This window comes from Natrix helvetica (genome assembly GCF_964273705.1).
Source record: "Natrix helvetica genome assembly, chromosome: 1".
NCBI lineage: Eukaryota > Metazoa > Chordata > Lepidosauria > Squamata > Natricidae > Natrix > Natrix helvetica.
Window position 1 is genome coordinate 38446057 of NC_138548.1, and position 72089 is coordinate 38518145.

At 40.7% G+C, this 72089-nt stretch overlaps 1 protein-coding gene and 1 long non-coding RNA gene across 3 annotated transcripts in view; one reads left to right on the forward strand and one right to left on the reverse strand.

Annotated features, from left to right (window-relative positions):
• LOC309383563 overlaps positions 1-12027 on the forward strand; it is an 18553-nt gene extending 6526 nt beyond the window's left edge. Inside the window, exons 2-3 of the long non-coding RNA XR_014173872.1 lie at positions 11299-11409; positions 11500-12027. This is a non-coding gene — a long non-coding RNA (uncharacterized lncRNA). The remainder of the gene's footprint in view (positions 1-11298; positions 11410-11499) is intronic.
• A 9823-nt stretch (positions 12028-21850) lies between these two features.
• On the reverse strand, positions 21851-49380 carry TNFAIP2 (TNF alpha induced protein 2). Of its 2 annotated transcripts, none has more exons than XM_081968326.1 (12): positions 49060-49380; positions 44671-45040; positions 41856-42462; positions 41003-41117; positions 39536-39658; positions 35614-35714; positions 35419-35517; positions 33989-34115; positions 33119-33241; positions 29420-29575; positions 27139-27260; positions 21851-24646 (listed from the first exon to the last, which is right to left on the reverse strand). In XM_081968326.1, the coding sequence occupies exons 2-12, from the start codon at positions 45023-45025 to the stop codon at positions 24496-24498; spliced, it is 2079 nt and encodes a 692-aa protein (XP_081824452.1). In that variant the 5' UTR covers positions 45026-45040; positions 49060-49380; the 3' UTR covers positions 21851-24495. The 2 variants fall into 2 exon arrangements, with proteins under 2 accessions (XP_081824452.1, XP_081824451.1); XM_081968325.1 differs by lacking the exon at positions 49060-49380 and adding an exon at positions 48451-49009.
• Positions 49381-72089: the final 22709 nt, after the last annotated feature.

Consider the following 72089-nt stretch of genomic DNA (forward strand, 5'->3'; position numbering starts at 1 on the left):
AATAAATAAAAATTGCCTTTCTAGTCTTAGTACATCTAACCCTTGCAAAATAAAGTCTTCTTTTAGCCAGGTTCAACCTCAACAGGTGGCCATGTTGTTCTTTTGGCAATGATACAAAAATGTCTTCCAGGTTTTTTTTCAAGTGTCCACTCTAGCCAACAATTATGGGATTTTATGGTGGTCTCCCATCCTGGTGCTAACCAATGTGACCCTACTTTTCAACATAAGTCAAGCTTAGCTGGGGGCTGCCATCAGTAAAACGTGTTGCTTAAATGTTGCTGACATCCTGCACATTTGAAATCAAAAGCGAGGAAAGAATTTGGCCAAGTTTGTTAATAACTCCTCTCCCAAAATCCCACATTTCACAATTTAGTTGCTGATACCAGAAAGCATGATGTCATTTGGCTTAGTTTTCACTCCCTTGCCCTAAATTAGACCTGTGTCTCTCATGGTTTAAAACAGAGCAGTGAGCTTGCAAAAAGGGAGGATTGTTTTGTACTTGAGATTTACAGCTTCCTTTTTTTATCTCTCATTGGTCCACAATAGATGTTTTTTTTTCAGCAGGCATGGAAAGGATGACCTCATGCAAAAGCTCTGCAAGCTTTCTTCCAAAATAGGGTATAAGAATGTCAGAGCACGCCATAGTTTCAGTTTTGATTCCCTGAAATGATGCCGAATACGAGAAGGAGGCAAAGAGTTGGGTATTATTTTTAAAAACTTGGAAAATTCTCAGGGCTCCTAGGACACATAATACACGCAACAACACAGATGGAATATTGGCTCCTCCAAAACCAATATGGGACCATATACAAACAGGAGAACTGGCAAGCACAGAGGAACCCCAGATTTTACAGAGCCAACCTATTTTACTAATAAAGACGAATATTTGTAGCTCAGGGTTGACGTGATGGGTCCTTGGTAGTCTCTGAGCATGGTTATTTTCTTGCAGATGTTTCAATACCCAAACTAAGTAACATCATCAGCAATGATGATCATCCCAAAGGTGCTTTACAAAAGGCAACTGGACTTTCTGGTTTTTCTTTGAAGACATTTCGCTTCTCATCCAAGAAGCTTCTTCAGCTCTGATGGGATGGTGGGGAATGGATGGATTTATATTCCTTGCAGACAGCTGACTTTTGCATTCTTTTAGTGGGTCGTTAAGGTCACCTGGAGGTTTATCTGTGTCCTCAGAGTCACCTGAGTGGTGGAAATTGGCATAGAGCCTTCTTGGAACTGTTGAAAGGACTGTGTTATGGATTGCTGTCCTCTGTTGAGTGAGGGCTATTTCAATTTTGACATAGATGGCCTCTTTAACTCCTATTTCAAACCAGTGGTCCTCTTTGTCCAAAATGTGGACTGTGCTGTCTTCAAAAGAGTGCCCTGTGTCTTTTAAATGCAGATGCACTGCTGAATCTGGTCCTGATGGGTTTGTTTTCCTATGTTCTCCAGCACTGATGATGTTACCTAGTTTGGGTAATGAAACGTCTGCAAGAAAACAAGAAAGCTTGGCTAAGACACTGAGCTTGTTGATCAGAAAGGTCAGCAGTTTGGCGATTCGAATCCCTAATGCCACGTAACAGAGTGAGCTCCTGTTACTTGTCTCAGCTTCTGCCAACCTAGCAGTTGGAAAGCATGTAAAAAATGCAAGTAGAAAGATAGGCACCACCTTTGGTGGGTAGGTAACAGCGTTACGTGCGCCTTCGGTGTTTAGTCATGCTGGCCACATGACCATGGAGACATTTTTGGACAGCGCTGGCTCTTCAGCTTTGAAACAGAGATGAGGCTCACCCCCTAGAGCTGGGAACGACTAGCACATATGTGCAAGGGGAACCGTTATCTTACATGCAATATCTTTGAATAAGCAATTTTGCTAAATGTTTGAAGAAACATACAATGCATGCAGAAATGTCCTTACAACAAGAACCACACTGGGCAGAGCAATGATATATAAACTGGATGGGAGAATAGGATTCCCCCCCCCCTTTTTTTTCTGGGCAGGAGGATGGGGATATTTATTTATAGATTGTGTTAAACCTACTTTAAAATGTGTGCTATGTTTCCGTGTTACTGATCTCAAAATGATAGAAGCCTGTCCTGACAGCTTTGAATAATTATGCCACAAAAATTCACTGATGTACTGAGACCAGATTCCTAGGCTCTGGGGAAGAAAGTGATGCCGGAGTTGCATATGCCTCCAGATCTGCAGGTTTGCCCATCCCTGGTTTATTGCAACGCAGAGAAAACAAATAAATGTTAGAATTTTTTAAAATGGGAACAACAACCATCCACCTAAACCACAAGATTTAGAAATCATTGGCATGCAACTCCTGGGATTGCCCATAGTGGTTGGGAGTGAAAACAACTGAAGCCCCCCAGAGGCTCCTTGTGCTCTAGAGCTTTAGATTTGTGCCTCTGATGAACATAAATGAAAATAAAAATCTGCAATAAAAAGTACATATAATACAAAGTACACAATATAATCACAGTTGTGGGTCAATGTGGGCAGGTTTCGGCAGTAAAAGATATCCTAGTATTGTGCATTTGATTGTTTGAATTATATCTGGCAACAAGTGCAGCTTTCTCTATGTACTCACCTTGGATTCTTCAGGCCCAAGTGAACTGGGCAGTAGCATAAAAGCAAAAAGAAGTTAATTACATGACGACTGCAGGCTGGAGTTAACGCTAGACATATGTTGACTGATCTACAATTCTAAATCAAAAGGGGTTGTCAAACTTTGTGTTGCCATGCAATCTCATGGGATGACCTAAACATGAAAGAGCAGAAGCAAAGCAAACATTGTCCCCCACCTTCTAATCTCATTGAATTTTACTCTAGTGAGAGATAACTAGCATATTGCGGAATGTTCTTTTTGCTTATTCAAGTTTTTGACCAAGGGGAACTCTAGAGTTCTGTCATTAAATTCCCCAAGTCACTGGGTTGATGTGTTCTTCACAATCATGGCCTACTGTTGATATCACTGCAGTGGAGGTGGGAGAGAATAGGAGAAGGAGTAAAGATGGACTTGAATCTTGGAGTTTGTAGACCAGATCAGAGGTGGCATTCAGCAGGTTTTGACCAGTTCTGTAGAACTGGAAGTGCAAATTTTGAGTAGTTCAGAGAACCAGTAAATACCAACTCTGACTGTCCCCACCTCATCTATTCTCTGCCTCCCGAGTCCCAGCTGATCAGGAGGGAATGGGAGTTTTGCAGTAACCTTCCCCTGCCACGCCCACCAAGCCACGCCCACAGAACCAGTAGTAAAAAAGTTTGAATCCCACCACTGGATCAGATCCAAATTTTAGTTCCATCTTCGCTTTTTTGTAATATCGAACTCCAGGCAAAGAATCATGTGGCGGGATAAAAACAGAATAGCTATATTTAAGCCTGGCAGACTTATTTTCTCCAAAGGCAATGAACTACTTTTTCTACCTACTTTGAAAGAACTTTTTTTTAGTCCCTGGGTTTAAAGTGATTACTTCTTCTATGTGGATTACATAATCAGCCAAGATTAAAATCTTTCCACTAGATGGTGGTGTTTCGATGCACACGCAACTCTGGATAGGACACCTGCTTTCGTTATTGGCAGCTTGCTTTCTTAGCCTTACAAAATGGTTCCTAGTAGAATAATTGTTTTAAATATTACAATGAGAATAATCAAGACACATAACTGAAAAATAAAAATAGGAAACTGTCAAAATTAAAAAAAAAATCATTAAAACAATATATCAAAGCACACCAGGGGTTGGGTCCAGCAGGCACTACTGCCGGTTCGCTCATGTGCGTCCTATGTGCGTCCTTGCGCAGTGCAATTAAAATTGTTCTGTGCCTGTGCAGAAACAAAAAACAAGATGGCGCTGCTGATGGTGCTGCTAGGGGAACCGGTTCGGGGGCGTGGCAGGCTTGGGTCGCTGCCGGTTGCAGTGACCCAGGTCACCAAACCACTACCAATTCGGTCGAACCGGTCTGAACTAGTAGGAACCCGCCACTGAAGCACATGTAAAATTTGCTAGTATAAACAATATTTAGACTTACCCCACTTGATGCAATCCTATATGTTCCACAATAAGCAGTCTACAGAACAAAGCTGCACTACCCGAGATCTCCACTTTCTGGTCAGTTGGTAGGGAAATGAGGTGGCCAACCTCAATCTTGCCTAAATGTTGGGTTGTGGTTGGGGAAAAATATATAATCCAAACATTTCTATTAAAAAGTTAACTCAGCAGGACATGATCCAGAGTTTTGATGTCCTCATCACCACATGGGTAGAGATGTTTCTCTTTAGGAACCTCTGTCCTTAGGCATGTTGCAAAACCTGTCTCCTCAACCACTCAGAAGAAGGCAGGGCATTATAGCAGACTAATATATGGTATTTTTGGATGCTGTATTAAAGAAAGAAAGGTCAGGTGCAAACCTTCAGGTATGACCACATGGAGAAAAGTGAAGATGAATGGCCACAAGCATGTAATGGAAGCAACAACCACAGTAACAAGCTCGTGGTCTTCAAGGGCAGCTCCATTCAGAGTGCGTTGCAGTATTCCAATAGAAATGAGTAGGGCGTGGAGTAACTGTAAAGCTTCATGGTCTGGAAAAAGCTGCAATATCTGCACAAAATGAATATGTGCAAAGGTCCCCCTTGCTATGGCTGCCACCACTCCTCAAGCAAGAGTGAATAGTCCAGGAGGTCCCCTAAGTTGCACAATAACTCTCTTCAATGGGAATGCTACTCCAGCAAGAAACAAAGAGGACACCTCACTAGACCCAAGAAGCCAAACACCCAGAGCCAAAAGTTCAATTTGAATCAAAGCTGGTTCTTCTCTATCCATACCTTATGGTCCCATGCATTCTGCCAATACTGCTTAGCTTTACTATAGCATGGGATATGTATAACTGATTATCATCAGCATATTGAAGATTCCACATTCCATGCTGCCTTTCCCAGTAGTCTGATGTAGATATTGAAGAGGAACAATGAAAGATCTGAGCAAGGAGGCACCCGACACCTCGGGCATTACTCTGCCTTTCCTCCCTCCCCATCATCAACTGAAACCTACCACAGAGAAAGGAGGAGAGCCATCACAAAACACTCGTCTCTCTTCTCAACTCAATCATGACATTAATCAAATGCAGATCTTCACCATATCTTGTTTTCATAAGGAGAATACTTCTATATTCAGGAAGAAAGGAGGGAAGATTATCTCAGGGCTGTTGGAAGAAATGTCCTTCTGGATTCAGTTCCAAGTAGGGAGAAAGACACTAGAAACATGGTGGCTGTTTGGAAATATGGTTTAAATGGTGGACAGGATCACATGCCTCGAAGATGTTGGGTGAAGAAAAAAATGGGAAGAGATGCTGAGAGTGTCTGAGTTTTATACTCTCTCTGGGCTTTTGAATTTGAGTTTGAATTCTGATTGGTTGTCAGACTCCCATGGGCCATGCAGGGGCAACTCTGTAGGCTGTTCCAGGCTTCGTTGAGCCTTGTTGGGTGACATAATCTTCCCAGATACTATGTGGTGAGATGGGTAGAGGGCTAATCCTACATTTGTTGGATCTTGGGTGAGGGCATTTGCCTATGCATAGATCTAGCTATCTGTCTTTTAAGTGCAGGCATCTGCTGTGGGCTATTTAGGAGGGTGGGGCTATTCAGAATGAGTCTGTTTCTTGCCTAAAAACACGTCTCTCCATTTCTCATCCAGGGAAATATAATATTCTGCCTTTTTAATATTTCCTAAAATATTTCATTTTTTCTAGGAGGGTGGGTGGGTGCTAACGTCCTATAGGGCTAACTGAAAGTAATGTGCAAAGAATTTGAAACACAGCATATTTAGAAAATATTCAGAAAAAGTCACGTGATTTCCTTAAAACTACTTTCTTTCTCATTATCTATGATTCACATTTCAAGGATGAGTTATGCCCTTTACCTTAGAGAGGATGGGTTTTTCCCTAGACAATGTTTGGCTTCCTATTGCAGCATGACTTGTTTCTCAGACTTTTCTACTGTGGATGAATTTCGACATTGTGATGAGCTGCCTGGAGGAAAAGGGGGAATTTAACCACGTCAAGCTGATATTAACCCTGTTAGCAAGGTCATGATCCCTCTTCACATAAATGAAGAAAATGCTGCTCTGTAATACTGGGGAAAAAACTGAAAAGATATATTATGAGATTTGGCTTGACTGTCTTTTTTGGTGTGATGCTTTGGCCCCATGTTTTTCACAGGAGGCATAAAAGAGGAAAGTTATTTGTTGTGATGACTTATTTCTTTTCTCTGTTGTAAAAGACCAGCATTATAGAAAAAAAACAGTCATAAGGGGTAATAAATTCTCTCTTGGTGGCCATTAGACTGGAAGCTACAACACATTGGAAGTTCATGGCAGATCTATTGGAGTAAAGAGATGGAGTATGTTTGGATAATTGCTCCTGTAGAAAAATAAATTAAGAACTCCAACTCAATAAAAAGACACAAAAATATAGAAAACAACCTGTTGGGCTCGACATTTGTCTCATATAATCCCCAATTAGGTTCATTTGGAAGCTCACAAACACGAATAGGAGGGTGATATCCATTTCCACTTTTTATCCCTAGAAGTGATATTAACGGTCTGTCCCCAGGGGCTCTGCAGGCAGTAATACATTAAAATTCCTAACTGTTGATAACTTAAATCTCATGAATTTATCCAAACCTTTTTTAAAATCCACTGAAGTTGTGATCATTTTCATACCTAATGCAGCAAATTCTATAGGTTAATTGTAGAAGGTAAATTGGACTCTTTTATTAGGACTCTTTTATATCTCACTAAAATCAACTGGGCTTTCACAATTGCCACTGATTATTTGTGACAAAGAAAAAAGAAAAAGAAGCACCATACTATTAAAATGATAGCTTAGAGGTGTTGGACATGGTGGCTCAGTGGGTAAAACGCTGAGCTTGTCGATCAGAAAGGTCAGCAGTTTGAATCCCTAGCAACGCGTAACAGAGTGAGTTCCCTTTACTTGTCCCAGCCTCTGCCAACCTAGCAGTTCAAAAGCATGTAAAAATGCAAGTATCAAAATAGGAACCACCTCTGGTGGGAAGGTAACAGCATTCCGTGCACCTTCAGCATTGAGTCATACCAGCCACATGACCACGAAGACATCTTTGGACAGCGCTGGCTCTTCGGCTTTGGAGCGGAGATGAGCACCGCCCCCTAGAGTCGGAAATGACTAGCACATACATCCGTGGGGAACCTTTATCTTTTACTAATTGGGACAGGGTCCCCACTAATCTTGTTTGTTTGTTTGTTTTATTGGATTTATATGCCGCCCTTCTCCCAAAGGACTCAGGGCGGCGTACAATATTAAAAAACACATATCACAAAAGTTAAAAGGAAATTAGATATCCAAAAAAAAGCAAACTCAATTAATATGACAATAACATTTTAAAAATTCGATAAAATTAACAAGCCAGGTCGGCTTGCTGGAAAAGCCAACTTTTTAGGGCGCGTCGGAAGGACCGGAGGACACCAAAGCAACAGCTTGCTTTTTAAGAGCACTTGCTGGACAGACAATATTTATACAATTTTCTCTATATATTTATCTTTCAACTATATTGCTGTGATATATTATCAGTGGTTTTGCTGCTATCTTTCTTATAATTCTTCTTAACAATAGTGATGATGATGATGATGATGATGATGATGATGATGATGATGATGAAGTAGTAGTAGTAGTAGTGCTCCCTCTTCTCTTTTTCCCTATATATACAACCCTGTGAAGTAAGTCAGGCTGGGAGAAAGTGTCTGACCCAAGGCCATCAAACGAGCTTCCATGGCCAGGATGCACTAAGAACCTGGGTTCCTTGCTTCTAGTCTAACCATCATGACTATGTCAACATTAATCTTGTGATGTAACAAGGAGGGGGAGGAGACAGGACATTTTCAATCATTTGGAAGAACAATGTGATCTAAAAGGGGAAAAAAGATTTTGCCAGTCTATATGTTATCTGTGCATGTATGATTTGTCTCTTTGTTTAACTTACCAGACTTTGGGTGAACAATGCTTGTTTAGTATCCTTATTTAGTTATCCTTATCCTTATTTAGTACAAATATTTGCTTATTTAGTATCCTATGACTGTCGCTAAGGGTTGTACCTTGTGATTTATGAGGACTGTATTTTTATGATGATTATGATCATGATTTATCACTTATAGCTTTTATGCACATGAGAGCTTATGCACAGAAGACAAATTCCTTGTGACAAATCACACTTGGCCAATAAAGAATTCTATTCTATTCTGTTCTGTTCTGTTCCAATTATTCATTGTTCTGATTCTTCAGTTTTGGCTTAGCCAGAATGCTAAGCTATAAAACAAGTTTGCAGCGGATGATTTCATAGAATTCATAACTAAGCCAAATAATCTTTTATAATAATTGAGCACTATGGGTGTACCCATCATTGTCGCTGCTTCCTGATAATGTGAAATGTTACAGTAAATCATCTCCAAGGCATCCAGGGACAAAAGGAAGCAGGAACATGTTTCTCTGGTTGTGTGAGGAAGAGTGAGGAAAAATGAATGGAATTTCCATCTGCTTAGACAGCTCTCTTGCACATATATTTTTACATACAAAGTTGGTTTGGATAATAAGATGGGTGGGCATATGAATTTAATAAATAAATAAATTTTAAAGGTTTCAGATTATATCCTTTATTCACTCTGTTGAAAACTTCATTTCTTAAAATTGGCCTAGCTTACTTTTGCAAAGCTCTATCTTACTCTCAGTTCAGATAGATACATGGTGGTGTTAGGTAACACCATCTAGGCTGCAGAAATATCTGATGCTGTTTAGTTATCAGTTTCCCCCCACCAAGTTCACTCAAAGATTAGTTCTAGATGGTATATAGGGTACCATATTTTTCAGACTATAAGATGCTCTGAAGTATAAGACACACCTAACTTTTGGGGAGAAAAACAAGAAAAAAAATCTGCCTCTGCCTCCCAGCAATTTGCTCCTTGCAGCAAACAGCAAATAGCCTGGTCAGCTTCAGCACAAGCAGTGATTGGCAGTTGAATTGGCCTCCCGGAATACCACTGATCAGCTGTTCCAGGCTGTGAGGATCATCGCTGCCCATTGGACTTCCAGTTTGTCCTGAAGGCTCCGGAGGGTGAAAAAAGGTCCTACAAGCAAACTGGAAGTCTGTTTCCGAATTTCGGGTTTGCCCATAGGGCTGGTTTTTCACACTCTGGAGCCTTCAGGGAAGCCTCCTGAAGGCCCCTGAAGGCTCCGGAGGTCGAAAATTGGCCCTACGGAAAAACCGGAAGTCACTTCTGGTTTGCTCGTAGGGATGATTTTTGCTCTCTGGAGCCTTTAGGGAAGCCCCTGAAGGCCCCTGAAGGCGAAAAATGGCCTCAAAAGAAAGTCGAAGTCAGCTGGCCAGCACACATATGTGTTCTGGCCAGCTGACAGGACAACACCTAGCGTGCCCTGACAAATGGCTCCGCATGCCACCTGTGGCACGCGTGCCATAGGTTCACCATCACGGTACTACTTTGTTTTCCCGAAAATATGACATGATCTGAAAATAATGCCATTCTACATTTTTCGGGTGAGCAAAAATATAAACTCTCCCCCCAAAATAAGCTCTCTGGAGACACCCCGCTGGCCAGGCAGAGTGTCTCTCACCAACCTAGCGGTATCCTGAAGGCACCAAGCCGCAGGAACCGGAGGACAAAGGCGCTTGTGTTACTTGGTGCCTTCAGGAGACCGCTAGGTTGGTGAGTAGTGCTGTGCCCAGCTGGAGAGGGGGGTTGCCGGGTGGCTGCTCTCTTGCGAGTGGGCTCTCAAAGAGCTGGGCACAGCCTCAGGGGCAAATGGCTGTGTTGCGCTGTCACAACAGTGCAACACAGCAGCCATGAAGTGACCACGCTCATGAGCAGTCACCCAGCAAACCCCCTTTCCAGCCAGGCACAGCACAATTCACTGACCTAGGGGTATCGCCAAGCTGCATGAGCGCCTGTTTACCACCACCCCGGTTCCTGCAGCTTGGTGCCTTTGGAATGCCCCTAGGTCAGTGAATGGCACTCTGCACGGCTGGAGAGGGGTGTTGTGCGAGCGGCATTTCCACTCCCCACTTGCGGACCTCCCAGCCTCACGATGCCCTTGCCCAACTCTCCCTGCAGAATCAGGGCACCTCCGCTGTTACTGCCGCTGCAGTCCCAGCATGGCTTTTTCTGCAGCTTCCAAACCATGAAGGTAGGCTGCTGAGTCTTCTGGCAGTGGCCGCTCCTGGAGCACGCTCTATGGTTGTATGCTCTGGGAGCATGTTCTGCCGGCAGCCGGCCCACAACCACAGAGCGTACTCTGTGCGGGGAGCAGGGAATCACTTCTGGTTTGCTCATAGGGTCATTTTTTGCCCTCTGGAGCCTTCAGGGAAGCCTGTTCCCAAACTTCTGGTTTGCCCTTAGGGCCGCCTTTTCGCGCTCCCGAGGCTTCAGGGAAGCTCCTGAAGCATCCGGATGGCCTCCGAGGGCCCAAAAGTGTGTGTGGGGGGGAGTCCTGGTCATGTGTGCATGTGTGCTGGGGTTGTGCGCATAGCATTATGGGTGTGGCACAGCCATGCACTACCCTCCTGCGCTTCCCCCGCTTTTGGCACGCGAGCCACAAAAGGTTCACCATCACTGATCTAGCAGGTTGCTTTTATTTACCTACTTCATAAATGTTCCTCCAGGAATATCTCTGTACAAGAATATTTTTCATTTATTGCAATACACTGAACTAAAACTATAAAAATGAATCTGTTCCTGTCAAAATTATATCTTGTCCAAATGCTCTACAGAAGAGGACTATCCTCACAATCTGGAAATCCCCTTTAAGCGTAATTTTTGCATGAAAAGCAAAAAGCTTTTTGCTTACGTGCCAAATGTCACCAGGTAATGGGGAATGTGTGAAAGAAGCATATTGATTCAAGAAGATTTGCCCCAAGGCTCATGTTAAGCTATGATGAAAACTTGTTGGAATGGAATCAATCACAAATATTTTTTAAAAAAAACAAAGGCATTCACTTTATTATTTTTATTATTATTGCTTTTCCTCATTTCCCTAAACACATATCCAAGGAATAATAGGTATGCCATCTTTTTTCCTTTCCTTTTTGCAATCAAATAAGTTTATTTCATTAAAACCATTTGGATATTTTCAAAGATAAATAGATTATTGAAAAAAAAATTAGTTGAGAACACTTTCACCCAGCCTACACTTCTTGCATTTAATGCCCCATCTCTCTTCCATTTATTTATTCAATTTCTCTCTTCCATAATCAACAGGATTGTCCATGAGCTCAAGATTATTTAACGGGGAACCCCTTCCTCCAATTTTATCCTCACAACTCTGCTGGATAGGTTGAACTGAGAGAAAGACCCTCATGCAACTCACCTGTAAGTTTCCATGACTGAAGCTATATTTGAAATGAAGTTTCTCAGGCCATAGTTTAATATTTAACCAAGGTATCACTTTGACTTTCATAGGAGCAAGTAAAGAACATAACTGACATCCAATTACAGTGTTGAGACCACTTTTTGAAGATGTGTTTCTAAAATAGCATACCAGATAATTGAAAGGTGGAGGAACTGCGACCACTGATTAATTGCTACATCACCCTTCCATTCTGGAGAAGAGAGAATTGAGTTTTGGTGATTTGTGTTCTGGTAACCTCAAGCTGAAATTATTGTAATATACTCTGTATGGGGTAACCTTTGAAAGTTGGTTTGGAAATTGCAAGTGGCCCAGAGTATGACAACAAAAATGATAAATAGGGCTATCTTAAGTTGCCATTCTCACAATCCCTTGCTGAAACATCTTCATTGGATTCTGATGGCCTTCTCAACTCAGCTGAAGTACTTTATTATAGGACTATATATGACTGTGGGATCCCACAAACTATAGATCACATAATGACTAATTGTAAACTGAGAGCATATCCAGTATCTGATTTTTTAAAAATATAAACAATACTACACTTCAACGGTTAGATGGCCTAGATATTGTTATTTGAATATAGATCTTTTTAATATTTATATTTTATTGTATTTTCCTAACCCAAGTGAAATGTTAATATATACTGGTAGTCCATATATGATATGCCATATGCTAAATAAATAGATAAAAAGGACTATATAGTCCACCTGTCCTCCAGTGACGTGCGGTCAGTAGAGGCAAGGGAGGCAGGGCCTCACCTCTCTTCATGGAATAATAGTATATAATATTATATACTATATATAATATTATATACATCCGTCCGGCCACGCCCGGGAGACGCGGAGGGAGAAATGTTGTCGGCGCCTCCGGATGACGAACCAGTCGCTTGCTTTCGTCATCGGGAGGCCGACAACATTTCTGCCTCCGCGTCTCCCGGGCGCGGATGGACGAAGGTAGCCAGAATGGCGCCGAAGCAGTCCAGCGAGCGAGCGAGGCAGCGAGATCTTCGGTCACTCGTCCACCGGACTGCTTCCGCATCTCCCGGGCGCGGATGGACGAAGGTAGCCAGAATGGCGCCGAAGCAGTCCGGTGAGCGAGCGAGCGAGGCAGCGAGCGAGGCAGCGAGATCTTCGGTCACTCGTCCACCGGACTGCCTTGGCGCCATTCTGGCTACCTTCGTCCATCTGCGCCCGGGAGATGCGGAAGCAGTCCGGTGGACGAGTGACCGAAGATCTCGCTGCCTTGCTCGCTCGCTCGCCGGACTGCTTCGGCGCCATTCTGGCTACCTTCGTCCATCCGCGCCCGGGAGATGCGGAAGCAGTCCGGTGGACGAGTGACCGAAGATCTCGCTGCCTCGCTCGCTCGCTCGCCGGACTGCTTCGGCGCCATTCTGGCTACCTTCGTCCATCCGCGCCCGGGAGACGTGGAGGCAGAAATGTTATCGGCCTCCCGATGATGAAAGCAAGTGACTGGTTCGTCATCTGGAGGCGCCGACAACATTTCTCCCTCCGCGTCTCCCGGGTGCGGATGGACGAAGGTAGCCAGAATGGCGCCGAAGCAGTCCGGCGAGCGAGCGAGCGAGGCAGCGAGCGAGGCAGCGAGATCTTCGGTCACTCGTCCACCGGACTGCTTCCGCATCTCCCGGGCGCGAATGGACGAAGGTAGCCAGAATGGCGCCGAAGCAGTCCGGCGAGCGAGCGAGCGACGCAGCCTGATCTTCGGTCGCTTCCAGAGCCGGAGCGGGATGGAGCAGCCATCGCCTTGGAAGTGAGTCGCGCGGACGGAGCTTTGGGGCTGAGGAGAGAGGCAGGGATGGAGGGAGTGGGGGGAGAGGAGCCGCCCCCCTCACCCCCCAGGCAATGGGGAAAGCTTTCCCGAAATGGGGGGGGGTGTCACAGGAAATAAAAAGGGCGCGCGCTGGGGGGGACGAAGGAGGCTTTGGCGTGCCTTAAAGGCGGGCGGGCAAGCAACGAAAGGAGCAGCGAGGGCGGGCGGTGGCTGCAGGCGGCAAGGCTTGAGCGGGGTGAAAGGGACTGGTGCCGGTGGAGGAAGTAATGCTATGCCGCGGTCCCCTTAATGTTCACTCAGGAAGGCGGAGAACGAGACCACGTGGTCTGCACACGTGGTCTGCACACGTGGTCCCATTCCCCTCCTTCCTGATGACGTCACCAGCCTCCCCAGCCATAACCCTTACCGCACGTCACTGCTGTCCTCACATATCGTGAATGAAATACCTATTGCAGGTCCTGCCATGTTTAACTTTGGCATGCCCAACCAGTTAGAAATTGTCCATGGCAGGACTCTTATTATGAAATAAAGCGCTACTGGGGTCAAAGTTGGCTTTTCCTTTTTTATAGATGAGGAGTGGACATACAGTACAGTATTTAATATCACTGTTCTATTCTTATTTACATACTTTATATTATTATTATTTAAGATTTAATCTTCAATTTGATTCACAGTCTGAAACTGGTAAAAACGTAAAAGTTAAGTCCTAACCAAGGACCTAAGAGCTGTAGCATCTGAGTATATAGGCCCGTGATAGCAGATCTATGGCACGGATGCTGGAAGTGGTACAAAGAGCCATCTCTTCGGGCATGCCAGCCATTGCCCATTGCTCTTCTAGGTTCTGGCGTGCACATGTGCGCCGGCCAGCTGGTCTTTGCATGCGCATGCATGACAGAAACTGGAAGACCAGGTGACTGGTGCGCATGCCCACACCGGAAACCAGAAGCTCATCCGGGTAATTGCTCTTCCGATTTCTGTTGTTCCCATGGGTGCGCACCAGGGAGCTGCTCTTCTGGTTTTTGGTGCTCCCCCCCAACATGTGCTCCCATATTGGCATTCTGTGCCGAAAAAGTTTGCCAAAACTCATGTAGGCAGTTTTTTAAAAAATATATATTTTATTTTATTTTTAATTTTCAAAACAAACACAACACATAAAATCTTCCTTCTTTACAGACTGTAGAAAGTCTATCAGTTGGTTACAAAAGGCTTTCGTGCAGCTCTTCCACAGTCATCAAGCATAATTCATTTTAACTCAAGTATTTTAACTCAGATATTTATACATGTTACCATCATCATACCTCCATTTTTATTTGACTATAATTGTTTAAACGTCCTTCATCATAAAATATATCAAGATTTAATACACAACCACATACTGGCATTTCATTTACTATTTCTAAAATCCTCAAATAACACTGAATCCTTATGTCCTATTCTAGCTAAACATCCATAATATTTAATATCAAAATTTTCTAATCCTCCTTTCCAAATCACTATTTACAATTTACATCCAGTTTCCTTATGTTGTACCCATATACATACATACATACATACATACATACATACATATATATATATACACGTAATAACATATATATACGTTGTTATCATTATCCCTCCTTTATTTGACTATATCCTGTATCCTAATATTTTCCCCCAATAATCAAGACTTAACTGTATCTAACTTAGTTCTTTTTTATTAACCTTTATATATAATCCAAAAGGATTTCTAATCTTCCTTTCATGGGTACCATTCAATATTCATATCCATTACTTATCATAACACTACACATTGTATACATTATTATCATTATCAATTATTTATTTAACTATAGCTATTGTCACTAAATTTCACTAAGTTTGACTAGTTTTAAATTATACTCTTCCATCTATCAACCTGTATCTTTCCAGTAGAAAACCAGTCTCATATCTTCTTCCATATGTGGTGTCAGTCCTCTAATCATCTCCTTAATCAAATTTGTATGGACTCCTCTTAGCAACTCCTTGCTTATAAAATCTCTCATGTAATTTCGATGCCCTTCTTCTGTTTCCTTAATCAGCTTGTCTTTGATTGTCAGTAGTGTTATCAATGATGTTGCTAATAAAATTTCTCTCTTTAAATCCATAAATTCTTTTGTTTTTTCTTCTTCTGTGTCTTGCCATCTGGGGTACAGTTCCCCTCCATTTAATTCCTCTTTCCATATTCCACTCTTTCCATTTTCAGAGACAAACCAATCACCATAAATATCAGCAAATTTAATTTCTTTATAGTCATTTTCCTCTTCGATTTTTAGGATTCTAACCACCACTTTTTCCACTTGATAAACATCTCCAACTTCTTCATCATATTTTACTGTTAGATGCTCTAAGTCTTCCAACTTCTTTTCTATCCTCTCAAATGTGTTTGATAATTTCTGTATTTTTAAGAATATCTTTTGCAGACTTAAAGTTTCTTTCTGCTATTGAATTGTGCCATTATCTCCAGCTAACAAACACTGCTGCTCTAGCTTGGAAGGGTTTAACAAGATTAAGCACAGATTCACAATAAAGTTTTATTTTCACTTTTCTCTGGTTAAAGATATACTTCAAAGGGACATCTGTTTGCTTTTCTTCTTATCACTCTCTATAAACAAGCAGTGAGACCTTGGAGTGCCAACCCAGGATAATCAGTGAGAAAAGTAAAAAGTAAGAATATTTCATTTCCAATACAGAAACCTCCAGCCTCCGAGTAGCAGTGTTATTATTGCAATTTTCTTTGTTTCTTTTTGTATCTTTCTTGTATTTCAAGTTTAAAAAAAGTCTGATTCCTGAATGAGTTAGAAGAACACCCACAGTAATGAAAGAGGAGCATTTTAGTCCATAAGTTACAAAGAATAATAAAAGAAAAAAATAGAAGAAAACTTAATCCATTCGTTTTAAAAGGCTTGCATAAATTCCATCCATGAACATAGCATTTAAAAAGTAAGATAACACACTGTCTAAAACCATTCCAAACTTAATTCCGTTGCTTATTTCTTCTGTTCTCCAATTTAAATTAATTTTAAGTTTTTTATAGGCAGTCTCTTTTAAAAGGGTAAATATTCCTTACCAGCTGGAAACACTTTCTCTTTCCGTATCCTTCTGTTTTTGAGGCGCCCTGACTTCATCAGCCTGATGGCTCAACTTTTTGTCACCGTCTTGAAAAACTTCTCTTGGATCGATCAGGGACTTTGCGATGTCCCTGAGATCAGCAAGACGTATTCTTTCTGTTCACAGTCTCTGTGGGATGGTTTAGGTCCGATTGGACCACCCAGCAGCAAAAGTATTGGCTGCGGTCTCGATGCTCCGATGCACGTCCATATTGTCGCGACGTTGACTCCTCCTCTCGCGATGTTGGCAGTTTTGAGTAGGGTTATTTTTTGGGGAAAGTCAAAATATTTAGGTCTAATAAGTTCAAAATTTCCATGTATTTAGGCAGCCCTTTGGATATTGCTCCAACGGCTCCTATTACTATTGATACAACTGTTGAGTTCTTCCTCCAGAATCGCTCAACTTCAATTTGCAAATCATGATATTTTGTTATTTTTTCCTAGCTGTTTCTCCTCAATTTGTGCATCACCTAGTATTGCAATATCAACAAACTAGACTTTTTTCTTTTCCACAATAGTGATGATGATTATTATTTTAATGGATACTTTTATTTTATTTTGTAAGGTGCCCAGAGCTGTTCAATACAAGACAGCATATATATTTTCTAAACAAACAAACAAATAAACAAATGTTTAAAATAACTTGCATAGGGGTGGTATTGACCTACCTTCCCTACCATGTCAGTGCATGTGCTCCATCTACCGCATATGCACTTTGCCTTAAAAAAGGGCCTAAATGGGATGCCATAGAGCTGGGGCAGGTGGGCGTGGCCACCCGCAATTTCTGCTACCAGTTTGCCTGAATTGGTTAGAACCGGCACAATACCACCTCTGAACTTCTATCATCTCAAAGTTCTCTGGTTATTGGGCTGATTAAAACAAATCAACAGCAGTCCCAGTAAAAATAAAAATTCTAAAAAATTCATTAATTTTTAGCTTTATTTATATATTGCCTGAAATGTATTTTTTGTTATTGGAAACACTGAAAAAAGGCCATGATGGGGAAAAAAAAGAAAGAACAATAGCCACATTTTCCCTTCTTTCGTCACCCCATTTGCATTTTTCCATCCCCTACTCCTTCCCCTCTAGCCTGAATGAGAATGGCATGCAAACTCTAGAAAAAATGGAGTTACTTACACAGCTGTATTATCAAAAGCAAAACAGATGAGCAACATTTTCTTTTTCTTTTTAAGTTAACTCTGTTGTGCTCTTGAACATATGCTTAAATTCTGTCTCTAAAAACCCTTTCAAACCAAGAGTCTCCCAAATTACATGAGTAGCATTTCCTGGAATTCTTTGGTGGGGAGCCATGGCTACTCTGCTCCCTCCACTCAAAAGCGTCTCAAGGGTTGGCAGTTTTCACAAGTGAATTTTCTCAAACTTGTGCTTGTGGTACATTGTTCTATATAATTTCACAGACATGGTTAGTTGTTATAGATTGTTTTGTTCCTCAGAAGATACCTATATAGTTGACTTCCCTAGCTATACAGGATCTGTGGCCTCTGACTCTTGTCTTGGCATCTGCTAGCAATGGAGAAAGAATTTGTTAGGGGGAAAAGATTCTTTAATGTAAATAAAATAGAGACGAAGTAGAAAGCAGTGCAGATGTCTGCAGTCACATAGAGGGGAAAAATCCCCTAATCTCTAAATTGTAAACTCTAGTGGATGAGTCAGTTGGTTGTCTGGCATGGCGCATGATTTATACTGCACAAAGTTTATAAACAAAGTAAAGTTATGGTCAATCCAAGAATGAAAAAGCAAAGTTTGGATTTGCAGTGTATAATCTCTTCCCGCACAAGCAGTGGATCTATTGTTGAATTACCATTCTTCAAAGTTTCTTAGTTGCTGTTTTTGATAGGAAAGTGTTATTTTAGCTCATCCCATCTAGTTTGCAAGTACTTTTATTTGCACATATTTTTTTCTGTAGCCAAAATGTTTCATGGTTTTACATTAGGAAATCATTTCCTAGATAAAGATGTAAGAGTGTCAGGAAGGAATTTATAATGATTTGGCAAGTGGAAGCAGTACATTTAGTCTTTGGAATTGTCTCCCTTGAAAATAGCTTGCCCACTTTTTTTCTATTGCTAAGGTGTACAGTAGTTCTTGTTTTTTTTAAGTAACCAAATGATTAATAAGCAATGTTAGGCTTGACAAATAATGCCTATTGCTTCCGGAAGGGTGGCATTTTCATTTGTTGCAACAAGCCCTATAAAACATTTTTATGCATTGTAAATATTAATAGTGCCTCCCAGCTATTTTTGGATAGTAATTGGCCAAGCTGGCTGATGCTACTGGGAACTAAACTGTCAAACAATAGAGCAACAGATTGCCTGTTTCTGATTTAGGATGTATGTCTATGAACTACAGTTCATCATTATAAATCACAGTCCTACAGATGACTAGAATTACAATTCCATTCTTCCTAGTTAACAGGGTCAGATATATAGCTGTATATTGAACAAAATGTTGGGATGGATAGCCTACAATAATCCTTCCTATTTTATGACAGGTATGACAATACAGAGTCACTTGAGAATGCTACCCATGATCTAGCATACTCTTTCAGTCCAGAAAAACAAGTCTTCTGAATGGATGGCATTCTAAAGTGGCAATCTGGAAGATGTGAAATCTACTTGCATGGGTGTTGATTAAAATTTGTTGGCTTTACAATAAATCTTTTCTTCAAGAACTCAAATTAGCATACATAGTATTCTATTTTTCCCAACCACAAAATCCCCATGGAATAGATTTGTCTGAAAAAGCAAATGGCCAAATCAGCAGTAAACCTCCATAGCTGGGAATGGACTTGAACTTGGGCCTGCCATCCAAAATTCTAATCACTATACTAAAGCAGCTAGTGTAATAATTGATTTAGCTTGTTCTGTGGGGTTGCAGTAAAGCTACCACTTTGGATTGTGTGATTCTCATGGTTTTTGCCAGATGTGTAGACTATTAATGGAATAGAGTGAGTGAGTCTTACTTTATTGTATCTTTACACTAATCTTCTTTCAATTCTGGAAATTGCCATTTTGACACAACTAAAGGATGCCAGATTGGAAACAATTGCTTTATGAGTATTCAAATCCCTTTAACAATCTTGATTATGTCTTGCCAAAGTACTTCACTTTTTCAGCATATCTAGAGTCAATTACAGTAGAGTTTCCATTATTGTAATGAGGTATGTAGACATTCTCCAGGAACAATATTTTCCATCTATTTTTTGGAGCAAGTAAGGTCATTCCATCCTTTTTTCTATTATATTCTTCTCATGAATCTTTTGGAAAATCCAGTTATTCTTTAGAAAGTTCACATTCTTCTCATGTTCTGCTGTATTAGAATCTGGCATGCATTAGTCAATTCTAGCTGAGTTACATAAATGAGATTTGATCCAATAATGCTGGTTTCGTCTACAGCTGTACTTCTCAGTCTGTGGTTCCCAAAATATTTTTTATTGAAGCAACAATGGACAAAACAAAAACAGGCTCATGTTTCATCTGATATTTTATAGTAAAAAAGCTACACTATCCATGGACTTTTAACCACCTATGAAATGATATTACAACCAGGAACACGTACTACTATACAAACTGACACATCTGCCAGGTAAGCATGCAAACATTTCCTCCAAAACATATATTACCTTAATTGGGAGTTAGCATAGCTACTGAAGTTATCATCACAACTAGTTCTGGTGATGCTACTGCTGCTGTTACTGCCTTCCTTCTTGTGACTGCCAGTTTATTTGGGTATGCTAAGAATGTGATCTTGTAGAGCAGGGGTGTCCAAACTTGGCAACTTTAAGACTTGTTGAAGTCCACAAGTCTTAAAGTTGCCAAGTTTGGACACCCGCAAACACAGCTGATTTATGTCTCCACGTTTTGCATGGATATTGCTCAAGGGAAAAAAGCAAGGAGGCGATTAAAAGTAATTTCTTGCTTAGGATATCTTGTTGAGGCATATTTTTTGTGTGTGCCAGCATTATCATCCCTTGACAACTTCCTTCAAGATTCAGAACCCCCAAATTCTGCAGGGAAATAATGTCCTTCTCGACGGCTACATCCAATGGTGAAAATTTCAAATATTCAGATTAACACTCCCTCTTTGGCAATGTCCTGTGTGAGGATTAAAGCCTTTAGTTCATTCCATCACTTGTATATATTTTGTCATTTGCTCCTAATTTTATTAACCTTTTTTCAGATTTTTCTCTTCTTTTCAATTCCCTGATTCCGGAGAGGTGAAAACCTCTGATTGGCACAATAATGCTTTTCGTTGCTATTTTTAATAGTGCCAACTGTCAACAGGCCATATTGTTTATGGACTGTAAATGTAGTATAATTAGACCATGTATAATTGATAGATTGGATTTTACTATATATTTTAGTTATTTATTATTTTATACTAGAATTTTTTATTGTGTGTTTACTGAGTGTTTTAATTCTTCTGGTCTCTGGTCTAAGACTGTAATAAATTGATTGACTGTTTCTAAAGTGAATATATGTGTTTTTAGAATCCATCAAGCAATAAACCTGAATCAAATAATTAACTATGAAAATATTTTATTAATAAGATAGACCACTTAGATTTTTCAGATTACAACGAACACAAATCAGTACAATTATTTCTTCCTTTAATAATTGCATCTAACTTTCCTTGATATTCATCCATTTTCAACAGTCCAAAAAACAAATACAAAATTGTGCATGGATTATAAACATATTCACACATTGATTTTATTTTTGTCTCCTGTTTGGAGAAAACTTTGATGGTAATTCATAGTATTGCCCTAAGATCAATAGAGCATGCTAATACCTCTGTGGATTGTAATAAAAAATCCATGATAAGACCTTAATTTAGGATAATGTTTTGAGAAAAATACTGACTTAAAATTTTGATTTGTTTGTGATGGTAAACAGAGGAAGGTGTTTTACAAGGTAAAAAGGAAAGCACAAAAGCTTCAAATGTGTTCTGTGATCTGCTATGTCCTTGGAAAGAAAATGCAGTCTACAGTTTATTTCCTAAAGTATAAAAATATAATATAAAATATAATAAGTATTTGGAAAATCTAAGCCCTGTTCTTTTTCTGAGCCCATACTTCTATTCTCACTCTATCGGTTTCCGTTTTTTCCTCCTACCATCCCAATTCCAGAATACAATGTATCTATGATGAGACAGCTGATAAAATCTACAATAGCTACATGGATGTTCTTAGAATGAAACTTTGATTTTGGGTTTTACAAATTAGATTCATAAATCTTTATAGAAATGACTGGTTCATACTATTATGGTAAAACAAGGATCTGTTGTTAATGCCTTATTCTACTGTAACAGAGAGTCGGATGTCAGTGTTTCTTTTTCTTTCCCTATCCTTCCTCACTTTTGTTTCCCCTTTTCCCTTCCCCCTTACTGTCCTCTTATTTATTTTTGTATTTTATAATACTTCATAACTTAATAAAAATGCATTCCCATAGATGTTCTTTTTTTACACACACACACACACTATATATATAATTTTTAATTTTCAAAACAGACACAACACAAAGAATCCTCCTTCTTTACATACTGTAGAAAGTGTATCAGTTGGTTACAAAAGACTTTCGTGCATCTCTTCCACAGTCGTCAACCATAATTCATATTAACTCAAGTATGTTAACTCAGATATATTTATACATATTACCATCATCATACCTCCATTTTCATTTGACTATAATTGTTTAAACGTCCTTCACCATAAAATATATCAAGATTTAAAACATAACCACATAGTGGCATTTCATTTGCTATTTCTAATATCCTCCAATAACACTGAATCCTTATAGCCTATTCTGGCTAAACATCCATAATATTTAGTAACAAAAATCCTCCTTTCCAAATCACTGTTTACAATTTACATTTACTTTTCTTATGTTGTACCCATGCATATATATACATTGTTATCATTATCCCTCCTTTATTTGACTGTGTCCTTTATCATAACATTTATCCCCTAATAAACAAAACTTAACTAAATTTAACTTAGTTCTTTTTTATTAGCCTTTATATATATTATATATAAGGCTTGCATAAATTCCATCCATGAAAATAGCATTTAAAAAGTAAGATAACCCACTGTCTAAAACCATTCAAAGCTTAATTCCGCCGCTTATTTCTTCTGTTCTCAAATTTAAATTAAGCTTAAGTTTTTTATAGGCAGTCTCTTTTAAAATGGTAAAAATTCCTCACCAGCTGGAAACACTTTCTCTTTCTATATCCTTCTGTTTTGGACCGCCCCGACTTCATCAGCCTGATGGCTGGACTTTTTGTCGCCTGCTTGAAGAACTTCTCTTGGATCGATCAGGGACTTTGCGACGTCCCTGTGATCAGCAAGATGTATTCTTCCTGTTCACCATCTCTGAGGGATGGTTTATGTCCAATGGGACCACCCAGTGGCAAAAGTATCGACTGCGGTCTTGGAGCATCGAGACTGCACGTCTATATCGTTGCGACGTTGGCTCCTCCCCTTATAGATATTCTTTATTAAGGAGCACCAGCATCTATCCCCTTGCTTTTAAACCTGCTCTTTTGACTTCAGTTGTATGTGCTTACATCCTGGAGATGGGATGACCACGAGCGATCTGATAATAATTACATTTTAACGCATATTTGAAAAGAAAAGTGATGCTGCACCACACCAGCTCTTATCTCAGGAGCTGTAAATAAAAAGCTGAGTTAAAACTGGCTTTTGATAATGATAGGCTAATAGGCAAAGCTCGATTTACATTTGATTTTCATATGGTCATTTGTTTAATGTGAGAGCTTTAGATGGATTTTGTTTCTTAACTAAGGCTGTGTCTAAAGTGCTCTTCTCATTCTGTAACCTCTGTAATTTCACAAAGGTCTTTGTTCTCTGAACTCCACCTGTCCCAGAGAAATCACATGGAAAACATGTGTTCTTTCATCCAAATGCTTTAACAAATAGCAGAAAAATGAAACAACCTCTGAATGTCCTATACCTCACTTATACGAGGTAGCTTGCAGAAGGTATAGCCTCTGGTTTTTTTATAGGGGAAAATGACCAGCATGAAGGTACCAGATGCTTCCTGCAAGATGATTTATACACAGTCATTCCTCAACTTACAACCATTTGTTTAGTGACTATTTGAAGCTACAATGGCACTGAAAATGACTATCGCTGCATCCCTATGGTCACATGATCAAGTCAGGCACTTGGCAACCAGCATGTATTTATAATGGTTGCAGCATCCCAGGGTCACTTGATCATTAGTTTCAACCTTTCTAGACAATTTCCCACAAGCAAAGTCAATGGGGGAAACCCAAATTAACAACTGGAGTGACTTGCTTGATAATCGTGGCAAAAAAGTCATAAACACCAATGTGACTCACTTAACAACTGCCTTGTTTAGCAACAGAAGGTCTGGACCCAATTATGGTCAAAAAACAAATGCTGGCTGGGGAATTCTGGGAGTTGAAGTCCGGACATCTTTTAAGTTGCCAAGGTTGGGAAACACTGATCTAAACTTCACTATTTTTTCCAGGGCTGAATGTTGAGTTATATAATTATGCCAGTAATAGGACTTTATTAAATACAACTTTTTTCCATAAATGGAAATTATCCCAGTTATTTAAATGGTACACTGACACCTGAAAACAGTGATAATTATGCCAGATCCATGAATCTTTAGTACACTCACAATGCTTTTAACCTTGGCATTGGATAAGAACTTAATGTTCAAGATGGCACAGAGATGTTTCTTTCTGTATCGGAAAGAGGAAAAAAACTGGATGAGAAATGACAGAGTAAAGTAGCAAGAAAAATGGTGAGGTGAGATGAGAAATTTTAGCTTTGTATGCAGTTATAAGGAGCCAGACTGGTGTAGCGGTTAAGTCATCAGGTTAGAAACCGGGAGACAGTGATTTCTAGTCCCAACATAGGCGCAAAGCTATCTTAGATGATCTTGGGTCAGTCTGTTTCTGCCAGCTGTAGGAAAAATCGGTCATAAGTCAAGGGCTATCTGTATACCATCCAACGGCAGCAAATTTTGATATATATTGCATAGGATAGAATAATCCAGCTTTTCTTTCTGCTTCTATCTTGCCTTGAAGTTACAAAAGGTACAGTAGGCGTAGTTCAAATCAATGCATTGGAAATGGCACCGTAATGCCTGAAAACAGAAATGATGTTGGCAGCGTGACACCTCCATGAATGTCTAGCACACTCGCAATGTTGCTAATGTTGCTACTGGATAATTTCTTAATGTACAAGATGGCATAGATATGTTTCCGTCTGTATTGGAAAGACAAAAAAAAGAAGCATGAAGAATGACAGAGCAACGTGGCGAGAAAAATGGCAAGATGAGACGAGAAGCAGTCATTTCAGCTTCGTGTACAGTTTTAAGGAGCCAGACTGGTGTGGTGTAGTGGTTAAGGTAGCAGATTAGAAACTGGGAGACTGTGAATTCTAGTCCCACCTTAGGCACAAAACTGTCTAGGTTGGGTCAGTTTTTTTCTGGTTGCTGTAGGAAGGAGGTAATGGCAAATTACTTCTGAAAAACCCCGTCAAGAAAACTCTGAGAAGTAGACATAGCAATAGCAACTGCTTTACAGTGCTTTACAGCCCTCTCTAAGCGGCCTACAGAGTCAGCCTATTGCTCCCAATAATTTGGGTCCTCATTTTACCCACTTCGGAAGGATGGAAGTGTGAGGCCTGTAGTTATGTTCTTTTTAGGATCTTTGGCCTGCCACACTTTTTATTAATTTCCTATGCTGTTTTATTAGTGTAGTAGTTGGGAGGGGGGAATAGAAAGGAGTAGGATTGTGGAATGTATTGTTGTCATTCTTTTATAGAAGCCAAGGTCATCTTTTGTCTCCGCACCTCGACACCTGACCGGAACCAGAGGGGTGTAGATGCCAGCGTGGAAGATGATGATTGGAACATGTGATGGATTATGGGGTGTGGGGATAGATCATGAACTTTCAACTGGGTGGAATTCCAGGAAGAACATTAGTGTTGGAATTCCATAGACGTGCTAACTTGCCTGTATGATTAAAAGGGAACTTTAAGGATGATTTTGCCTTGGTCTCTGATGATTTCATAGATGGTATTTAGAACGCTAACAGGAAGGCTGAGTAAACCTTTAGCCTGGTGAGATTTGAACTGCCAAATTGCAGGCAGCTGGCAGGCAGCAGAAGCAGCCTGCAGTACTGCACTCTAACCACTGCACCATCGAGGCTCATAACTGAATGGAAGAAAAAAGAACCCCATTTATAAAAGACAACAACAGATACTCAGATCAAACAGAAACATGTTTCAACGTGCCCCTTTCGGCCACAAAGATAGCACTGGAAAGAATGAAAAAGGAAGAAACTCCGCAACAAATACCCCGTTTCCCTGAAAATAAGACCTCCCTGAATAATAAGCCCAATCAGGCTTTTGAGCGCATGCACTGAAATAAGCCCTCTCCCGAAAATAAGCCCCCCTGAAAATATTGCAACAAAGCAGCAACCATGAGGTGACCACACTAGCTGCCTCCTGCACCTCAAAAATAATAAAATCTCCCTGAAAATATGGCCAAGCACTTTTTTTTTGGTGGTGGTGGGGGGAAGACAATAAGACCCTGTCTTATTTTCGAGGAAACATGGTATTTCCCGTGGAGTGTCACTTGTTTTTTCAAGGTAGAAGCTGCATTTTTCATTCTATTGTTATTCATTATACATGGGAACGAATAGAAATCAGTTTCTTAATTGAGAAGCATTGATGCCTTCATTGAGAGTACGAGTCACCATTATAGTTGTTACAAGTCCTAACAGTTGTAAACAGATCAGTGACAGATCTGATTTTACATTTGTTACTTGTGGTGGGGGTTAAGTGAATGTGACAATCATAAGGGCGAAAGCTGTGGTTCTGAAGCAAACCCACTGATTCACTGTAGTAAGGTTTTGTCAAAAGCCAGACGTGCTGGTTTTCAGCAAAACTGCTGTAAAATATGATCATCCAATCGTTAGAGGCGCAAATGGCCATAAATGTGAACATGACTGTAGGCGGGGGGATAACAATTGGAACCTCAAATCCAGATTGTAAGTCCTCTTTTTTAGGTAGGTTGTAACGTCTAACAGTTGCTAAGCAACCGATCGTACGTCAATAGCTACCTGTATACCATCCAACTGCAGCAAATTTTGATGTATATTTCATAGGATAATTGAAGGAGAATTTAACCTTTTCCTTCTGCTTTTTTCCTGCCTAGGAGCCACCAAAGATACAATAAGCGTGGCTCCCATCAGTGCAGTGGAAACCTTCATTTTTCATTTAAAGCGATTTAGATGCAGTATGAATCTAGTTCTCAAAACCTTTTGAGATTTCAAGAAACTATGTTGCCTGGCTTTTGCAAACTGCGTTTAGAGGGAATTCTAAGGGATCTCAAAGGGGCTCCCCCCTCCCTAAAAGGCAACTGAACTTTTTCCCCCCTTTGAAAACGTTTCACTTTTCATCTGAGAAGCTTCTTCAGTTCTGGAGGAGAAGCAAAATGTTTTTTTATACAAAACCCCAAGAAAGTCCAGTTGCCTTTTGGAAAAAAGCACTATGATTTGGGTGGTTGCGAATCTCCATAGCTCTGAGAGATGCAAAATTGGGATTCTGTGGTTTCAAATGAAATGGTGGGAAATGCACACATTGCCCATATGCTAGTGTAGATGGTGGTGTTAGTGGCACAAAATCAGAGGAATCAATTGTTACTGGGTTAGTCCATAAAAGAAAATTCATAAAAGATTTTTCCCCCTTACTTGATATCAGGATAATTACTGGCAAGTGCACTGACTTCAAGTTTAATAGCATCTTGATCTTGAAGTCTGATGATTTCAGCCAAACTTGGGATAGCAGACTTCAGCCATTTGGCATTAGACCCCTAACAAAATAGAATAGACAGTTTAAATATTTCACTCTGCAAATTCCTACCAATTATAAATTCTCCCACCCATATACTTCGAAATAATGCTCAAAATAGGAAATGGGCAACCTAAAGCCTGCATGCCCCCAACTTTTTCTTTTTACCCCCAACCTCTGAAGACCACCTTAGCAGCCTCACTGAAAAATAAAATACACTTTTTATATAGTAAGAGATAATTTTGTAATCATGCTTTTTTATTTGCTGCAAGGAAAGTTGGAAGCGTCTTCTTTCTATTTCTTTTTATCTTTTCTTTCCCTACCTTTGTCTTTGTTCTTTTCTGTCTGTTTTTTTTAAAAAAATCTTTATTAGTTTGTGTTAATTGTTGTATTCTTTTTAATACTTTCAATAAAATATGTATTAAGAAAAACAGTAGTACACTTTTTCTTCTAGAAATACAGGTAGTCCTTGACTTATGATCACAATTGAGTCCCCAAATTCCGGTACTAAGCAAGACAGCAGTTAAATGAGTCACATCCAATTTTATGACATTTTGTCATAGTTATTAAGCAAATCACTGCAGTTTTGAATCATTTGGTTGTTAAGTGAATCTTCTTGCCCCATTCACTTTGCTTGTCAGAAGCCAGCTGTGAAGGTTACAAATGGTGATCACTTGACCCCAGGACACTGCATCTGTCATAAGTACATGCCAGTTGCCAAGCACCCAAATGTTGATCATGTGACCATGGGGATGCCACAATGGTCATAAGTGTGAAAATCAGTCATAAGTCACTTTTTTTCAGTGCTGCTGTAGCTTTAAAAGTCACTAAATGAATGGTGACAAGTCAAGAATTATCTGTAAAAGCAAGAACATATATATGGGACACTGAATAGGGGAAGCGCATGTTTTGCTTCAATAAGCAACCAAATTCCTGAAATTGGAGTAGGTGGCACTGAAAATTTCAGCAGCACCCTCTCCAATGATGTAACTTGACTATGATAGTATGATACTATTGTTGTTGTTGTGATTATTATTATTGAAGAAATATCGCGACCTGGCCATCGGAACTATGCGATTATTGATGAAACATGTAACAGTGATACCCACTGTCATTGGGGCACTTGGTACCATGTCCAAAAATTTTACAAAATACATCAACAAATTGCAGCTTCCTGCAATAACACCAGCGGAACTGCAAAAAACTCTGCTACTCGGAACATTGTACATTTTAAGAAGATACATGGCAGATACCTAGGATGCTGGCAGCAACCCGTGTCAACCATGACACCAGTCAATATTTGTGATACATTTTAAAACAGGGCTCACCAACCTTTCAGACTTCAGGGACCACTAAATTCATAATTTTTATGATTTTTTAATGAATCCCACGGAGCACTAATATGAATTTTTAAAAAAGCTAAATAGTATTTAGTACAATATAAGAAATGCAAATAGTTTTTCTGTGGATCACCAGTGGGCTGCTGTTTTAAAATGTTCAGTTGACTGAGTTTCATGTTTAATGAATAAAAGAGATAACAACACCACCGGTGCTCCGAAGGCGTCAGGGAAGCCTCCGGACGGTCCCTGAAGCCTTCGGAGAGCTCAAAATGATCCTCCGAGCAAACCGGAAGTCACTTCTGGTTTGCTTGGAGGGTCGTTTTAAGCATTCCGAAGGCTTCAGGGAAGCCTCCGGACGGTCCCTGAAGCCTCCGAAGGGCCTCCGGGGGGCAAGGGAGGCTCTTTTTGCCCTCCCCAGGCTCCTATAAAGCCTCTGGAGCCTGGGGAGGGTGAAAAAAGCATGTAAAAATGGGGGGTCGCATCTGTAGTGCGCGCATGCACACGGGGGGGGGGGGTGTCACGCATTGCATTATGGGTGCGGCACTGGTGTACAGTTCTTAATCTAGCAGGAACTTTTCAGAATTTTGTGGGAATTAGGTTGGAAAGAGAGGAGAGTAGGCTTACTGAAGATTGACGTCTGCCTATCCCCCTTTACTGCCAAAATATTATTTCACAGCGTAAGTACCAGTTGGCTACCTGAGTTTAAGCCTGTTATCTGTCTCTCCAAATCATCTATTTGTTAAACAACAAAGCCTTTTCTCTCTAAAGTGAACATTACTGGATGCTCCAAGGTCAACGAGGCATCCAGACTGGTATTACAGGACTGGAGATGCAGACTTACATTCTCTCTGCAAAATTTGTACAAAATAGAGGCATCGCATTGGATAAGTTCAGACCATTGATTTTGCTTTTCAGGAGATTTGAGTTTGATTTTTCTCCATAGAATCTTTTGAATGTATTTTTGGACTAGATAGAGGTGAATTCTTTCCATGATAACCTATAACAGAAGAAGCAGAGGTTAACTTTTTTAGATCAGTTACAGGGGTGAAAACAAATTCTACTGTCAGAGTTATAAAAATGCCATCAACAGGTGCATAACTGGTTTCTCTTAAGACCAAAATAGTTTCTATGGCCTGTGCTAAGAAAACATTTTTAATGTATTTCCTTAAAACAAAATCTCTTGGGGCCACATATTACAGGAAATCCTCAATTTACCCCCATTCATTTAGTGACCATTCAAAGTTACAATGGCACTGGAAAAAATGACTTAACAACTGATACTTGCACAGTATGACTGTTGCAGCATCCCCATGGTCACGGGATCAAAATTTGAACCACTTGGCTACCAGCATGCATTTACAATTTACATTGATTGCAGAACCTGGGGTCATGTTATCTCCATCTGTGATCTCCCCAACTGGTGTCCAACAAGCAAAGTCAATGGAGGAATAAATCAAATTCAATGATGGATACTTCAGCAAGGAGCCATAGGTGGGCTATTCTTCAGTAAACAATTCCCAGCAATTCCACCCAGAGAGAATAGTGCGTGGCCTGGGAGTCATAGTTCAGTAATATCTGGAAGGGCCTATATATCCCACTCCTAGTCTACACTACCTAGCAAGAGCTACACAGTTTCAGATGGTTTTCTAGCATTACCTGGAGAGGGTGAAGACTGGAAACTTTGGACTGCATAATATAATAATAATAATATATTTATTTCTTAGCCGCACCCTCTCCCGAAGGACTCGGGGCGGCGTACAACAAAACATACGAAATAAATATGTAAACAAAACAAACATATAGTAAAGACATACACTGTAACATACACAAGGAGGAGGACGATTGATAAAAACAATTAAAATACAGTATATAAAACCCCTAGAAATTAAATATAATTAAAATACCCAGTTAAAAACCCGTCAGGAGCGATATGGTTAGATCAAAGTTGAGCCAGGCCAGCTGCTTGAAATAGGTGAAGTCCACCACCAAGTTACAATCACTGTAGAGTACCAATAATTCATACAAAGTTTCAAATCTCCTGTTTGTAGTTTCTTACCTAGTATATACACTGCCATTATCTCATACAGTAATGAAAATCTCATGTATTTGGATTTATGTGTTATTTTTTGATCATTTGATTTGAAAATATTGAGAAGATTATAATTATGATCGTGAATGATGAGAAATAAACAGTAAAACTGCTTATGCTGCTCACCAACCAGATCAAAATTCCATTAACCATCAATTTGAGGAGCTAATAAAGGAAAGGGGTGTGTATTAAACTGGAATGTCTACTAAATCTGATTGGGATTTAATCATGTATTTTGTATGTAATTCAGTCACATCTATTCTACATATTTTATGCATGCATAAAATGGAAATGAGATTTTATTCAGTGTACTTTACACCTGCATAAATTTATAGGCAGGATTTATGTATGCACATATTCTGATCGCTGCAGATTTACTGTCTAGAATTAGGAGGTGAAACAAAACAGATCTTTGCTTGGGAATTTATATTGGATTTTAGAAACAAACGGTAGAAGCTAAATCTTCTCATCAGCCACTGCCTCGTCAGGAGCCTTCCAAGGCCATAAATTCTTGAGGCACTTAAACCTCAAAAAAAGATTCTATAAGGAGGCCTTGACTGTTGTGGATTGGAGCAGGGAAGTTTTTCTTTAGCACATGGCATCATTTTCACCACAATAAAGACACGAATCTTGTCATTTCCATGAGCCTCCTGCTGAGTAAGTCAATTCATAAAGGAGGAATTAAATGGATGGAAAGACAAGGTTTAAAATTGAGCATGGTGTCAATCCTGACAAAAACAAGCTAAAATCTTCTAGAAGAAAGAAAAAGAGGCTCCTTTGTTGGAGTTATAGAATGGGACCCCAAGTGACATTGGCAGCCTTGAGCCGTTCCAGGACAGCGCGAGCAAGGAAAACTGGAATGCTGCCATGTTCTCTTAAAAAAAAGATGGAATATAATTTAAAACAGGAAAAAGAACCATTGTCCTACCATTTGGTCACTCTTAGGGATTCCAAAGATGCACTAACTATAATTGTGAAATGGAGAGGGGGGAAGGGATTTTTGATGCCTGAAAAATTCTGGATGGTTCTCTACTTCCAGAAGACAACTTCTCCCCTTCAAGAAGCAACTCTTCTCTCATGTTTTCAAATTAAGATTTCAGCAAAAATGCACAGGGGACTGGATCTAGGAAAGAGTATTCAGAAAACCGAGAGTTCTTTTCCTGCTGTCTTCATCTGATTCCATCAGAAATAATATATTGAAATCTAGACCAGAAAAAAGATATTTTAAAGATGAGTTTACCTCTTTGGGTTGAAGTCACCTTGGTGGTGATGAAAGGAAAATGGTGGCTCTCAACTTTAATGTAAGCTGTGCTAAAAAGCCTTTAAGTTTTTCCCCTCCTGTAATTAGTTTTCAAGAGGGCGTGGCGGCCTAGTTGTTAATAATCTAGGCTTGTCGAACATACGTTTCTTAGTTTGAGACCCCAGCACCATGTGACAGGCTCCTGTTCTTGCCCCAGCTGCTGTCAATCTAGTTTAATAGCATTCTGTGCACCTCGGGATATAGTCGTGCCAGCCACATGACCATGGAAGCATCTTTGGGCAACGCTGGTTCTCTCAGAGAGGAGAACTGCCCCTAGAGTTGGATACAACTGGAAAGGGGAAACCTTAACCTTTTTTAAAAAATGTGTTTTAATGACTCAGCTGCTTTTGATCTTAGTTTATAACATTTGCACCATTCTAACAAATGGAGGCAGAAAACAGTTATTTCAGAAAGTAATTAACTATGCATACATCATGTGTATTGATTCCATTTCCACTTTTTGATACATTGGTTGTGAAGGCCTTTGTAAGAAGCTGAAGAAGCTTCTTGCATGAGAAGCGAAATGTCTTCAAAAGAAAAAAACAAGGAAGTCCAGTTGCCTTCTGAAAAAGCACCTTTGGGACAACCATGACCTGGATAACTGAGAATCTCTGCAGACTTTTAGTTATACAATTTGGGATGAACACCCTTTGGTGTGGGAGTGGAAAGGATTTCCAGAGGAAAAATTGCAGACTACAGGAACCAGGAGCACTATTCAAGTAACCCTGAGGACATAGATAAACCTCCAAGTGTTTCAAGGACCCTCTAAAAGGATGCAAATGACCAGCTGTCTGCAAGGAATATAAATCCTTCCATTCCCCACTATCTTGTCAGAGTTGAAGAAACATTTTGGATGAGAAGTGAAACATCTTCAAAAGAAAAAACAAGAAAATCGAGTTGCTTCCTGAAAAAGCATCTTTGGGGACAGGCTTTTGAAAGGTTTCAAAACCATGTAAAACATGTTTAAAAAGGGAAACAGGTAATGATGGCAATACATGTATACACCATGACAAGTTTTTTTAAAAAACACATTGAACTCTTATTTGTCCACCTCAAGGTTTAGGTTGCATGAATTGGCTCACTTCATTCTTAGTATTAAATTTTGAAAAGCATAAAAATGTTGGCACTTGCAGTTCCTTGCATCAGCTCACCTGGCGATGAGGGTTTTTAAGCATCTTGAACACACAGATACGGGTATCCAAGGCTGTAACTATTTCATCCATAACGCCACCACAGGAATCCCATTTCTTGTCATTAAACTTTTTCAAAAGCGCCTGAAGAACAAATTTTAAAAATTGTTCCGTTTTTTCCCCCAAAAAAGAAATTCCCATAAATCCTCTTTCTTTGAGGAAAAACTTGATTAGGTATTTTTCAAGCAGCAACTAATCCTGCTAGTTTAAACGTGACTTGAAAAAAATAAATAAACAAAGACACTTTCACTATCCTTTCTTCTTCCTAGCTCAGACTATCACACGGTGAGCTCCTTTGCTCCCTTAATGTTCATTATAATTTATTATAAGCACTTTAGGCAACTTTTCCCAGACATTGTTAAGATGGTTATGGACACGTTTTATTTTGTTCACTTTCTAAAAATGTTTTTCTGGGAGACACTATTTTTCCACTGAAGAGTAAAAAGCAAGGATAACTATTCCATTGGGAATGGGTAGTTTTCTTGGAGGCTGACAAACCTGTGGCTATTCTTTTTAATCCATGCCCGTCCCCCACCCGTTGCCTTCCAGTGGAAGAGAAAACTATCATAAAACGTAGTCTGCTTTTCGCAGAATAGTAGGATGAAGGTTTAAGTTTAAGTTTTATTAGATTTATAGACCGCCCCCTCTCCCCAAAGGGACTCGGGGCGGCGCTTTTCCATCCTTAGAACTCCAGAGAAAGTCATCTCTTCACCTTCACTGAATGGAGAAGGTTTAAGTTTCATCTTATGCTTTGCCTCAGGCAGCAAAGAATCTTGAATGAGCTGGGTAAGTAGCTTTGTAGTATATATCTGTATATATCTGTAAGAATACCTGTATATCCTGAAACAAGGGTTCAAGAAGCCCATTAACCCCAGTCGTTTGAAGGTCATCAAGCATGGAAAAGATGTTCGTTTTAACATCGCTCTCAGTTGAATCTGTGCTTTTCTCTGTATGGGCCCTGAAAATCCAATTAATAACGAATTAAAGGCCTGTTTTTTTAGCTATTTTAAAACATCACTTCTTTTTGCTTACAGCAGCTTACAAAATCCAGTGAATATAATGCTATGCAATCCTTAACCAAAAAAGTATACATAACAAATCAGAATAATGACAGGAGCAATAATAATCATAATGGTTGATAATACTAATGTATTATCTATTCAATTTCGATGCCGCCCAACTCCAGGCAGCTCTGGATAAGTCTGCATAAATTACATCCATTTAGCATTCAGTCTCAAAAGGAAGCAGCACCTAGCTAATGTCTGTGCTTGGAAGCGAAGCAGAACTAGGTCAAGTTAGCACTTTGAGAGCAGACCTCCAGCGAGTATCAGGACTGCAAGGCAAGTTGACTGGCAAATTAAAATAAAATCCAGAATAGAACAATGGAAACTATTGCTGTAAAACACAGATGAGGCCATGAAGTCATTACAATTGAAGTTCAACTTGAAGGATACCTTCCGTTTAGCATTAAATGAAGACATTCATAACGAGTGGGTATTTGAAGCTTTTCGAATCCTGACTTTTGGCTATAAGATCTGAGCTGCAAAATCAAGACCACAATTCATCAACAGCCATGAGATATTGGGTGGCGCAGTGGTTAGAGTGCAGTACTGCAGGCTACTTCTGCTGACTGCCGGCTGCCAGCAGTTTGGCAGATTGAATCTCACCAGGCTTAAGGTTGACTCAGCCTTCCATCCTTCCAAAGCGGGTAAAATGGGGACCCAGATTGTTGGGGGCAATACGCTGACTCTGTAAACTGCTTAAAGAGGCTGTAAAAGCACTGTGAAGCGGTATATAAGTGTAAGTGCTATTGCTATTATACCTTCTCCTGTCTTACTAAAAAATGTCATATGAAAGATTGAATTGACCAACTCTGCTGCCCATTACAGATATATACATACATACAAACATATAAATTTATTACACACCCATTACACAGTTGGTGTATGTATATAAATTATATAAATATAAATTTATATACCAGGGGTTGTAACCAGGGGTTACAATACCAGGGGTTGTAACACTAACACAAGAAAGAGTATAAGACAAATCTCCTAAGAAAATGGATGGAAAATGGAGGTAAGAAGTTACATTGTGAACTGCTATGGAAATGTGTAGTTATATGCTTATGAGAAAAAGGAAGAAGAATGTTTGGGGTAATATTGCAGTGAAAGAGATTATGGGAAAAAAACTGAGAAGGTTCAAACATTTTGCAGAACTCTATTATGTAAGAAATTTGCAGTACTAAATTCTGTTCTTACCGGAAATTCTCGAAATTGTGCATGTTTGCAATTATTATCGCTTCAAAATATTGATTCTTTTTATTTTTTTTAATGAAAGTCTCCAGTTCTTTCTTGTAGCTAGAGAAATCATAAAAATGAAAACAATCATTAGTAACTTTACACTGGTAGCCAAGCATGCCATGATATCACATTGCCAACAATTTGCTATCTTACCATTGCAGAAAAGTCAAGAGTTCTGTCAAAAGTAAAGCTGACATTTGGTGGCCCAGCTCTGGAGTGTTGTCCTTAACGCACTCTTGTGTTTCACGGATAGCCTAAAACATCCATCCCCCCAAAATCAAAGAATTAGTACTTTTAACTTTTCAATACACAACTCTCCCATTCTACAAGCATAATCTTCTATTATCTATTTATATATTATTATTATTTAGTATAATTACTCTGGAACGCCTCAAGCAATTTCAACCAAACTTGGTACACATGACTTAACCTCTGGAGACAAACACTATCGGAGTAAGACACCCCTGATATGTGTGTGTGTATGTTTCAACATAACTCTGGAAAGCCTGGACCTTTAAGGAGGGTGAATGCAGCTTCCTAGAGTGGCAATTGTTTGTGATGTCATGGGAGGGGGAAGAGAGCCTGATTAGGCTAGTACAGGTGAAACGCAAAAAATTGGAATATTGTGCAAAAGTTCAGGTCACACGAGTTTGCTGGCCAATCAAGCACAGTAACCCCATAGTCATTGAACCAGGTTTTGGTGCTTTTGGCAATGTGGGCAGCTGGAAAATGAAGTCAGCATCCCCATAAAGCTTGTCTGCGGAAGGAAGCATGAAGTGCTCCCAAATCTCCTGGTAGATGGTTGCGCTGACCCTGATCTTAATGAAGCACAGTGGTCCAAAATCCTCTTTTCTGATGAGAGCAACTTTTGCCAAAAGCACCAAAAACTGGTTCAATGACCGTGGAATTACTGTGCTTGATTGGCCTCTCCATTCTTCCTCCATACTCTGGGTCCTTGGTTTCCAAATGAGATGCAAAAGTTGCTCTCATCAGAAAAGAGGACTTTGGACCACTGAGCAACAGGACTTTGGACCACTGTGCTTCATTAAGACCACGGTCAACGCAGCCGTCTACCAGGAGATTTTGGAGCACTTCATGCTTCCTTCCGCAGACGAGCTTTATGGGGATGCTGACTTCATTTTCCAGCTGCCCACACTGCCAAAAGCACCAAAACCTGGTTCAATGACTGTGGGATCACTGTGCTTGATTGGCCAGCAAACTCGCCTGACTTGAACCCCATAGAGAATCTATGGGGCACTGCGAAGAGAAAGATGAGAGACATGAGACCGAACAATGCAGAAGAGCTGAAGGCCGCTATTGAAGCATCCTGGTCTTCCATAACACCTCAGTAGTGCCACAGGCTGATAGCTTCCATGCCATGCCACATTGAGGCAGTAATTGCTGCAAAAGGGGCCCAAACCAAGTACTGAGTACATATGCATGCTTATACTTTTCAGAGGTCCAATATTCTTCTATGTACAATCCTTGTTTTATTGATTGCATGTAATATTCTAATTTTCTGAGATTGTGGATTTGGGGTTTTCATGAGCTGTACTCCAAAATCATCACAATTATGACAAATCACAGCTTGAACTATCTTGCTTTGCATGTAATGAGTCTTATCTCATATATTAGTTTCACCTTTTAAGTTGCATTACTGAAATGAATGAACTTTTGCACGATATTCTAATTTTTCGAGTTTCATCTGTACAACAGTAGGCCTGTGAAGGGAGCCTGATTAGGCCAGTACATAGGCCTTTGATTGAGCGTGCTCCCTCACACAGTGGATCTTTAAGGCTTAGGTGTCCCTCACACAGTAAGCCTACAAAGTGCCAGGATTGTAGACAGGGTGGGAAAGAGGAGCACATGGGAGGGGGAAGAAAGAGGGCAGGTATGATGGGCATGGGAGCAGGGGAACAAAAGGCTCTATAAATCTATAAATACCCAGGCATCAGCTAGTCATAAATATAAACATCTCCTCCAACAGGATACCAAGAAGATTTATTAGTAAGCAAAACAGGATAATCTCAAAAGAACAGAAAGAAATGCATACCATTTGAAAATTAAATAGCAAACTTTTTCCAAAAACAAATAAGACTATGACTTCTGTTTCTAACCTTCAAATGTTACTTTTTGTCCATATTTTTAACCCACTCCTCCACAGCCCAATCTGATTAGTACTTCAAACTTCCTTTTCCAGGCTTACTGAAAGCAGGAAATTCCTAAGGATGTTCAAGTGACAATAGATTTTTTGTGACAGTTTCCACATTTCTATTCCAGAATGTCAAGTTTTCCCAGTTCTGTAATTAAGTACTTCCTGCTTATGTTATAAGCTGAACTCTGTGACTTCACTTCAATAATCAGAAATGTTGAGGGTGTGTGTCAACACACTTTCAAATGAAAAATAGAGTAACCTTAATAGTTATGATGTTGGGAAACTTTGAAACTGGAATTGAATTTTGGGAAGTTGCACTGGTTTGCTATGTTTTAATCAATGCATATTGTTTTAACATTTAAAGCATCTTTTGGAGCTGCAACTTTGTTTCTTTAAACCTGCCAAGTTAAAAGTTGCAATAGGATGTGGTTTGTCAGGTTATGCAAAATGGGGAAATCTCAATTGGTTGAGGTTCTACAGAATCCTTAGATGGAGGTAAAGCAGGAAGCAGTTGTGAAGATCACAGCTCAGGAGGAGGAAGCTTGCAGTGTTATTGATACATTTCTCGACTGCCTGGAGTAAGCACAAAACCTGAGCAATCTTTAGGTAGGGCTGCAAGATTACCATTCTAGGAAGAAAAAAGGCAAAAAGCAGCCTAAGTAAAGAGCCAATCAAAAAGCCTAAATCAGAAAGGATGGTATGGGGAAGCTAGACATGAGTGGGTAAAAAGAAGACTATTCTCGACAAGAATCCAGTGGGCATGACATCACTCCTGGGCATCAGATGATTGTCTCAACCCTCTGATCTCAGCCCAGGTTCTCTACCCTTCTGTATCTGCATTTAAAACTAACCTCATTGGGAGTCTAGTTAGGATTGGTCCCTTAACTGGAATATACATTTCAGTTAATTTGCTTGAACTCTTACTAAAATATTTTCTCTCTATAGAGAAAAAAATAATTAATTCTTATCAGTAAACCTTCACTGTATTAGTGGAATTGGGTTGCTTTTCTCTAGTAAAACAGTCCAAATCTATTTTAATTTTCTATCTTTAATTTTCATTTTGACATAAAATGGGAAAAGTTATAGATAGGAGACTTCCCAGGGTCTGGAGGTCTATGTTGTGTTATTTTGGGTAGTAGTAGTAGTAGTAGTAGTAGTAGTAGTAGTAGTAGTAGTAGTAATTGTGTGAGAATATGAGAATGTGTGTGTGTCAGAAGAACAGGGTTCAAATCATAGAAAAAATGGATTTAAAAATGGTTTTAATCAAACCCATGGATAAGAACATCTGGAATATGTTTGCACAATTCTCAATAAACTAAGAGTTTATAAGGCAGTCCAAAGATCTGGAATTAAATGGTTGAATGTAGGAGTATTGCAAGTATACCAGTGAAAGTTCCACATCAGGCCATCCATTATTTCAGGGGTGTCCAAACTTGGCAACTTTAAGACTTGTGGACTTCAACTCCCAGAATTCCCCTGCCAGCTGGCTGGGGAATTCTGGGAGTTGAAGTCCACAAATCTTAAAGTTGCCAAGTTTGGACACCCCTGCATTATTTCAAAGTTTTATTGACTTGCTGTAGTCAGGGTAAAAACAAAAATAGTTTTGCTTTCCATTGTTTGTCTTGGCATATATTTTCCTTTAAATTCTCCCACTGAAATTAGTTGAAAATTACTCTGCCAGATTCAGCAATAATAGTGTGCTAGAACTGGGAATGGCCCGATGGGAAAAAAGCAAAAAAAGAAAAGATCCAGTGGAACCAATATTACTCTGAATGTCCAGGAATGCCACCTTGAGGTGCTTCTACTATCAGGGTAGATTTATAATTATAGATTATAATTCCTTTCTACATGAATGCTGGAACAATTTTTCAGGAGTTGATTGCATAATACATACATAAACACAAAATATTTGTTATTTACCTTTATAGCATGTATTGATAATTCACTATGATAATAATCATTCAATATCTCTGGTGCTATCTCTTGCGTCCAGTTCCTGACTTCCATTTTCAAACAGTTGTCCAGACAACCTCTAATAAAATCCTTTGTAAGAAAAGAAGACCAAAATATACAATTAGCAGCTATCACTCTAGAAATGCACATATATTTAAATCTAAGGTGCTCTTAAAATGACTGACTAGCAACTTCGCTGCATGCTATGCTACAATTCCTCCACTAAGTGAAAAAGTAGCTCATGAACAAGGATTTTGAATGCTGGGCTTCAGTTTAATAGGCCTTTGCCCACCCAACTGAGCTATGTAGGGATTGAAAGCTAATAAGGAGCCAAAATGGTCCATCCGCAATGAAGTGTCTTCTGGAAAGTCCCTCATACAAGAGTGGTTATCCTCTCTAATAATAGGAGCACCTATAATATTTAGGAATACATATTAGTTTTCCTGCAATAGCCCTTGGTTTCCTAATGAGGCTGTTCTGGGAATATGTGAGTGGAAGAAGGACAGACATCAGCACCAGGGAGACATTACCCAATTCTGGGCTCTGGCATCTACTATATATTGGACGCCAGGTGCTGAGCATGGGAGCAGAAACATCTTTGCATCTACATTCCAAATTGTAAACTACCCAAGAACAATGAGGAAAAAAACCTGATAATTGGATCAAAACAGGAATTACATAGTGAAGATGGAGTTCTTCTTTCCCCCCCATTGTATTAGCAGTGCAGTATTGAATAACCTGTAATAGCTGCAATGGAATGTGGGAGCTACCCTGAAAGATGGGATAGGGGAAGAGATGCTGCTTAGGGAACAATCAAATAAAAAGGGGAGCAATCCACAACTGAGCAACGGGCAGAGAAATAAGCTTAGAAAGGATCTGCTCTAATGAATCAGGTGGTAAAAAGAGACAGTGGGAGATTTATACTTTCATACTTGCCCGATACCATTAATATCTCCTTGTAATAAAGTAGGATTAGCTCACCTCGTTGCATTTTTTGTCTGGCCCACTTGGGAAACTGACAGTAGTTTAGTTTCAAGTGTAATATTAAATTAGAAGCAGCTTACAACCACAGTGGTTTTGTTCCACATACCACATTAAATCAAAGCTAAAGAAACAAAACAATGGTTGCAGTACATGGGCCTGCGGGTGGGGCAATCCAAAAAAACCAACCTGGTAGGTGTGAACACAGAACCCAATCTTAGTCCTTATGTGTTAGAAAAAAAGCAGGGCTTTGATATTGAGGTTGCACCCGCTATACTTTGATTATTTTGGGGGGGATCCTCAGATGGGTGAGATGTGAGGAGAACTTAACCACTGTGAAAAGTGACAAGTTGAATCTACAACTGAAGAATAAATGTGACACATTGCATCAATTCTTACATGAACATAACTAACTTGAAAAGCTATGGAGGAAAAGATAAGCAGAATTCTTACCATTTCATGAGTCAAATATGTTTGTTCAAGGTGTTTGATCAGTCTCAACGGCAACAAGTTTCCAATACTAGCTTCATCCAACTCCTTAACTAAAACACTGTTGTTTTTAATATCACTGAAATAGCCAAAAAGTATCTCATCAGCTGATAACATATTCTTTCCTCATTGTTTGATTCAATTTCCCAAAAATTCTCAATATAAAGCAGATGTGAAAGTAGGCTATTTGCCACAGAATGCTTGGATTCCAGTGTGAAAACCACCCATATTGTATGACCAACATTTCACATAATAATTGATACCGGCAACCTTTCTAATGACAATCCAAGCTACTGAAACAGGGGTGGGAAATGCCTTTAAAATATTTTTTTAAAAGGCGGCTAGATGAACCGACTTTGCAACAGGCAAGGAGTCTAAAAAGCACTGTAGTTGAATTAGTGGGGAGGACTGAGGACAATTGTTCAAAGTTCATTGAAAATAGACACTGCTTTTGAACATGCATACCAAGTCATTGTTCTATTTTCTCAAATGGAGGGCAGTTTACATTTAGATATTTTCAAGACTGCCTTTTATGTTACAGCCAAATTTCTTGATAATCCCTATTAGAATCTAAATAGATATAACAACAGTCTCCATTATTGAACAGGTTCAACTATATAATAGCCTAACAGGTAACAATGAAAGACGCATTCTTAATCCTACTCTGATCAACGTAGGGCTGCTTTACACCATCTTAAACTATTTGTTTAAAGATTCTTGTCAATGTGCATTTCAGCAAACAATTCCCTGGAATTGATCTGTGTCTAAATTGGCAAGACTTGCATAAAAACCCAGATACAGTATAAACTTTACTTACTTTGGATATAAATTTTGTGCCCAGTTGAGAAGAAGGTAAATGTCATCTTTGTTCAATTCAAACTCGGCAAATATCTCCATCTGATGTGAAAAGTAATTGTGGTAAAACTTGGCATAAGTGTTGCACACCTGAAAATGTTCAGGGTAATGATGTTTAATATGCTGCACCACTGTGATCATGTCTTTCTTCATAGTCTTACCCATATGCAAGAAAGTGTTACCAGTGGAAGAGAGGTCATTGTTATAAACCAAAGGAGGTGCATTCATTCGTTCTTCTACAGATTTCTGGATAGTATTCCTCCATTCCTCTTTCCATGCTCTGAGCTGGGAATGAACAGATCTCTCCTCCTCCTCCACCCACATAACAACTGCGCTCACGGCATTTTTCAGCAATTCTGGCTCTGTTGATGCTATGCTGATAGAGGACTCTATGGTGTTGAAGATCTTTTGATATAAAAGTTCTAATAAATCCTCAATTTCAGTCTGATTGTCCAATGTTTCGTCATCATTTCTGCTGTCCAGATTGCTGTTGGATTTTTTTTGCATGATGAGATGTTCACTAGCTTCGTAAAAATGTTGGCTCTGAATCAGCTTCTTGATTTGGTCAACTGGCAAAACAAAGTAGACATACCATGGTAATCAATGTCACGTGATTGATAGGTTACTAATTCATTCAAGTTATATTCCCCCAATTTCAAGTTAAGTCTACTCAGAACAATTCATAGTCTAAAAGTGTATGTAGTGGTTTTTTTCACGGGGATAACAAATTTAGACAAATTTAAAAAGGAGGAAAAATATTTTCTCAGTATGCTGTGTTGGGATGAGTCTTGCACTTCCCAGCTGAGCAGTTGAGGAATCATCCTCAACTTATACTATTTCAACCATGGAAAACTAAGTATGAGCTCACCTTGACGGAATCTCAACTAAGGAAAAGAAGAGGTAGGATGGGTTTTTTGTCCTTAGTAAGCTTTTAATATCATTTTGGCCTTATGCCCCTCAAGGATGCAAAATAAAAACTGAAATAAGCAGACAAAAGACTGGTCTAGGAGTCTTATATCTTGCTCATTCTTTATTTCTCATTGTTAGTCTAAACATTTCTGTTATCTTATTTTGTTGAATTGATCAGTCCATTTTGAAAATAAATGTAATGCACCATTCAGGAAGTATCTGTTATTCTGGATGTCTGTATAGATCTACTGTATAGATTTATATCATTTGCATTAGGGCATTATTGTACCAATAGTGCCAATAGCTCTTGAATGAAAGGCACATTAGAAATCTAACAAAAATATTTTAATCAATTAAAATCATTTGCAGAATTAAATCAATATGTAATTTACATGCATTTAATTGCTCTTGCCTGGCTACAAAGAATTTATATTCCATGGATACAAAAGTATTGTCTGTTACTTGGGAGTGATACCTGGTTCAACATTTTGACCACTGCAAAGTTGACTGCAATATGCTTCCATTAAATTGTGGTTTGACTGCGCCTCAGTTGGGTAGAAAGTTATGTTTCTGACACCCCAAAATCCATTTGGGTTTTTACAGAGCTCCTTTATGATTAATAGTAATCAAAATAAATCAGGAGCTCACTGGCAGAAGTATAATGTTCTTCTTTCAAGTGTCAATGAGTAGCAGTTGTCATGTGTCATTTATCTGAACAATGATAAGTAATGTGTACATCTGCACAATTTTATCATAAATCTGTGGTGCAGCAGATGCAAAGAGTTGTAAAGCACAGAAACTTCGTCTTTCAACCTATACTCTGATAAATTAAGGGAAGCTGGAGTGGAAGAAGCTGAGCATGGTTTTAAAATTTGAGGAAGAAACATCAATACTGCATTGTGCTGATATCTGATAGTTGAAAATGCAAAGGATCTGCAAGCTCCAATAATATAAGTCAAGGAACAGAATGAAAAAAATCAGACTAAAATATTAAGAAGACCAAAAGAGTGCCGGCAGGTATAACTACCAGCCTTAGAGACTGATGAGGATATTAGGATATTGAAGTGATAAATAGCTTCTGCCTTTTGGAATTGACCATCAACAGTAAAGGAACAAGAAGCTATGAAATATGCTACAGACTAGCACCTGGTAGAGCAGCCATGGATGCCTTGGAAAAGATATTCAAGTATTGGCTCTTTTGAAGGCTGATGTTGGAAAAAGACTCTTGAGAATTCCTCTTGAGGACAGTCAAGAAAATGAACAAATCGATCACTGAACAAATCAACCCAGAATTCTCACTTGAGGCACAAATGACCACCTCCCCACCCTCTTTTTTATTAGCAAGGCCTAGTTTGACATAGGGACACTTCATTAAAAGAAAGCCCTTCTCTTTTGCAGATCATATCATTTCTTGGGGATGAAAAAAAAATCATATATCATACATTAAGCATCAAATTGGACAGGATAGTCTACATGGCTTTCTTACTCTATACAACCCCACTAATTACTTTAGATGTCATTTTCTTGCATGGTAGCAGATATAATTTTCTAAAACAAGATTGAAATTTCCAAGAGGGTTAATTCTAGTGAAATTTCAGCTAATTCAACTTTGAAATTTTTTATTTCAACATTTAATTAAAAACATTTTCATTTTTAAGATTCTGTGGATGACACTTAGAATACTTTGAGGGCTTGATGCCTATCTTGTCAACTCTTCTTGTAAATCTACAACCTACTATAGCATATAGCAGGGGGTTCCAAACTTGGCTGTTGAGGAATGCTGGGAGTTGAAGTCTACAAGTCTTAAAGATGCCACGTTTGGAGACCCCTAATATATAATGACAGGCTTCTATATGATCATTCTGTACCTGTGATTGGCTGACAGTTTTCCTCCTCAGGTTTCTTTTCTTTTCTTTTCCCACCTTTGTCAAATAAAAAACGACCAATTATTTTTCTTATTCCTGCTTTCTGCTTTTTCTTATCATGGTCTGTTCCAGTAGGTCCCAAAGGTGATTGAGGAAAATATTCAAGGGGAGGAATCTGCTTGTGGTTCTCAGTTCCCATGTGGTTTTGGGGCTGGGCTTCTTCAGAGGATGATTCAATTGACAATGAATCAGGTTCTGATTCAGAAGATATCGAAGCTTTGGCTATCTTCTTGTTTTCAGCCTTTATAGCAGATTTTGGAGGACTGCTATAGAAAAAGGGCCTTGATTTTAGCATCATCTTCTATGGAAGACCCTGAAAATTATATGATGAAATTATCAGACTCCAGAATTTTCATTCAGTAAGTAAAAAACAAACAAACAAGTAATACTATAGGAAAAACAGAGATAAAACATTACCAATATACTATGTCAATGTATTCCCATTAATTGAGAAAGCAAAAATATTCTGAGGCTTCAATCCATGCACAATTGAGTGATAAGACTACAAGGCAAAATTTCCCCATAAGGCAGAGAAAATGTATAGCAACCTAAAGCAAAATAATGACTGAAAAATACATGAACACTTATTGTTTTTAATGTATTGTTTATTTTTCTTCTGAAGGAAAACGGCAAATATTGACAGCAGGTCTCACAAGGGAGGAATACAACCATAAACTAGCTCTAATTGTATCTTAGAAACAATGGCTCTATAATTTTCCAAGTTTAAAATGCTACCTAAAAATTATGGGGAAAGTACACATGATGTGAAATGTTTCCTTTTCCAAACTACACTCCAGAATGTCTATAAATGCAGGACTTTTAAAAAACAGTCCTTCAGAGATAAGTGCCTAAACAATGGAGCTTTCTTTGGATTATAGTGTGGAGTATCCCTTGCCATTGATTATGCTACCTGGAACTGATTGAAACTGAAGTCTAAAATATCTGGATAACATAATGGTTTATATTAAAAGCCATCACGATTAAACACTGGATCGTCAATCCATCCTAATGAATTGCCTCACATCCCATCTGTACATTCTAAAACAGGGGTCCCCAGTCCCCCCCGGGGGCCACAGCCTGTTCAGTGACGTGTGAGCTCATGCACAACCATCCCATCGACCCCATGCCGGTCCACAAAGCTGGAAAGATTGGGGAATGTTGTTCCAAAAGAATATATGTTTTCAAAAGTCTCTAAATTTAGTTAGTTTGAAAAGACTACAAATTTATTTTTCATCCTAGTTTTCATCATTTATTATAAATAACTCAAAGTTGTGAACATACCTAACATGCCTTCCTCCCATTTTCCCCTCAATAACCACCCCGAAGTGGATTGAATGGAGAGATAGTGACAGAGGCTATGGCTATGACGTAACTGGTTTTCATGTATGGACTAGAATTCCCAGTGCCAGCAATTTCTAGCCTGGTGCCTTAACCACTAGACAAAGCTATTCTCTGCTGAAGGATTTCAGCTCCGTGCAAGCAGGGACAGAGCTGAAATTCTCCAGCCTCAAGCACAATCAACCAGCCCCAGAGGTGACAGGACATACTCTTAGCTGCCAGCAACAGCTCAACAACTTTCTCTTGATGGCTTCTCCACCAACTTTCCAAGGAAGGGGTGAAAATGGCAATCACATGTTCATAGGGAACTTGGCAAATAAATGTGAATAGGTTGCCTAGCACTCTGATCCTGTGACTGGGAGGGTTTGGTGCAATGTTTTGTGATGGTCAGAGGTGCTTTTACAAGTCATAAAACACCCTTTATGAGACTACTGTTAATATGAACTGTCATTAAGAAAATGGTCATAAGTGAAAAACATTAGGTGTAAATAAAAATCTGTTCAAAATATAAGCAATGGAAATGCATCAAATCAGTTTTATTAATGCGGTTTTAAAATCCAGTTTTAGCATATTGCTTGCAAAAAGAAAGGGAGGGTATTCAAGAAAATGAAAAAGCATTTGAGACTAGAACAAAGTCATTACTTGAACACATTCCAATCAAATAAATAAGTACTTTCATAAATTTTACCAATTTCAACTAAACTACAGTATTATCCTGTGGTTTGAATGTTTTTCATTAAACAATATAAATGGAATTGCTTGAAATATCATCATCAGTTAAGGAAGACTGCATAAAGCTGACACTCTGCACTTTGGGTTATGAATATGATGTAATTCTAGATGCAAATGAAAGTTTTATTTCACCCTATTTCAGAAGAAAATTTACACTTTTAAAATAAAAAGAAATAAACCTGGCATTTCAAGCCCCCTGAAAGAATCTTAAAAAAACCTCCAGTCCTAAAGTTGACCTTCTGCTCCATCTGTGTTCTATGGCTTGGCTCACTTGCTTGATTGGATCACTGCCATGGAAGTTGGACATTCTGTGGTTTCTTTGGGCCGCTGATGTGAGAGGATATTTGGAGACAGATGAAATTCTGTGATAAGCAGATTTCTTTCTACGCCCCAACAGCTGCCATCCTTCCTTAACTTCTACTACTGGTAGTAGAAGAAAAACTTGCTTCCATCTATGGTTTGCCTCTAGTGTTTTAATCAAACCAGATTACTTTTACAAGCCAAATCTTGTTTTCAGATCCTGGCTTATTATGAGACAATTCAACTAGTCAGCCTTGGTTTGGTTAAAGTCCTAAACACACCACAAATTTAGGTTTTCTTGTCATGTATAAATAAAATATGTAATATAAGATCTGAATGCACTGTGTACCTGTGAGTTAGTATATTGTACACCTGTTGATTTGAGTCAAATATTTAAAAACCCACCAATACTGACTTGCCCCTTAATGAACTTACTATTTAATCTTTACTGAAATACTGCAATTTTGTTCAAATGTTTTAAGCCATGGTTTGTTAACTGTTAAAATTGAATAAGCTATAAACGACAGAATTCATATGTTACATTAAGCAAGTCTTTCCACTTAATGTGTGGGATAGTAATAATAAAATTATAATATTGGAAATTGCCATCGCAACACATCTCAAAATCATCAGATCCGAAAAGATGACCCATAAGTCATAATTTACAAGGCACCAATAGCTGGATTTGAACAAAGCCTAAGTTTTATAGGGCTTTTTTTTACCACGTGGTTTCCAATTCTGTAAATTCCTGGCCATGGGAATTCCCTGGCTACAGTTGCTATAATCCACTTAATAGATTACTAGGAGCTCCCCTAAACCCGGGAGGCCTTATTTTTAATTGAAGTCAATCCAGAAGCCCCTGAAAGTCAATGCCAGCGGCTTGTAGTTTTTCCAAAGAGAAACTGGACCCAGACAGAAGACAGGGACTAGGCTTAAGGCGAATCTTCCGGGAAAGTCTATTACTGTAGTTAAAGAATTTGCTGTTGCAGAAACCCATGTTTATTTTGGTTTACTTTGGCCTCTCTTGAACAGTTCCAAGAAGAAGAAAAAAGGGCAGCAGACACAGAAAGGAAAAGGCCAGATCGGGTGGGGGGACAACTTTCGCGAGATCCGCCACTTCCACTGCGTTCATACATTACACTCACTTTCTGAACTTGCCCCGAAATCATAAACTAACCAACGGGCTGAAGTTGCACAAGATGCAAATAATAAGAATAATAATAAAAAAAAAAAACCAAGGTGAAAAGTAACCAAGATTAGAATAGGTGGCGCAAACACAATTCGTGGGCTAGATCTTTTAATAGAATTGGATAAGCCAGTGCGGCGAAAAGAAGCGCGTCGGCGACGACTTACGGTCTCTGGAAGTCAGCGCCGGCACGCGAGCCGTCTTTCTCCACCGGCCGAGATTACACGCGCTCTACTTTGGCAGAAGTTGCCACCGCTCAGGCCTATTATAACAGGGAGGAGGCGGGGAGGCGCAGCCTACGCAGCCCTCGGAGGGTAAATGGAAATTCCGCCTCGCCCGAAATGAGGCTCAGAGAAAATTTTCCGGAAAGTGTGGAGTTTCCAAAAATCAGCCCCGGCTTCTCTTCTCCCCAGGGACCAGTCGAGCGGCGGCCACTCGAGGGAGATTGCATGGAAAAAAATAGTAGCAAAGATAAAACAAAACCCTTCGCCCTTCCGCACGTTTTTGAGGGCCCGCAGTGAGAGGGCGAGGGACGAAGACGCTACTCCGGGCGGGCGCCTTTCTTTGGTTCCCCCACTCAAACGCTTCAACAGTAAGGCTGGAACCCTCCCCGCTCACTCCGTCCCCCCTTCACCGTCCCAAACATGGAGAGGGCAGGCAAGGCGCTGGAAAGGACTGCTGCCGTCCGTGGCCAAACCGTTTGCCCGCCGAAGAAGGAAATGAAAAACCGGGCGCAAAAGGAATAGCCGCTTTTCTACCCACGCTTGCTTACTCACCTTTCCGCCAGCAGGAATAGCAGGCTTGCACCTCCAACTGATTCGGAGTGTAGGTTCACTTTTTTTTTTAAAGTGGCGAAAGACCATTACGTGTCTACCCTGAGTGGTTTTCCCTCTTGAAGATGTACTTGGCCACCGAAAGATCAGTTATTTTCCTCTGCAGAAAACCAAACCTTTCAGATAAAAACCACAGCCTCTACTCAACCCTCAGTCTTTCTTTCTGCAGCAGGCACCCGATAAATACTAGGGGGCTCCTTGGTGCTCTCTGAGCTGGGTTGTTTTCCTGCAAACGTTTCAAGACAACTAGACACAAGAACGGATTTTACCACCAAACGCCATCACTCTGCTAAATAAATACTTCCCTCAACACTTTCAAACTATTCACTAAGGCTGCTGTTAGATACTTGCTCTAACTACAGTGGTTTCCATCAAGGTCCTCTGTTCCGGCGGGAACAGAGGTTTAATCCTACTGGTCAAAGGGTCTGACAGCTCCCTATAAAAGCTTCGTTGGATTGTTCTCACTTGTTGTACTTACTAAAGAGCTGTTGTTCCCATTAAGCCTGTGTGTGCCTATCCATTACCCAATCTAACAGCTGCATTAGTATAACTATTAGTAGTCTCATCGTTCCTGTTACCCATCTCCTCCCACTTATGACTGCATTACTGTAACTTTGTTCCTTGTATCCTTACAATTTATATTGATATTGATTGTTCCCCCATTGCTTATTTGTACCCTATGACTACCATTAAATGTTGTACCTTATGATTCTTGATAAATGTATCTTGTCTTTTTATGTACACTGGGAGCATATGCACCAAATTCCTTGTGTTTCCAATCACACTTGGCCAATAAAGAATTCTATTCTATTCTATTACACAAACTAGGTAACACCTAGTTTGTGTAATGAAATGTCTGCAAGAAAACAACCCAACTCAGAGAGCACCCAGGACCCCTCATTTCAACCCTGAGCAATGTAGCAGTGGAAGGATATATGGCTCTAAAACCCACCAGCAGGTGATCAACAGGATGGGAGGCCAAAATTCTCCGCAACCAGAATTCTATGTGGACTTTAAAACCACGGGCCTCTCATTGCTTTCCCTGCCCTGATTCTCTCTACATGGGTTGCATTCCAGGGTGTATTATTTCTGTTACCATGCCAGTTGGGGATAATGGGAACTATAGCCAAGACAATAGAAGCCAGCAGGTTGAAGAAGGATAAGTTACATGGTGTTTTTAGAAAAGGGTGGGTATAGTTCAGATGAGAAAATAAGTTCACATTTGTTTATGCCCTAAAAAATCCATTCACGTCTTCCTTATTTTCTGGCTACTTTTAGAGTGATAGAGGAAGTTGGAGGTGAGACACCTTGCTATTTTACTCCTCCTAATTGTCAGGCATTTACTGGCAGAGGAAGAAGGTTATGAATAGGACAGCTGCCTTTCTCTCTGACTCTACATTTCTCTTTTACTCACGGGCTGAAGCTCTGTTCATCTGTGGCATCCACAACATTATTAGAAATCCTTATGAATCATATCATGCGTTCTAACTTGCTTAATGCACTGCTGTATGAATTATTAGGGGATGGTGATGGAAAGTCCCACAAAACGTTAACACCTGTGTGGCTATTTAAGTTGATCCAATTAGAAATAATTGTCAAATACTCTCCTATACTATAGAAAGAGTGGCCTATTATTTATTAATATCTAATAAATATATTTTTTATCAAACATATGAGAGAATATTTAAGATCGAGGATATAAAGACGGTGTCAAACTTGCGGTATCATGTTGCCATCACATGATGTTTCGTGACTTTTTCCCCTTTGCAGAGCTGGGTGGGTGGGTGGTGGCCTGCACATGACACATCTGGCCTGCACCAGTTTGACAACCCTGACCTAGATGGTATAACACACAGATTATTCTTTTGGAACTCCTTTGTGTAGTCAAGAGGAGAGTATATGGTATGAAAGCATACAGGCATGAGCTGCGGTGGGGCAGTGGTTAGAGTGAAGTACTGCAGGCTAGTTCTGCTGCCTGTAGTTTGACAGTTCAAATCTCACCAGGCTCAAGGTTGACTCATCCTTCCATCCTTCCAAGGTGAGTCCAATGAGGATCCAAATTGTTGGAATCAGTATGCTGATTCTGTAAACCGCTTAGAGAGGTATGTGGAGCACTGTAAAGAAGTATATAAGTGCTTTTGCTATGGCTAGTCCTTGACTTTAGTTGCGACAGTCATGACAACAATTTCTTTTCCAGGATTAGCTAAATAGTAATAGCACTTAGACTTATATACCACTTTAAAGTGCTTTACAGCCCTCTCTGAGTGGTTTACAGAGTCAGCCTATTGCCCCCAACAATTCAGGTCCTCATTTTACCCACCTCCGAAGGATGGAAGGCTGAGTCAACCTTGAGCCTGGTGAGATTTGAACTGACAAATTGCAGGCAGCCGGCAAATGAAACTAGTTTCAGTAGCCAGTTTTTATCTGCTGTTAACCTTCAAGAAACTGCAGTCACCTGGTCACAACTTCTACAGGTTTAGGTCAGTCTGGGATGTAGACTTAAAGTTGCTTTTGTATAAAGCAAAAACAAATACCCTGCATCGCTAATTGCATCCCTGCATGGATTGGTTTTTCTTCAGTACGCTGCTTGCTTTGTATAAATCTAATCAAAATTGTATGTCAACCTTATCTTTACTCTTAATACAATACAATAGTAGAGTTGGAAGGGACCTTAGAGGTCTTCTAGTCCAGCCCCCTGCCTAGGCAGGAAACCCTATACCGTTCCAGACAAATGGCTATCCAACATCTGTCTTAAGTATAAATCTGTCTTAAGTATAAATGTCCCACAATGCCAAGAGGAGCTTTGCCTCTGGGGCTGATAGCAACTACCATATGAATAGGAGGTGGGGATGTAAAGAAGAATGGAATCTCATGACATGAGTGGCAAGAAGAAAAGAATCAATGTTGCCTTCTCCATAAACCTAAACTTTATTCCTGAATTGTCTATTTCAGCAATGTCAGAACTGACAGTGCTACCCATCTGTTTGGTGTGCATTTATGTGGCTGAGGGTTGTTCCAGGCAATCTTCAATTAGCCTGGTGCCTTGTGGAGACATACTTCGGTCTCGAATACACAAAAAGATACACATTCATACTTCAAAGAAGCACATTTCTCTCTGGCTTCCCTTGGACCGAGAGGGAGTCTATCCGTAGATAGCAGTTTGACATTCCTTTCCTGCCAGTAATGAAGAGGAGGTTTTAGAATAAGCTTTCATCTTTAGGTGCGATATTTCTGGCTTGTAACTAATTTTTATTATCACGTGTAGTGTTGCTATGTATGAAATCATAATTTCCCCTTTTGCTATTCCTTTGTTTGCTTTCTGTAACCACACACTTTTGCAACCAATAAAAGGGGGCGCGTTGGCAAAAGTCGGCGTGCTTCCATCCCGAGAAAACTTTCTCAGAATTGGTTTGTTTCATGGAAGACCCTCCGGTGAATCTTACAGAGGGTAAAGTTCCTTATCTGAAATAAAATAATATGCACAATTATTTTCTGTCAAAAGGATCTGGCAGCCTATTTTTTGTGAATTTTCAGTTCCTTCCTGTGGAGAAAATTAATTATTGGAATTTAGCAAATTGATAAAAGTTGCAGAAATCTTGTTCAGCTGTCTCCAGCCATGGACTTCTCAAAATATTTTGGATGGCTGACTCCATGATTCATGTGTCCTCAATAGCTTTAGATCAATGATGGCGAACCTTTTTCACCTTAGGTGCCAAAAGCACGCGTGCGTGCCCACACCCATAATTTAATGCCCCCTGCACTGTGACCCCTGTGGATGTGCATGTGACACTCCACCCGCTGCCCCGTGCATGCTTGCACGGCTTCCTAGGAGCCTGGGGAGGGCGAAAATGGCCTCCCCCGACCCCTGGAAACCCTCCGGCCCATTTTCCAACTTCCAGTGGGCCCAGTAGGTCCATTTTTCACCCTCCCTGGGCTCCAGAAGCTTTCTTGGACCCTGGGGAGGGCAAAAAGCGGGCCCAATGGGTCAACCAGAAGTTCATTCCCGAACTTCCGGTTGACCCTGTTGGGCCTGTTTTTTGCCCTCCCCAGGCTCTGGAGGCTTTCCTGAAGCCTGTGGTGAGTGAAAAAGGCCTCCTCCAGCCCTCCGGAAGGCCAAAAAATCAGCTGGCTGGCATGCACATGCATGCCAGAGCTGAGAGTTGCCGTGCCAGCTAATATGGCTCCGCATGCTACCTGGTGGCACCTAATGGTGCCGTAGGTTCACCATCACAGCTCTGGATGATAAGAGCTGTGGTCCAGCACAACTGCACAACAACAGGCTTAGGAAAGGCTGTTTGGTCCTTATGAGCCACGGTGGTGCAGTACTGCAGGTTAGAGTATAGTACTGCAGGCTAGTTCTGCTGCCTGCCGGCTGCTTGCAATTTGTCAGTTCAAATCTCGCCAGGCTCAAGGTTGACTCAGCCTTCCATCCTTCGGAGGTGGGTAAAATGAGGACCTGAATTGTTGGGGGCAATAGGCTGACTCAGTAAACCGCTTAGAGAGGGCTGTAAAGCACTTTAAAGTGGTATATAAGTCTAAGTGCTATTGCTATTTAGCCAATCCTGGAAAAGAAATTGTTGTCATGACTGTCGCAACTAAATGTTTATTATCTTGCATAACAATGTTATTATTTCACTTCTGTAGAAAAAGCCAAATCCTGCACAATGATCCCATCTGTTTCTACTTGGTGGATCAGCTAGAGTTCCTCAGCATGTGGAATCAGATCCTGCATTAAATCATGAAATATTTGTGAAACAAAACTGTATCAAAGGAGAGGGTTTGAACATGCCATTTAGTGAAACTGGATTTGGCACTGCACCCTGAAGCCATGATCTTTGGTCAGGTTTCTCGAACTTTTCTCTAAAAGAATTACAGTATTAGTTCTTAGTTTCTAATCAGTTCCAAATGTGGATGTGGCAATGGGTTGGTCAAAACAACTGGAAAAGAGCACGTGCTTTCTTAGAGTCTGTTGCAAGGCACTTGGGTGCATCTGAGTGTCTGCTGTGAGAAAAAGGAATACTGAGAATAAAATGCGGAAGAAGGCTTAAGTTGTTATTGCATTACACAACTGCATTTCTTCTTCTTCTTTTAGTAGGTGACCTCTCCAAAGAAAATCATAATTTCAGTATTTTTCTTTTAAAACTTCCAATTTTTCACATTTGCTAAGAAATAGACTTTTAACTGTTACAGAAAGTTTATTGTGCTTTATAGTTTCAGTTCCTGAGCTGTTTGTTTCTTATGACTTCTCTTTTTTTTCTTTTTACAAAGGGCATCCAAATCAATTAAGAAATTTAAACAAGCTTCCTTCAGACCTGAGGTTAATTTATGATGTTTGATTACCTAGTGGAATGATGGTGTACTTAAAAAAAATAGATTAACTTTCCAAAGGCTCGGAAATTCCATGAGTAAATAAAAAATGATGCAAAATTAAGCATACATTTATTTACAAATAAAGGACAATATTTGTAGCAGAGAGTTTCATTACCCAACTAGGTAACATCATCAGTGCTAGTCCTTTTTGTTGTCTAGTTTGGATAATGAAGGAGTGCTCATTTATTTATTTCTAGACCTGTTTCCTCCCAAAAAGATAAAGAAACAGAAGTACATTTGATAAAGAACTAAAAAAAATACATTGTTCAAGAGGCTGAAACACAAACTTAATGTCTCAGTAGAAATTATATAGCTTAAGAAGATCCAAGTTATACAATTTTTAACAGAAATACAAATATAATGCAAATACCCAAAGGATGACACACCTCTAAAAATTGATATTTGCTTTTAGTACTTAAATTGTTATTTTTTCCCCTAATTTTCCCTCCCCCCCCCCAAGGTTGTGTCTTTTATATCCACTAGATTTTTAAAGTTATTTGATTACCTTTTGATGGCAGTTTCTGTAATTGCTTTATGAAATAGTTTTGGCATACATTATCCATACCTTGTGATAAGATGAGCATCCAATAAATTTAATAAATAAAATGAAATAACACAACTTTTGTGCAGTTCACAAATATTAATGAGTCAATCAATCTTTATTGATTAGCCCTTGGGCCATATCAAAGTACTAAGTTCCAGAGAAAAAAACTACAGTTTAAAATGAGATTGAAATAAACCACAATTTAAAATATAAATGGAATAAAATACAATTTAAAATATAAACAAAATAGAGTGCAATAATTTAAATTACAGATTAAATATGCTTAAAATTATATTACAATGTCGCCCCTACATCTACCCCATCAAGTGGTCTTTCCTACAATCTACCATGTTCTGCTGCACCAACTTTGTCCTTGTTTCCATCAACTTTACAGTAAATCTGGCAATCCATTTCACCAACTGCAAATTAGTACCTAACAAACAATGTTGTAAAAAGCGCTCTTTGGACTTAGGAGTACTGGTATAAAAGATCCTACCCAACGGGTGTTCCCTCAAATCTGAGTACAGGGGCAATCAAAAATTACATGGGATATTGTTTCGACTTTCCCCGTCCCACATAAACAGACTCGTTCACTTGCAGGGCTACTCTTATACCTGCCCCAAAGCATGTTTGTTTGAAGTAGGTCCAATCTCAATTTGGAAAAAAATCTCCTTATGACGGGAGATAAAGGCGAAGTTAAATATTTTTCTATTTTAAAAATTTGTTTATTTACTGATAACCAGGGGCAAACTTTTGCTGCTGTCACTTGTGCAATGTCTGATTGTGCACTTATGTCCATAAATCTCTGTGCAATCCAAGATCTGATCTGCCTAAGATTGTACTGCTGCCAGTTTAAAGAAATACCAAAGCTTGATACCTGCTTCAAAATTCTTGATAACCAATTATTTTTATAACTTGAGCTAATCTGCTCCATTAGCGCTATCTTTACTAACCTCCCTTCCTCCATCTTGATTATTGTTAGCCAGTAATAAACAGTCGCATGTACTCCCAATTCTGCCCTCACTGCGCATGCTGGGGTTCCAGGGGACACAGCCAAGATTCTCCTCAAGAACTTATTTTGAGGGATTTCCAACCCAGGCAACTTAACTAACCCCCATATTTCTGCCCCATAGGTAAGTATTGATTCAATTTTCGCCTGAAAGACCTTTAACACTGGGTTAATGAAGATGGAGTTTTCTCTAAGATAAGTTTATTTAATTGGGCCGTCCGAGCCAGAGCCTTCTGAGCTCCGGCTTTTACATGTTTATTCCATTTACCATTTGTCTGGAATACTATCCCTAAGTAGGTAAATGACTGAACTTGTTCTATTCTTCTGCCATTTAAAATCCATCTCCTCATCTTTTGTTGCCTGCTAAATATCATTGCCTTTGATTTCTCTACATTAATTATCAAGCGATTCTTTATGCAATATGCTGCCAACCTCCCGAGTGACCTTCGTAGCCCCACCTGTGAGGTTGACAATAAAATTATATCATCAGCATATAACAAGCAATTTACCTGTCTTGTTCCTATACTAGGCCCATGGAGTGAGATGTCTTCCAAACATTTTGGCAAATCGTTTAAGTATAAATTGAAAAGTGTTGGAGCTAAAATGAAACCTTGTCTTACTCCCTTATTTATTGGGATTGCATTTGTTACCGATCCTGTCCTGTTCACTCGAACTCTAACCTGGGTTTCCATGTATAACAATCTAATTAAATATAGCAATTTCTTTTCTATTCCCATGGCCTCTAATTTATCCCATAATATTTGTCTATTAATTGTATCGAAGGCAGCCTTTAGATCTATAAATGCTACATACAGTGGTTTTTTCCAAAACTTAAACTTTGTTATTAGATGGTCCAATACAAAACAATTGTCCATAGTAGATCTTTTGCTCCTGAAACCTGTCTGTTCTTCAGCTAGAATGTTATCTCTCTTTATCCAATCTTCTAATTTATGCAGTAAATACTTAGCATAAATTTTTGCAAAAATATCGATTAAACTAATTAACCGGAAATTATCTGGGTTATCTCTAAAGCCTTTTTTATGTAGTGGAATAATTATTGATGTGCGCCAGCTAGCAGGAATTTGCCCTGTTCTATTAATAAAAGTAAAGAGACCCGCCAGGACACCAGGTTATGTTTTCTTTGAATAACGATGCCGGAAGCGCATCGTGTCCTGGAGCTTTATTTGACTTCAGAGAAGAGATTAAACGCCTCACCTCCATGTTTGACACTTCTGCCCACTGGGGTAAGGCTTCATATCCCTGTTTCAGGCTAAGAGAAGATATCACGTCATCAGAACTTTCTGCTACTGCTGGAGTGGCCAGATGCCTCTCCCAACTTACTGCAGTAATATTTGGGTCACTTGTTGATTTTCTATCTTTAATAATTTTTGAGACCCCCAACCAGAAGAGTGTAGGTGAGGCCAGCTTTGCTGCCTGTTCTAAGCCAGCCCATAAATTATCAGTATAAGAGGCTCCCCCCCGCCGATTAGTTGCTTATATTTCTGCCTCATGGTGATATACTCCTTCTGTAATTCCTTATTTGGGCTGTTTAAGTATTTCCTAAGTGCTTTCCTGAACTGTTTTCTCCTATCTTTGCATTTGTTATCAAACCATGTTGAGTGACTGCTGGTGACTCAGGCAGCTATATAAATCTGATTAATAAATATAAATAAATAAATAAATAAATAAATAAATAAATAAATAAATAAATAAATAAATAAATAAATAAAATGTCTCAGCGGTGTGCAACTATGCCTCAATTGTGAACCCTTTATCCATTGTTACTGCACTGTTTACAGAAGGTGTGACACCAACTGTCGAGGGAAGGATAACGACTCAGTGACAAAGGACATCTTTGGCAGGATTAGAAACGACTTTCCTCTGAGATCCTCACCAAGTGGTGCCTGCAAAGTTAAACAGTTAAATGCATGATGACTCAGTCATCCCACTTCCCTTTGCCTGATTCCCAAAGAAGTGTGGCGTTTTTCAAATTGTGGATCCAAATACATCACATAATGAAAGGATTATCCAATGAGACATCTGCGCTCCATTTTTGGCTTTAGGGGTGTGGGAATTCCCTTTTTTTTTTTTTGGCAAATCAGATGATGGAGATTATGATTGCATTTGTATAGGCCTTTAATTTCTTTTCATTTTTACCCACAAAATCTATTTACCACTTGAACTCTGTTATGTACCATTGTAACAACGAAAAGGTAAAGGTAAAAGTATCCTCTGTCCAATACAATACAATACAATACAATACAATACAATTGTAGAGTTGGAAGGGACCTTGGAGGTCTTCTAGTCCAACCCCCTGCCTAGGCAGGGAACCCTATACCGTTTCAGACAAATGGCTATCCAACATCTTCTTAAAGACTTCCAGTGTTGGGGCATTCACAACTTCTGGAGGCAAGCTGTTCCACTGATTAATTGTTCTAACTGTCAGGAAGTTTCTCCTCAGTTCTAAGTTGCTTCTCTCCTTGATTAGTTTCCACCCATTGCTTCTTGTTCTACACTCAGGTGCCCTGGAGAATAGTTTGACTCCCTCTTCTTTGTGGCAACCCCTGAGATATTGGAACACTGCTATCATGTCTCCCCTAGTCCTTCTTTCTCTTAAGCTAGACATACCCAGTTCCTGCAACCGTTCTTCATATGTTTTAGTCTCCAGTCCCCTGGAGTTATGAGTCGTTGTCTGACTCTAGGGGACGGTGGTCATGTCTATTTCTTAGCTGAGGGAGTCAGCATTGTCCAGAGACATTTCTGTGGTCATATGGCCAGCATGACTTTACACCAAGGCACATGGAACACTGTTGATGCTGTTCGTTCATTGTGTTGATGCTGTTCGTTCATCGTGTTCAAAGAGGACCTTGACACCTAACAGGTTGTGGGCTGTCTGCAGGTGGCTGGTAAGGCCTTATATGGGCATGAAATGTTCTGCCACATGTAGGGCAGATTGTTGCAGCATTTGCAGCTCTGGCTTTGCGGAGCGCTCGCTTCTCTTATGCTACAGTGGTTCTTCTGTCCTCAGATGTCTGGCAGCCTTGGTGGATCAGCATGTGTCATGTTGATCGATCTTGTCCCAGGGTTTCCCAGGAGGTGGTGTCAATATCCAGGGACTTGAAGGAGGCTTTCAACGTGTCTTTGTATCGCTTCCTTTGTCTGCCATGTGATCGGTTTCCTAGAGTTAGCTCACCATAGAGCAGCTGTTTAGGGATGCAATGGTCTGGCATCCTTGCAACATGGCCTGCCCAGCGTGTCTGGGTTTTCATCCGAAGGGTGTGAACTGATGGCAGGCCTGCTCTGGAGAGGACTTCTGTGTCTGGCACCTTGTTCTGCCACCAGATCCTCAGTATTCTACAGAGGCAGGTCATGTGGAAGTGGTTCGCCTTCTGTATACAGTATACACATGGAACGCTGTTAACTTCCCATTGAAATGGTTCCTATTTATTTATTTACTTGCATGCTTTCAGACTGCTAAGTGGGCAGGAGTTGGAGCAAGTAATGTATACTCACTCCATCTCATGGTGCTCGGGTCTTGAACCCAATCCATCAGCTTTCCAGTTGACAAGCTTAGCGTCTTTAACCACTGAGCTGTTGTGCCCCCTTTAAACAACAAACCTCAGCTCAAATATACTAGTGAAGTATATTCTTCAACAGAAATCTCTGGCTACAATGAGTTGATCTATGGTTCAAATGAAAATTCACATTTAGATATTCCTCATTGCATTTACTAGTCATGCTTTTTTGAAGGGACACTGCTTGTGCAAAATTACAATTTCGCATTGCACAGCAGATGTGGAATCATAGTGGGTAACCACTTGAGCTCTTTCACTATTGCCCATTTTCTGAATTTTAGCATTTGTATTGTTGCTACCATAATCAGTATGCCCCAGTGAGCCAATTTTCTGCTACCAATCTGTTTTCATGAATCAGTTGATGTATGGATACCATGGTGAGGCAAAAACTGAAGCAGTAATTGTGTTTTCACCAGCAGATAGTGCATTCAGGGAGGTGGGACCAAGGCAGTGGCTACTGGATTTTTTCTAGCTAGCAGTTGGCTTTCACGGGAAGGTAAACTTAAGGTGGAGAAGGACTCCTGCCTATGAACATAAGGAGGATACAACAGTCTACATGATATATTTTGTATAACCTATGATCCAGGAGCCTAATTTTGAGACTGACTAAGACCATCTGAACTTTTGGTCTGTTGATTTGCTTTCTCGGCCATCATTTATCTCCTTTACTTTTTCTGGTTTCTCCTTTCTTTGATTTTCCTCTGTGCTGCATGCACTTATATTCACAATGCCAAATATTGAATTAAACTATAAGCTGAACATCTTAGCGATTTAGGACCCACACTCTTTATACTTTACATAAATGACCTTTGCGATCATATTATAAGCAACTGCGTTATCTTCACTGATGATGTAAAACTATTCAACACCACCAACAATGCTGCTACCCTACAAAAAGACCTTGACTATGTGTCGGAATGGTCAAACAATTGGCAACTCCAAATCTCAACCAACAAATGCTCTTACACATTGGCAGAAAAAATCAGAACACAAAATACAAACTGGGTGGATATGACCTCGTAGATGACCCCCACTCTCTCAAGGACTTGGAGTACTCATCTCAAATGATCTAAGTGTCAGAGCTCACTGTAACAGCATTGTCAAAAAGGCATTAAGAGTTGTTAACCTAATCTTGCATAGCTTCTTCTCCAGTAATAGTGAACTGCAAACTAGGGCATACAAAACCTTTGCTAGACCAATTCTTGAATACAGCTCATCTGTCTGGAACTCGCACTGCATATCAGACATGAATACAATCAAATGAGTCAAGAGATATTTCACGAGATATTGTCACTCTGCTTGTGACAAAATACCTTATGCCACCAGGCCTGAAAGTGGTTTCCACCAAGGTCCTCTGTTCCGGTGGGAACAGAGGTTTAATCCTACTGGTCGAAGGGTCTGATAGCTCCCTATAAAAGGGCTGCTGTCAGACTCAACCTTTGCTGGATTGTTCTTACTTGTTGTGTTATAATAAAGAGCTGTTGTTACCGTTAAGCCTGTGTGTGCCTATCCATTACCCAATCTAACATGATTCTTTCACTAGTTCTGGATCTATGGACATGAAGTGTGCTTTGACATTGAATGAAATGTTTGAAAGCAGTCAGAAGATATGATGAAAGACTCCTTAATTTCACAACACAGGTACAGGCTGGATAACTCTGAAGAATCTCCTCAGCTAATGTATAACATTACATTGGCAACAGATAAAGGTCAATAGAATTCAAGAGTTTGGGTAGATCCAAAAGAAGTTTGTACAAAGAATATACACTTCAGTGCTAGGAACATGTTGACATCTGTTGACAAAAAATTTCTTGACTGGCTAGAACTAGCTGCCATTTGAGAGGATAATTGTATATGAAATGAAGGGATTAGCAAGTAATTTCTCCTTGATAATCTAAATGGCTTTGACAATCTGAACTGAAATAAAGACCTATACCAGAATAATGGCTACATTGTTTTTGTCTCTACTTACCTTACAATTGTGTATCAAGTGAATAAGAAAATCATTGTAGTAGGAGCCAAAGTTCAAAGGAGCATAGCGTCTCTGTCACATTATTTTAGATTTTGTAACTTTCAGCATTTGAATAATGTTTCTGTGCATATTTTCACACTTGAGCTGTGTCCTGTCACTTTATGCATGCGACATGTTTACTTGCTCTATCCATGTAATATTAGCTTAGGAAGAAAAGGAAGAAAAGGATAAAATGTGGATAGCATATTATGCAAAGCAATTAGGTAGTGGGACAAACATTTATCCCCCAAATTATCCATCCCAATTATCTTCATATGGTAACCTATTGAATAAATTGAGGATGAATATTTTGAGATTAAGTTTAAATAAAAGTATTTAGCACATATTAAACAATGGAATTTAAAATCTAAAAATGTGCAGGATCTTTAAAAAGCTAAAAATTGCTTCAATTCCTGAATACAACTGTCATGTTTTCTTAGTAATGACACAGAAGTGGTTTGTCAATGCTTTGTGAAATATTTACACTTTCAGACTATTGTTGGGATTTCCCAGTAGGTTTTTTTTTTTTGTGCAATTGCTATTCTGGTCTTACTCTGTTTCCTTTCTTTAGTGGGGGGGGGGGATAAATCAAGCACAGCAGGGGACTTACTGCCATCTGACTGACTATCAATGTAGATAGTTTAAATTATCTGGCCACTGTGGGAATTACCGTGGTAAATTAGAGGAAGGTTTGAGCAGCTGGTTGAATCTTGGTTGTTGGTGGAGTCAGTAGTAGAAATAATCAACTCCTTGAGAATTAGAGGGTTTCAAATATTTGTATATGCTTCAATATTTTAATGACATTTCAGTCATCACCAAAACAAGTCAAAGTCCTTCTACTAAATTTTGAAGAATGTGATAGATAGTTGGCTGGTAAGGAGAGTTACCTATTTCTTTCTGAGGGCTCAGACATCTTTTGATAGCCCACAGCCATACTTCTTCTCTCAAGACTGAGACATGATATGATGGGTGATGTGATAATGATATGTAGCTCTATTGTGCACATGGATAGGGCTTAGATTTTATCACTTTTCCTGAGGTTGCAGGTGTATCTTTTAAGTAAAGTCTATTTTATGGCTTATGTTAAGGTCATATTTATTTTTTTGCTTCCAAACAATAAACAAGGTTTCTAGGAGGGAGGGAGGGAGGGAGGGAGGGAGGGAGGGAGGGAGGGAGGGAGGGAGGGAGGGAGAGAGAGAGAGAGAGAGAGAGAGAGAGAGAGAGAGATAGATATGCCAAAAGTGTTAGATATTAACATATATCGGGATAAGTCTTCCCTCTGGTCCGCTCCTACAGCGGGAAACAGGTATCCCTCTGATTGGGCGAGGGGCGTGCCCAATCCCTATAAAAGGGAAACCCTCCGACTACCAAACAAGCTGGATCACTATTATTACTAATAAAGAGCTGTTAAGTCACTTCGTGTCCGCAGTCTGTCTCTCGTTGCCCAGATCTAACATTGGCGACGAAGGTGGGATCGAGAGACAGATAGGACGAAGAACGCTACCTCCAGAATCTCCGGATTTGATCCAGCCCAGGAATTCGGCAGCAATTCCGACAGCCATCTCAGATCACCGCAGCGCGGCAAATTCAAACAGAGAAGATGGCGATGCATGCTCCCCCCGCTCCTTTCGACCCAGCAAACGACGAATGGGAAGCCTTCATGATTCGTTTCGAGTGTTTCCTCGAAGCGAACGAATACACGGGGATCACCGATGCGAGGAAGAAAAACATCTTCCTCGGCTACTGCGGAAAAGAAGTCTTCAATACGGCCAGAGACCTCACCGCGCCTACTCCAATACAAGCAGTATCGTGGACAACGTTGCAACAGACTCTGCAAACTCACTACGCGCCAAAATCTTCCCGCCATGTCTGCCGCAAAGAATTCAACATGAGGACTCAGAAGGCGGGAGAATCCATTAATCAATATGTTGCAGCCCTACGAAAAGCAGCAGCTCACTGCGAATACAGGGATCTGGAAGAACACATCTTAGAGCAACTCATCTGTGGGTTAAGAGACATTTCGCTGCAAAAGAAGCTGTTGGCAAACCCGAATTTAACCCTACAGACAGCGTTAAACGAAGCAAGAGCGTCAGAATCAGCGGAGAAATCATCTGTAACCATACAACAAGGGGCCAACATAAACCAGCCAGCAGCAAGGCAAACCAGAGTGCACTACGAGGACGCAAGCCCTGACTACGAGAATCCCGAGTTCGAGGACAGTCACCTGATGCAGAGCAGTCACTTGAGGCCTGGGGGGAGACCCGGATCCCGTTTGCCGCCCTGCGCAAGTTGCGGAGGGAATCACCCCAGGTCTACTTGTAGGTTCAGGAACGTTGTTTGTTCGCATTGCAACAAACTTGGGCACATCGCACGAGTGTGCCGGAGCGGAGTCCCTGCCTCACGGCAGCCACCCATGTACCGCCAACAGAAGCCCAACCCAGGGGCTTGGCGAAATCAAAAAGGGCGCCCAGAGAGAAATCCACAAGTGTTTACCCAGAGAGAACATTTCCAAAGAGCTGAACGAGCGTATCCCCAGAGAGATTACTCACAAGGAGTTGAGCGAGCGTATCCCCAGAGAGAATACACACAAAGAGCTGAACGAGCGTTCTATCAAGACGCTCAACGAGAGTATTTTCAGGATGTAGACGATGAGATAGAGTTGACCCAGAGAGAGGAGTTGCGAACGTATCTCACCACAATACATCAAGTCCGCCCTAAGCGGCCCAAAAGGCTGAGAGTCACAGTCCTCTTGGAGGGCTCACCCTGCGAGCTAGAAGTCGACACAGGATCGACCCTGACGATCATTTCATGGGCATCCATGAAACAGGCTATCCCTAGCCTCAGAAAGAGCCAACTACACGCTCCAGACGTCCTGCTACGAGACTACCAGGGGAACCAAGTCCCCATCGTGGGCCAAGGCACATTCCACATCCGTTTCAAGGACATCGAAGCCCAGCTGCCCGTGACCATCGCCAGCGCGCCATTGCAGAACCTTCTGGGGCTTGATTGGTTTGAAGCCCTGGGGTTAGAAGTCACCGGGATCAACGCCGTAAGAAACAGCAGCGCTGAACAGATTTTTAAGGAATTCGAGGATGTGTTCAGCCCCGGTCTTGGTAAGTATGTGGGTAAACCAATATCATTCAATTTAGACCCTAAAGTGGCGCCAATCCGACTTAAACCGAGACGAGTGCCTTTTGCACTCCGCCCAAAAATAGATAAGGAAATAGATAAGTTAGTGGAGCAAGGAATCCTTGAGCCGGTAGATCACGCGCGCTGGGAAACGCCCATCGTGACCCCAGTCAAGCCAGACGGATCAGTCCGCATCTGCGCGGACTATAAGTGCACAATTAATGTCGCGCTACAACAGAGCGCATATCCTGTGCCAGTAGTACAGCACTTATTGCACTCGTTGGGGCCAGGAAAGGTATTCGCAAAGTTAGACATGGCACAAGCTTACCAGCAACTGCCAGTTGATAGCGCCACAGCGGAGGCCCAAACGATAGTGACGCATAGAGGAGCATTCAAATGCAACCGGCTACAATTCGGCGTTAGCATTGCCCCAGGATTGTTCCAGAGCGTCATGGAACGACTGTTGCAAGGGATACCAGGAGTCGTCCCCTATTTTGACGACATCTTGGTGTCAGCTGCAAACGAGGAGCAATTAAACAAAAGAGTCAGATCTGTTTTGGCCAGAATCAGAGAAAAGGGTCTCCGCCTTAAAAAAGAAAAATGCCAAATTAACGTGCCTAGCGTAGAATTCCTGGGTTATAGAATCGATGGTCAGGGAATACACCCCACTTCAAAGAAAATTAAGGCGATCCAGGACGCCCCCACCCCACGAAATCAGACCGAGTTGCAGGCCTTCCTCGGATTACTTAACTTCTACAGCGTTTTTCTGAGACAGAAGGCGACCGTTGCTGAGCCACTACACCGTCTACTCCAGAGGAACGCACCATGGAAATGGGGACGATCCGAAGCTGCAGCTTTCGCCGGAGTAAAGCGTCTACTCACCACTGACTCATTGCTTGTTCAATACAGCCAGACCCTACCGCTGGTATTGACCTGCGACGCATCACCTTTCGGAGTTGGAGCAGTCCTCAGCCACAGGATGCCCGACGGAAAAGAAGCACCCATCGCGTTCTACTCCAGAACTCTTTCATCGGCCGAAAGAAATTACAGCCAAATGGACAGGGAAGCGCTGGCTGCCGTCGCGGGAGTAAAGCGTTTCCACGAATACCTCTACGGCCGCGATTTTGAACTGATCACAGATCATAAACCGCTGTTGGGACTTTTGGCGGGAAACCGCCCCACTCCGGTCTCCATTTCTCCTCGCATGACCAGGTGGACTGTTTTCCTGGCTGCATATTCATACAAATTGATACATCGACCGGGCTCCACTCTTGGACATGCAGACGCACTCAGCCGTTGCCCATTACCTGACATTCTGCCAGACCCCACTCCAGAAGTACCGGTATTGCTCATTGACTGTTTGGATTCGGGACCGGTTTCTTCCTACGATGTTGCAAGGTTCTCCTCTAAAGACAATTTAATAAAACAAGTTCAAACTTGGGTTTGGAGGGGGTGGCCAAAGGGAAATGTGGGCCCGGAATTCAAAATGTTTTGGTCGAAACGGGACGAGCTCTCAGTACTACAAGGATGTTTGTTGTGGGGGGATCGAGTTGTTATTCCGCATGCTTTACGTAAAAATGTATTAGATGCTTTACATATGGGTCATCCGGGGATTGTTAGAATGAAGGCGTTAGCAAGAAGTTACGTGTGGTGGCCAAACATGGACAAAGAAATAGAGGAGTGGGTGGCCACTTGTGACCCATGCCAGGAATCGAGACCAGCACCCCCGGAAGCGCCCGCCACAGAATGGGAGAAACCCAAAGCACCCTGGTCGCGAATACACATCGACTTCGCAGGGCCATTCCAAGGTCAGACTTTCCTTATAGTTGTGGATGCATACTCAAAGTGGCTAGATGTAGTCCTAATGACTTCAACCACGGCAGAGGCAGTCATAAAGGTTCTACGGCGACTCTTCGCCACCCATGGCCTGCCAGATCTCCTCGTATCCGATAACGGGCCCCAATTCACGGCCATGCACTTTGAAACATTTTTAGCAGGGTTGGGAATCCAGCATGCCCTCATCGCGCCATTCCACCCAGCATCAAACGGACAGGCGGAGAGAATGGTGCGATTCGCAAAAGAGGCCCTCGCCAGGATGGGTCCAGGTGATTGGCAAACACGCATTGACCATTACCTCCTCATTCAACACATTACCCCGAGCGCAACGACGGGTAGGAGCCCCGCTGAACTACTCATGGGCCGTCGCCTACGATCTCACCTAGACCGGCTCCATCCGAATTACTCTGCCACGGCTCCCCCAGACTCTACAAGTAAGGTCCGGTCTTTCAGAGTAGGGGATTCAGTATACGCTCACAACTACATGGGGGGAACATTATGGATGCCGGCAAAGGTCATAGGCATCACGGGCCCACGATCGTATTTGCTAGAGCTAGAAGATGGGCGGAATTGGAAAAGGCACATCGATCAACTGCGGGGTCGCCTAGCACACTCCAACCTTAGAAATGAAGACGAAAGTTTCCTGTCTACGGAAAGTCAGCCACAAGAAAACCCCAGCATAGGAAACAACGACGCCGGCGAGCCAAGCGTGGAACAAGAATACACACACGTAACAGAGAAACCCCCAGACAGCGCAGCCGAACAAACTCCTGAACGCCCGAGCAACGAAGGCACAAGACCTCCAGAACGGGAAATAGAAAAAGCACCCGATCCTGCAACTACTTCAAACCAACCCGCACCCAGTCCTGCAACCACTTCAAGCCAACCCGAACTACGACGTTCCTCCCGAGCAAGACAAACACCCACCTACCTAAAAGATTATGTTACCTACCGCAACGTCCCATCTAGGAGGAGAGGGGTGTTAGATATTAACATATATCGGGATAAGTCTTCCCTCTGGTCCGCTCCTACAGCGGGAAACAGGTATCCCTCTGATTGGGCGAGGGGCGTGCCCAATCCCTATAAAAGGGAAACCCTCCGACTACCAAACAAGCTGGATCACTATTATTACTAATAAAGAGCTGTTAAGTCACTTCGTGTCCGCAGTCTGTCTCTCGTTGCCCAGATCTAACAAAAAGGGTTTTGTGGTTCCTGGTGGGAATGATTTAAGGGAATTGTTTAGCAAAGGGGATTGCTTTGCTATCATAGAACTATCAAAGTTCTACAAATGTTTATTTTTATTACTTTTCAAATGTTCTTAGAAACTGAATATTTCTTTGTTTATGTGGAGATAGAAGACTTTGAAAATATTCCATGCCTGTGTAGATACTTTTTGCAAATGCATTTTTATACACCAGGTGCTAATAATCTTAGAAGCCCAAGAAAAGTATGTTGGCAATATATGATATAGGCACCCTACATTTCCAAAAGCTAGACATTTTGTTATTATAATTAAATCAAACAATTGGTTTATGATCACTATTACCTTTCAATTGTATGGCTATGGTATTTTCCACTATAAATTTCAAAATAAACCACCTGTTTTCCTGTAGAGAAATATAAATATGCAATCTTTTATCATCATTTTAAAATTGTGACATTTTCCCTACCTTAGTAACTTCCTCACTTGTTTTTGAATACCCATATGTAAACACTTTTTCTCAGATAGTTTATACAACGTCTCAGGCCTGACATGCATTCTAAGGAGTGTTGTGTATAACTATATTTAGAGCTGGCAAAATCAACTGCTGATTCAGAAAGGTCATTGAATCTTATTTGGGTTATGTAAGGACTAGGAATTCTATCAAATCCAAGCTAATGTCCCTAGCATGAAGTAATGACTTGTTAACTATCTTGAAACTACAACAAGAAAAAAGTAGGCATGAGGATATATGTGCAGCTACATACTTGTGTGAGAGAGAGAGATCATGAGAAATTATTTAGAACAGTTATTGAAGATAAGCAATTTCCTTAGGAAGGAATTGGAATATATTAAACCCTAAGAGAGTTATTCTTTTTGGTGAAGGTTTCTGTACAAATTGGTAAAATTACATCTCTTTCACAAAGAATTTGTAATAGCTAGAAAACTAAAGGGAATGTGGTGGCCTACCAGTTTCCACGGCATCTGGAGGAAAATGATTATCTAGACCTGCGCCAGTCCGGCTTCCGCCCCGGTCACAGCACGGAGACGGCCTTGGTCGCGTTGGTGGATGATCTTTGGAGGGCCAGAGATAGAGGTTGTTCCTCTATCCTGGTCCTATTAGACCTCTCGGCGGCTTTTGATACCATCGACCATGGTATCCTGCTGCGCCGGCTGGAGGGGTTGGGGGTCCGGGGCACCGTTTTGCGGTGGTTCGGCTCCTACCTTTCTGGCCGGACGCAGCGTGTGTTGGCAGGGGAGGAGAGGTCGACCCTACGCCCCCTTACTTGTGGGGTGCCACAGGGGTCGGTCCTCTCACCACTCCTGTTCAACACATATATGAAGCCGCTGGGTGAGATCATCCGTGGTTTCGGGGTGGGATACCATCTGTACGCTGATGATACTCAGCTGTACTTTTCCACCCCGAACCACCCCAACGAGGCCATCGAAGTGATGTCCCGGTGTGTGGAAGCCGTACGGATCTGGATGGATGACAACCGACTCAAACTCAACCCCTCCAAGACGGAGTGGCTGTGGGTACCGGCTCCCCGGTTCAGCCAATTAATTCCATCATTGGCCATCGGGGGCATTCAACTTGCCCCCGTGGAGCGGGCGCGCAATTTGGGCGTCCTCCTGGATGCCCGGCTGTCCATGGATGACCATGTGACAGCCGTGGCAAGGGGGGCGTTCCACCAGGTTCGCCTGGTGCGCCAATTGCGCCCCCTACTGGACCGGGACGCCTTACGCACAGTCACTCATGCGCTGGTGACGTCTCGCTTGGACTACTGTAACGCTCTCTACATGGGGCTTCCCTTGAAATGCACCCGGAGGCTACAGTTGGTCCAGAACGCAGCCGCGCGGGTAATTATGGGGAGTACTAGGTACTCCCATGTGACACCATTCCTGCGCGAGCTGCACTGGCTTCCTGTGGTCTATCGGGTGCGTTTCAAGGTTTTGATAACAATCTTTAAAGCGCTCCATGGCTTAGGACCTAGTTACTTGCGGGATCGTATTCTGCCCCATACATCCCTGCGACCAATCCGCTCGCACAGAGAGGGCCTCCTCCAGGTGCCGTCCACCAGACAGTGTCGAGGGGCGGCGCCTAGGAGTAGAGCCTTCTCTGTGGCGGGCCCAGCCCTGTGGAATGACCTCCCCCCGGATATTAGGAATACCTCTGACCTCCGCTCCTTTCATGTAAAGCTCAAGACCCACCTTTTTCAAGTTGCTGGCCTGGCTCAACTTTGATCCAACTATATCGCTCCTGACGGGTTTTTTATTTGGGGTATTTTAATTGCATTCAATTTATTTAGGGGTTTTTAAACATTGTGTTTTTACTTGTTTTTATCTATCAGTTCACCTCCTCCTTGTATATGTCGTATATATGTCTTGGTATATGTTTTGTTATATGTATGTCGATATATTTATTTCCTATGTTTTGTTGTACGCCGCCCCGAGTCCTTCGGGAGAGGGTGTGGCTATTATTATTATTATTATTATTATTATTATTATTATTATTATTATTATTATTTCTCAGATCAGTACTACTGTGTTCAAAAGTATTAGAAATGACATGGGACTAAGGTTTACTTAGAGCAGGGCTGACAAACTTGCAGCCCATGGGCTGGATGCATCATGGGCTGGCCACGCCCACTCCCGGTTTAGCGAAGGGGAAAAAAGTTGTGATACGTCATGTGATGAAGCTGTGATGACACGAGTTTGACACCCCTGACTTTGAGGGAGATTTGGGGCACAATCACATAAAAGCCACAAGCTGATCACAGATAGCTGATAATCTAAGAAAACTAGATTGCCAGTTAGGAGACTGGAGTGTAATTTGGAGGCAGGCCAGAGTAAGGACAGGCTGAAGTTGAACCCAAGAAATATATATGATAGCCTACGGTCTGACCTAAGCATAGTACACAAAATTGTCTGCTACAACATCCTACCTGTCAATGACTACTTCAGCTTCAACCTCAATAATAGACAGGCAAACAATAGATACAAACTCAAGGTAAACTGCTCCAAACTCGAATGCAGAAAATAAGACTTCAGCAACAGAGTGGTCAATGCCTGGAATACTCTACCTGACTCTTTTGTTATATCCTCAAACCCCCACAGCTTCAACCTTAAACTGTCTACCGTGGGCCTCACCCCATTCCTAAGAGGTCCATAAAGGGGGTGACTGCCTACCATGACCATCCCTGTCCCTGTCCTACTGTCCCCATTTATTTGTACTCATTTCCTTTGTTCATGTCCATGCTTATACTTATACCTGTCATCTTGTACATATTTGAATAAATAAATAAATAAAAATTGAAGGAGACAGGATGAAAATGGTAAATAAAGCATCAGTGTAGAATGATAGTTAAGGTAGTAATCTAAGATTTGAGACACACTGGTTCAAGTTAAAAGTCAATCATGGAATTTCCCTGGGTAATTTTAGTCATTGTACCTTAGCCCAACATATCCCACCATAGTTGTGAGGAAAACTAGAAGAGGTACTTCTGCCTTGGAGTCCTAAAGGAAAGGAACAATAAAACACTAACAAATATATTAAATACGGAACCAGACAGAAAGGGAAGGGATAAGGGGATTATAAAGGGAACAAGGAAGCCAAAGATATGACATTAACAAAAGAAACTCCCATATATTTCCAATTCATAGGTTTTTCTTAACATACTATACCAAAATAGATATAGTGAAAATGCAGCAACAAGTCCATCTTTTCATGACAACAAAAGACACATACATTTTGACATTACTATTCATATTACATTCCAGCAAGAATTCAAATTAAAGACTCTATATTAATTCTAACCAGGGAGTTGGGACTGAAGCACTCTTACTTCCAGTGACTGGGAAAATGGTGCATATTTATTTCGAAGTAAGCCACATTGTTTCAATGGGGTTTGTTCAAACTATCCAGTATGTGGTACATTTCCTCACTTGATATACTGTACATCTGTAAGGGTTCCAAGTAACACCCCCAACAAAAGAAGACTCTGAGGCTAGGCATTCTTCAAAGATCCATTTTATTAGAGATGTCATATTGGCACATCTGGGAAAACACGAATCTGAAAGCTTCCAGGTTTTCCCCACCCAAAAGAAAGTCCAAGCCCTGCCCCAGCACCCACAGGTCCATCACATGGCCTAATCAATGGACTGTCCTAATTGTAGATACTCCCCAGTCACATTCCTCCAGGTGTAGGGCAGAGTGGCCTTGACTCTCAGGAAAAGGAATGTTATTTTGACTATAATCCCCGCAGCTCCATGCAATCCTCCCTCCCAGTTTCCCAGAG

Coding starts and splice junctions, on each gene's coding strand:
- TNFAIP2 (XM_081968326.1), bottom strand. CDS start 45,025: ATGATGCTAAAATCAAGGCCCTTTTTCTATAGCAGTCCTCCAAAATCT. Junction 33,242..33,988: donor CCTTGTTTCAGGATATACAG/GTATTCTTACAG, acceptor TTTGTTCTTCAG/GCGCTTTTGAAAAAGTTTAA. Junction 24,647..27,138: donor AGTAATTATCCTGATATCAA/GTAAGGGGGAAA, acceptor TTTCCAATACAG/ACGGAAACATATCTATGCCA.